Source organism: Rattus norvegicus, chromosome 16 (assembly GCF_021556685.1).
Source record: "Rattus norvegicus strain SHRSP/BbbUtx chromosome 16, alternate assembly SHRSP_T2T, whole genome shotgun sequence".
NCBI lineage: Eukaryota > Metazoa > Chordata > Mammalia > Rodentia > Muridae > Rattus > Rattus norvegicus.
The window spans coordinates 25,202,730-25,274,818 of NC_141549.1; the positions used below are offsets into that span (position 1 = coordinate 25,202,730).

A 72,089-nucleotide genomic window follows, 5' to 3' on the forward strand; every position below is an offset into this window, starting at 1 on the left:
GACATTGAACTGCCTGAGGATCCAGCTATACCTCTCTTGGGCATATACCCAAAAGATGCCCCAACTTATAAAAAAGACACGTGCTACACTATGTTCATAGCAGTCTTATTTATAATAGCCAGAAGCTGGAAAGAACCCAGATGCCCTTCAACAGAGGAATGGATACAGAAAATGTGGTACATCTACACAATGGAATATTACTCAGCTATCAAAAACAATGACTTTATGAAATTCGTAGGCAAATGGTTGGAACTGGAAAATATCATCCTGAGTGAGGTAACCCAATCACAGAAAAACACACATGGTATGCACTCATTGATAAGTGGCTATTAGCCCAAATGCTTGAATTACCCTTGATGCCTAGAACAAATGAAATTCAAGATGGATGATCAAAATGTGAATGCTTCACTCCTTCTTTAAAAGGGGAACAAGAATATCCTTGGCAGGGAATAGAGAGGCAAAGATTAAAACAGAGACTGAAGTAAACCCATTCAGAGCCTGCCCCACATGTGGCCTATACATATACAGTCACCCAATTAGACAAGATGGATGAAGCAAAGAAGTGCAGACCGACAGGAGCCGGATGTAGATCGCTCCTGAGAGACACAGCCAGAATACAGCAAACACAGAGGCGAATGCCAGCAGCAAAGCACTGAACTGAGAATAGGACTCCCACTGAAGGAATCAGAGAAAGAAGTGGAAGAGCTTGAAGGGGCTCGAGACCCCTTATGAACAACAATGCCAAGCAACCAGAGCTTCCAGGGACTAAGCCACTACCTAAAGACTATACATGGACTGACCCTGGACTCTGACCTCATAGGTAGCATTGAATATCCTAGTAAGAGCAGCAGTGGAAGGGGAAGCCCTGGGTCCTGCTAAGACTGAACCCCCAGTGAACTAGACTGGTGGGAGGAGGGCGGCAATGGGGGGAGGATGGGGAGGGGAACACCGATAAGAAAAGGGAGGGGGAGGGGGAAGGGGGATGTTTGCCTGGAAACCGGGAAAGGGAATAACACTCGAAATGTATATAAGAAATACTCAAGTTAATTAAAAAAAAAAAACAAAAAAAACCACCCAATGCCTGTCAACCATACATAGTACATATCTACAATTGTTCAATATGCACAGTAAACATGTACAGCCTTCTAGTCAGTCATCCATATTAACTGAGTGCTACCTGCAAATCATCCATAGGAATTACCCACATCCTGTCAGGCCTTCATAGGGAATGCCCACAGCCTGTCAATCATTTATAGGAAATAGCTACAGCTTGTTAGTCATCAATACACATGGCACACCCCCAAGCTGGCAATCATCTGGAGGAAGAACCTACGTCCTATCAATCATCCATAAGAATTCCCTACAGCCTTAGAATCATTTATAAGAAATGACCATATCCTGTCATCTATTAGAAACACGCACAGTCTGTCAGTCATCCACACATCACATACATTGCGTGAGAGTCATCCATAGGAAAAGCTAAGTGCCTGTCATGCATACAAAGGAAATGAACACATCCAGTAAATCATGCATAGGAATCTCCAACAGTCTGTCTGTTATCAAGAGAAAATTCACACATTCTTTCAATTATCCAAAGTAAACAGCAACAGTATTCAATTAAGATTAAACAGAAAAATTTCAAAAACCCACAACCCTCACACACTGATATCATAAATAGGGACGTGATAAACCTGGGAGACAGCACACAATAAATCATGCCGAGAGCAAAGATTCATCTCTGCCTCAGGCTCCTCCTCCTACATCATTCAGGCCTCAGGTTTGCCATGCACAGCCGATCCTGTTACCATGCCTGCTTGAAATCAAATGGGGAGATGTTTGTGATGATCAACATCATGTATTTATTCTTTATAAAAAATCCTGTAGTGAAGGAAGCGCAGGATTTTGTTTCTGTTGACAGCACATTTTCAGAAGGATTTAGAACTCTTTTTCTGCATATGGTAGCTAATTCTTCAGAGCTCCTGATAAAGCAGAAGATTGTATAATAGGAAAACAAGGCAGCAAGTTTGTATCCATTCAGGAGTCCATCCTCATATTATTTTGATTATATTGACAATAGCGAAAAGTTCAGAAAAAATAAAGGAAACTCCTCATTCTGAATGATCACAGGTTACCATGGACACACAAACACCAATGTTTTTAACAATGTGAGCGTAGAATTAATATTTTATGAGTAAATCACATTGACAGGTTTGTAACCTGCTTTAATGGTTTACGTTCCTGTATGAAAGGCACACACACACACACCGACACACAGACACACACACAGACACACACACGCACACACACACACAGACACACACACACAGACACACACACACACACACACACACAAAGGTTTTATGTTTTGATATATCTTGATCAGTACCGTAGTTAGGCCATTGCCTAATCTCCACATGGTTAATTCACCTTCTGCCAATAATTCTGAGTTTTTACTTACTAAATGCTGAAACAAGATGCCATTTAAGACAGTCAGAGACTGAAACATTCAAGGTTTTGTGTGTAGATATTTCAGAGAGAATCACAGAGACTAGGTGCAAAATAATTCTTTATAACAATGGATGTAAGTTGAATGTGCTTCCTGAAGTATTTTCAGGGGGAAAATCGGGATCACATTAGGAGACAGTGTTCTTTCTGCAGTTTTTCCCTGGCTCTTTGCCAGGCATACCTTTCTTATTGCAGTTCGTTTGAACGGGCAGCACTCATTTTCCTACCCTAGGTTTTGATGTTCTCGGGCTGGATCCTGCTACTCTGTCTCTATTTCCTCATTCACACAATTTCCTTTAAGTTCTTCTTAGAAATGTTACTTCTTCAAATATTAATTTGTGGATCTACTCTATTCCTCTCATATGAAAGCCACGGACTTCAGGCTGTCTGGTAAGCTTTTCTTTATAAAACTTTCTGGGATATTTATCGTGGCTGTAATTATAATAGATTTTTTAACTTGATTCTTCATAATCTTAATGTTTTTATTCCTTGATAATACTCACTAAATCTTTAGTTAATAGCTAAGGAAACCTGAGTTTTCTGGTGGATAACGGAGCAGTCCCACTGATGTCCACATCCTAAAATTCCCTAATTTGCCTAAACCGCAGCATGCTTGGTGAATCTAAACATACAGTGGAGTGGTGGATATTATCCCAAAATTTCAGCATACTGACCATATAATTTAGAGACTATTTGTAGCTCAAGAAGAAGAACGACAAAAATCTGATGCTTCAGTACTTCTTAGAAGGGGGTACAAAATAGTCACAGGAGGAAATACGAAGACAAAGTATGGAGGAGAGACTGAAGGAAAGGCCATCCAGAGAGTAACACATATGTGGATCCATCCCACATGCAGTCACCAAACCCATTCACTATTGGGGTGACAAGAGGTACATGCTGACAGGAGCCTGATACAGCTGCCTCCTGAGAGAATATGCCAGAGCCTGACAAATCAGAGGCAGATGCTCTCAGCAAGCCATTGGATTGAGAACTGGGACCTCAATGGGGGAGTTAGTGAAAGGACTGAGGTAATTGAGGGGATGTGCAACCCCATAGGAAGAACTACAGTATCAACCAACCAGATACCGCAGAGCTTCCAGGGACTAAAGCACCAAGTAAAGAGTACACTTGGAACGAACCCTGGCTCCAGCAGCATGTGTAGCAGAAGATGGGCCTTGTTGGGCATCAATGGGAGGAGAGACCCGTGGTCCTGTGAAGGCTCAATGACAAGTATAGGGGAATGCCAGGGCAGGGAGGCAGGAGGGAGTGTGTGGGTGTGTGGGAGTTCACCCTCATGGAGGCAGGGGTTGAGGAGATGGGATGGAGTAGCGGTTTTCTGGACTGGAAGCAGAGAAGCAGGATAACATTTGAAATGTAAATAAAGCAATTATCTAATAAAAGCAATAAAAAACAGTGGAGGGCTATTCCTATAAAAACTTAAATTCAAGGGAGCTAAATCATTCGCTAAGAGTAGTTTAAAGAAGTAAATGGCTGTTGCAATTTTAGACGATGTCAAGAGACTTCAAAACATTTCATTTTGTACGTTGAACACAAATTTGTCTTCTGCATTCTTTTATTTATTTATTTATTTATTTATTATTTATTTATTTATTTATTTATTTATTTATTTCTTATTAACTTGAGTATTTCTTATATACATTTCAAGTGTTATTCCCTTTCCCGGTATCCGGGCAAACATCGCCCTCCCCCCTCCCCTTCCTTATGGGTGTTCCCCTCCCAACCCTCCCCCCGTTGCCGCCCTCCCCCCACCAGTCTAGTTCACTGGGGGTTCAGTCTTAGCAGGACCCAGGGCTTCCCCTTCCACTGGTGCTCTTACTAGGATATGCATTGCTACCTATGAGGTCAGAGTCCAGGGTCAGTCCATGTATAGTCTTTGGGTAGGGGCTTAGTCCCTGGAAGCTCTGGTTGCTTGGCATTGTTGTACATATGGAGTCTCAAGCCCCTTCAAGCTCTTCCAGTTCTTTCTCTGATTCCTTCAAGGGGGTCCTATTCTCAGTTCAGTGGTTTGCTGCTGGCATTCGCCTCTGTATTTGCTGTATTCTGGCTGTGTCTCTTAGGAGCAATCTACATCCGGCTCCTGTCGGTCTGCACTTCTTTGCTTCATCCATCTTGTCTAATTGGGTGGCTATATATGTATGGGCCACATGTGGGGCAGACTCTGAATCGGTGTTCCATCAGTCTCTGTTTTAATCTTTGCCTCTCTCTTACCTGCGAAGGGTATTCTTGTTCCCCTTTTAAGAAGGAGTAAAGCATTCACATTTTGATCATCCGTCTTGAGTTTCATTTGTTCTAGGCATCAAGGGTAATTCAAGCATTTGGGCTAATAGCCACTTATCAATGAGTGCATACCATGTATGTCTTTCTGTGATTGGGTTAGCTCACTCAGGATGATGTTTTCCAGTTCCAACCATTTGCCTACGAATTTCATAAACTCGTTGTTTTTGATAGCTGAGTAATATTCCATTGTGTAGATGTACCACATTTTCTGTATCCATTCCTCTGTTGAAGGGCATCTGGGTTCTTTCCAGCTTCTGGCTATTATAAATAAGGCTGCAATGAACATAGTGGAGCACGTGTCTTTTTTATATGTTGGGGCATCTTTTGGGTATATGCCCAAGAGAGGTATAGCTGGATCCTCAGGCAGTTCAATGTCCAATTTTCTGAGGATTCTCCAGACTGATTTCCTGAATGGTTGTACCAGTTTGCAATCCCACCAACAATGGAGGAGTGTTCCTCTTCCTCCACATCCTCGCCAGCATCTGTTGTCCCCTGAGTTTTTGATCTTAGCCATTCTCACTGGTGTGAGGTGAAATCTCAGGGTTGTTTTGATTTGCATTTCCCTTATGACTAAAGATGTTGAACATTTCTTTAAGTGTTTCTCAGCCATTCGGCATTCCTCAGCTGTGAATTCTTTGTTTAGCTCTGAACCCCATTTTTAATAGGATTATTTGTTTCCCTGCGGTCTAACTTCTTGAGTTCTTTGTCTATTTTGGATATAAGGCCTCTATCTGTTGTAGGATTGGTAAAGATCTTTTCCCAATCTGTTGGTTGCCGTTTTGTCTTAACCACCGTGTCCTTTGCCTTACAGAAGCTTTGTAGTTTTATGAGATCCCATTTGTCGATTCTTGATCTTAGAGCATAAGCCATTGGTGTTTTGTTCAGGAAATTTTTTCCAGTGCCCATGTGTTCCAGATGCTTCCCTAGTTTTTCTTCTATTAGTTTGAGTGTGTTTGGTTTGATGTAAAGGTCCTTGATCCACTTGGACTTAAGCTTTGTACAGGGTGATAAGCATGGATCGATCTGCATTCTTCTACATGTTGACCTCCAGTTGAACCAGCACCATTTGCTGAAAATGCTATCTTTTTTCCATTTGATGGTTTTGGCTCCTTTGTCAAAAATCAAGTGCCCATAGGTGTGTGGGTTCATTTCTGGGTCTTCAATTCTGTTCCATTGGTCTATCTGTCTGTCTCTGTACCAATACCATGCAGTTTTTATCACTATTGCTCTGTAATACTGCTTGAGTTCAGGGATGGTGATTTCCCCTGAATTCCTTTTATTGTTGAGGATAGCTTTAGCTATCCTGGGTTTTTTGTTATTCCAGATGAATTTGCAAATTGTTCTGTCTAACTCTTTGAAGAATTGGATTGGTATTTTGATGGGGATTGCATTGAATCTGTAGATTGCTTTTGGTAAAATTGCCATTTTTACTATATTAATCCTGCCAATCCCTGAGCATGGGAGATCTTTCCATCTTCTGAGGTCTTCTTCAATTTCCTTCTACAGTGTCTTGTAGTTCTTATTGTATAGATCTTTTACTTGCTTGGTTAAAGTCACACCGAGGTACTTTATATTATTTGGGTCTATTATGAAGGGTGTCGTTTCCCTAATTTCTTTCTCGGCTTGTTTCTCTTTTGTGTAGAGGAAGGCTACTGATTTATTTGAGTTAATTTTATACCCAGCCACTTTGCTGAAGTTGTTTATCAGCTTTAGTAGTTCTCTGGTGGAACTTTTGGGATCACTTAAATACACTATCATATCATCTGCAAACAGTGATATTTTGACTTCTTCTTTTCCGATCTGTATCCCCTTGATCTCCTTTTGTTGTCTGATTGCTCTGGCTAGAACTTCAAGAACTATATTGAATAAGTAGGGAGAGAGTGGGCAGCCTTGTCTAGTCCCTGATTTTAGTGGGATTGCTTCAAGTTTCTCTCCATTTAGTTTAATGTTAGCAACTGGTTTGCTGTATATGGCTTTTACTATGTTCAGGTATGGGCCTTGATTCCTATTCTCTCCAGGACTTTTATCATGAAGGGGTGTTGAATTTTGTCAAATGCTTTCTCAGCGTCTAATGAAATGATCATGTGGTTCTGTTCTTTCAGTTTGTTTATATAATGGATCACGTTGATGGTTTTCCATATATTAAACCATCCCTGCATGCCTGGGATGAAGCCTACTTGGTCATGGTGGATGATTGTTTTGATGTGCTCTTGGATTCGGTTTGCCAGAATTTTGTTGAGTATTTTTGCATCGATATTCATAAGGGAAATTGGTCTGAAGTTCTCTTTCTTTGTTGGGTCTTTGTGTGGTTTAGGTATAAGAGTAATTGTGGCTTCGTAGAAGGTATTCGGTAGTGATCCATCTGTTTCAATTTTGTGGAATAGTTTGGATAATATTGGTATGAGGTCTTCTATGAAGGTTTGGTAGAATTCTGCACTAAACCCGTCTGGACCTGGGCTCTTTTTGGTTGGGAGACCTTTAATGACTGCTTCTATTTCCTTAGGATTTATGGGGTTGTTTAACTGGTTTATCTGTTCCTGATTTAACTTCGGTACCTGGTATCTGTCTAGGAAATTGTCCATTTCCTGAAGATTTTCAAGTTTTGTTGAATATAGGTTTTTATAGTAAGATCTCATGATTTTTTGAATTTCCTCTGAATCTGTTGTTATGTCTCCCTTTTCATTTCTGATTTTGTTAATTTGGACACACTCTCTGTGTCCTCTCGTTAGTCTGGCTAAGGGTTTATCTATCTTGTTGATTTTCTCAAAGAACCAACTTTTGGTTCTGTTGATTCTTTCTATGGTCCTTTTTGTTTCTACTTGGTTGATTTCCGCTCTGAGTTTGATTATTTCCTGCCTTCTACTCCTCCTGGGTGTATTTGCTTCTTTTTGTTCTAGAGCTTTTAGGTGTGCTGTCAAGCTGCTGACATATGCTCTTTCCTGTTTCTTTCTGCAGGCACTCAGCGCTATGAGTTTTCCTCTTAGCACAGCTTTCATTGTGTCCCATAAGTTTGGGTATGTTGTACCTTCATTTTCATTAAATTCTAAAAAGTTTTTAATTTCTTTCTTTATTTCTTCCTTGACCAGGTTATCATTGATAAAGCATTGTTCAATTTCCAAGTATATGTGGACATTCTTCCTTGATTGTTATTGAAGACCAGTTTTAGGCCGTGGTGGTCCAATAGCACGCATGGGATTATTTCTATCTTTCTGTACCTGTTGAGGCCCGTTTTTTGACCAATTATATGGTCAATTTTGGAGAAAGTACCATGAGGAGCTGAGAAGAAGGTATATCCTTTTGCTTTAGGATAGAATGTTCTATAAATATCCGTTAAGTCCATTTGGCTCATGACTTCTCTTAGTCTGTCTACATCTCTGTTCAATTTCTGTTTCCATGATCTGTCCATTGATGAGAGTGGGGTGTTGAAATCTCCCACTATTATTGTGTGAGGTGCAATGTGTGTTTTGAGCTTTAGTAAGGTTTCTTTTATGTATGTAGGTGCCCTTGTATTTGGGGCATAGATATTTAGTATTGAGAGTTCATCTTGATGGATTTTTCCTTTGATGAATATGAAGTGTCCTTCCTTATCTTTTTTGATGACTTTTAATTGAAAATTGATTTTATTTGATATTAGTATTGCTTCTCCAGCTTGCTTCTTCTGACCATTTGCTTGGAAAATTGTTTTCCAGCCTTTCACTCTGAGGTAATGTCTGTCTTTGTCTCTGAGGTGTGTTTGCTGTAGGCAGCAGAATGCAGGGTCCTCGTTGCGTATCCAGTTTGTTAATCTATGTCTTTTTATTGGGGAGTTGAGGCCATTGATGTTGAGAGATATTAAGGAATAGTGATTATTGCTTCCCGTTATATTCATATTTGGATGTGAGGTTATGTTTGTGTGCTTTTCTTCTCTTTGTTTTGTTGCCAAGACGATTAGTTTCTTGCTTCTTTTAGGTTATAGCTTGCCTCCTTATGTTGGGCTTTACCATTTATTATCCTTTGTAGTGCTGGATTTGTAGAATGATATTGTGTAAATTTGGTTTTGTCATGGAATATCTTGGTTTCTCCATCTATGTTAATTGAGAGTTTTGCAGGATACAGTAACCTAGGCTGGCATTTGTGTTCTCTTAGGGTCTGTATGACATCAGTCCAGGATCTTCTGGCCTTCATAGTTTCTGGCGAGAAGTCTGGTGTGATTCTGATAGGTCTGCCTTTATATGTTACTTGACCTTTTTCCCTTACTGCTTTTAATATTCTTTCTTTATTTTGTGCGTTTGGTGTTTTGACTATTATGTGATGGGAGGTGTTTCTTTTCTGGTCCAATCTATTTGGAGTTCTGTAGGCTTCTTGTATGCCTATGGGTATCTCTTTTTTCAGATTAGGGAAGTTTTCTTTCATAATTTTGTTGAAGATATTTACTGGTCCTTTGAGCTGGGAGTCTTCACTCTCTTCTATACCTATTATCCTTAGGTTTGATCTTCTGATTGAGTCCTGGATTTCCTGTATGTTTTGGACCAGTATCTTTTTCCGCTTTACATTATCTTTGACAGTTGAGTCAATGATTTCTATGGAATCTTCTGCTCCTGAGATTCTCTCTTCCATCTCTTGTATTCTGTTGGTGAAGCTTGTATCTACAGCTCCTTGTCTCTTCTTTTGGTTTTCTATATCCAGGGTTGTTTCCATGTGTTCTTTCTTGATTGCTTCTATTTCCATTTTTAATTCCTTCAACTGTTTGATTGTGTTTTCCTGGAATTCTTTCAGGGATTTTTGCGATTCCTATCTGTAGGCTTCTACTTGTTTATTAATGTTTTCCTGTGTTTCCCTAAGGGAGTTCTTCACATCTTTCTTGAAGTCCTCCAGCATCATGATCAAATATGATTTTGAAACTAGATCTTGCTTTTCTGGTGTATTTGGATATTCCATGTTTATTTTGGTGGGAGAATTGGGCTCCGATGATGCCAAGTAGTCTTGGTTTCTGTTGCTTGGGTTCCTGTGCTTGCCTCTCGCCATCAGATTATCTCTAGTGTTACTTTGTTCTGCTATTTCTGACAGTGGCTAGACTGTCCTATAAGCCTGTGTGTCAGGAGTGCTGTAGACCTGTTTTTCTGTTTTCTTTCAGCCAGTTATGGGAACAGAGTGTTCTGCATTCGGGCGTGTAGTTTTTCCTCTCTACAGGTCTTCAGCTGTTCCTGTGGGCCTGTGTCTTGAGTTCACCAGGCAGCTTTCTTGCAGCAGAAAAGTTGGTCTTACCTGTGGTCCCGAGGCTCAAGTTCGCTCGTGGGGTGCTGCCCATGGGCTCTCTGCGGCGGCAGCAACCAGGAAGACCTGTGCCGCCTCTTCCGGGAGCTTCAGTCCACCAGGGTTCCAGATGGCCTTTGGTGTTTTCCTCTGGCGTCCGAGATGTATGTTCAGAGATCAGTCTCTTCTGGTTTCCCAGGCTTGTCTGCCTCTCTGAAGGTTTAGCTCTCCCTCCCACGGGATTTGGGAGCAGAGAACTGTTTATCTGGTCTGTTTCCTTCAGGGTCCGGCGGTGTCTCTGGCAGGGGTCCTGCCGCTCCTGGGCCCTCCCCCACGGGAGCCCAGAGGCCTTATAAGGTTTCCTCTTGGGCCAGGGATGTGGGCAGGGGTGAGCAGTGTTGGTGGTCTCTTCCGCTCTGCAGCCTCAGGAGTGCCCACCTGACCAGGCGGTTGGGTCTCTCTCTCACAGGGTCTGGGAGCAGAGAGCTGCTGCGGGCCGGGATCCGAGGGTGTGGGACTTCCGGTGAACACAGAACGTGCCCGGTCCTAGAGGAATTCTCTTCCCTGTGTCCCAAGCTCACCAGGCAGCTTTCTTGCAGCAGAAAAGTTGGTCTTACCTGTGGTCCGGAGGCTCAAGTTCGCTCGTGGGGTGCTGCCCACGGGCTCTCTGCAGCGGCAGCAACCAGGAAGACCTGTGCCACCCCTTCCGCTGTCTTCTGCATTCTTAATGTTAATCTCTTTCCCTGACTGTCACCTTTCTCAATCCTGTAGGAGAGTGAGGTCCACTTGATTCCTACACTTCCATGCTTAGTGATCAAGAAAGTGGTTCTCTCATTAAATTCCCTGTTTATGAGTCTACAACTAGTTTGTTGTTTCTTTGGTTGCAATAATCGCAACCCCCTACACTCTTATGCAACTCTGAGATTTTCTGAGCACTTTTAAAATTGATTCTATAGTATTTTATCATTTAGAATATTTTTTAGGAGATGTGGCCCAGTGGTTAAACGCACTGGCTAACTGCTCTTCTAGGAGACATGAGCCTAATATCTAGCTGTACATGGTGGCCATCAGCTGTCTGTAACTACAGTTTGAAGGAGATCTGGCAGTGGCACCCACTTCTGAATGCTTCAGGCACTACATTCATTCGGTGCACAGAAATACATGCAGACAAAATATATATACAGGTCAAACATCAAAATAATAAACGCTTGTCATGTGCGTCTGTGTTTGCCACCTATGTCATATCTAGAGCATCCAGAAGATAAGGTCAGGTACTCTTGAGCCTCTGGATAAGTTCTGAGAATAGAACATAGATTTTTGGCAAATGCACCAGGCCCTTATCAATACTGAGCCATCCCTGCAACCCCCATATAGGTTCTTCCTATGTCACAGTGCAATCATCTTTGGCTTTCATTTTGGCAATTGGAGCTCATTACGATAGAACTACTTCTTAAGCCCTGCCAGGTCAGGATTTCTGGTCCCTGGGTTTATCAATTTAAAATGGCATACAAAGATAAGCAGGGAATCCTCAACAACGGAACCTCAAATGGCCAAGAAATCTTCAAAGTACTTAGCCATCTTGGAAATGAGTATCAAAATGACCCTGAGATTCCATATCCACTGTTAGAATGGCTAAGTCCAAAAATTCAAGTGATAGCACATGCTGGTAAGGATGTAGAGCACAGGAAAGAGTTTCCCAGTGTTGCTGGAGTGGAAACTTGTACAATGAATTTGGAAAATTAATTTGGAGGTTTCTCAGAAAACTAAAAATTGTTTTACCTCAAGACCCAGGTATACCACTCCTAGGCATATACCAAAAAGATAACCAACCATACGACAGGGACACCTGCTCAACTCTCACTTTCCAGTGCCCCACACATGTGGAGCTAAGTGTGTAGTGGCCAGAAGGCAGGGTCAACTGACCGTTCTGTTCTGCCACATTGTGGCTTCTGAGGACTGAACTCTGGCCATCAGGCCGCCCTGTGGGTTCCACCCCTTGTCCCTCTGATCTGGAGACAAACCTCACTCACCCACGTCCCTGGTGTGATTGATTTACTATCTTGGAGCGCACTGATATTCACACTTGCAGGCAAGTAGCTTTGGGGATCCCCTTGTCCCCACATCTGCAGTTGGGTTTTCAAGGCAAGAGTTTTACCAAGTGAGGTTTACCAACCACCCCTTCCCCTCATCCTTTTTTGGGGAGGAGTATTTGATTTTTTTTTTATTTCCATTTCAAATGTTATCCCCTTTCCTGGTTTTCCACCCATGAACGCCCATCCTATCTTCCCTTTCCCTCTTCTATGAGGCTGTTCCCCCACCTATCCACTCACCCCTTCCCACTTGCCTCCCTGTCTCAGCATTCCTTTACACTGTGGAGGTAGAGCCTTGGCAAGACCAAGGGCTTCTCCTCCCATTGGTTCCCCACAAGGCCGTCCTCTGCTACATGTGCACCTAAGACATGGGTCTGTCAGTGTACTCTGTAGATGGCAGGACATCTGGGTTCTTTCCAGCTCCTGGCAATTACAAATAAGGGTTCTATGAACATAATGGAGCATGTTTCCTTGCCACATGTTGGCGCCCCTTTTAGGTATATGCCCAGGAGGGTGTATAGCTAGGTCCTCAGGTAGTACTATGTCCGAATTCTGAGGAACTTACAAACTAATTTCCAGAGTTACTGTAAGAGCTTGCAATACCACCTACAGTGGAGGAATGTTTCTCTTTCTCCTCATCCTCGTCAACATTTGTTGTCACTTTAGACTTTTTTCTTAGTCATTCTGAGTGGTGTGAGGTCAAATCTCAACATTTTCTTGGTTTGATTTTTGCTGATGATTAAGGATGTTTAATAGTTCCTTAGGTGCTTCAGGGCCATTTGATATTCCTCAGCTTAGAATTCTTTGTCTAGCTCTGCACCTCATTTTGTGCTAGAGTTATTTGATTCTCTGCAGTCTAAACTTCTGGATTTCTTTGTATATATTGCATATTAGCCCTCTATCAGATATAGATATAGATACAGATTCTCTGGCTTCTCCTTCTATTCCTGCTTCTCCTTCTACTCCGGCTAATTCTCCTCCTTCTTCTTCTCCTTCTCCTTCTCCTCCTTCTCCTTCTCCTTCTCCTTCTCCTTCTCCTTCTCCTTCTCCTTCTTCTCCTTCTCCTTCTTCTCCTTCACCTTCTTCTCCTTCATCTTCTTCCTTTTCTTCGGCTTCTTCTTCTTCTCGTCCTAGTCATCTTTGTGGTTGTCATCATCTCCTCCTTCCCCGCCTTCTCCCCTTTGCTTCCCCTCCCCCTCCCCCTCCTCCTCTGTCTTCTTCCTTGTCCTCATTGGCTTCTTTGGCTTTGTTGGCTTCTTATGCTTCGCCAGCTTCTTCTGCTTCGGCTTCGCCTTCTGCTTCTTCTTTGGCTTCTGCTTAGGCTTCGGCTTGGCGGTTTCGGCATCGGCTTTAGCTGCTTCGGCGGCTTCCGTGACTATGGAGGCTTTGGCGGCTTTGGCGGCTTCGGTGGCTTCGGGGGTTTCAGCGGATTAGGTGTCTTAGGCTTCCGCTGTTTTGGCTTCAGCTGCTTTGGCTTTGGCTGCTTCTGTTGGAGCTTGGGCTGCGGCTTCGGGTGCTGCTTCTGTTGCTGCTGCTGCTGCTGCTGTTTCTGTTGCTGCTGCTGCTCCTTGTCCTAGCTAAGGTCTTTCATTTTTTTATTTTATACTCATTACACTGCATTTCCCATGTAGTCTTGTGGGAAGTCTTGTGTTCGTTTGGTTTTATTCAAATTTAACATCAGAAATGATGTTTAGTTTTACTTCAGTGACATTTATTCCTTGGAAGAATGGAAACTACCTTTGTCTTAGTTGTCTCTGTAAGATCCCACTGCTGTAATGATATTGTGGATTGTATTCTAATCATGGGCATATAAAATTTAGTTACTATATTCATCACCATTATTTGTACATTCCATAGCATCATAAAATTCTAGTTAGGATAAAATGTGTTTGCATTAGAAATTTTAGTTTAGAAAATTCTAATGACTTTTCACTGCAATAGAAGGTGATTGCCGAGTGAATTTCTGTTTATTAAAGTACCTGAGTTCTATGTCTTTGCTAAGTTCTTCCTAGAATAAAAATTACTCAGGTTCATCACCTGTAGTAGTTAATTGGAAACCAAATTGATCTAGGCATAAACGAAGAGCATTTGAGTTTGGTTTCTGTAAATTACAGTTTCTAATGATTCCATTATGTGTAATAATTATATCTGAACTTCCTCTTTCCTAATGATGAAATTAGAGGTCTAGAGGAAGGTAGTTAGCTACGTGTTGACAGTATGCAGTGGAGTAAGGAGTAAGTAGTGTGTGTAAGATCAGCAGACACACCCTTCTGCTTGCTTTGTAACTTCTGAAAGGGGATTTAAACAGGAAAGATGGCTGTTACTTTTGAATTTGTTTCTGTACTTTCTGTGACAAAATATCTGATGGGGAAAACCAGTCACTTATTTCAAGGAAGGAACAGGGAGGCCTGACTTTTGGCAGTACATTGTTGGTTCTCACAGGCTGGTAGACCGGGAAGCAGATAACACAGTACTGGTACCACAAGTAGTCATAGCCATTAAAATCTACCACTGAAAACCTTCTGCTAGCAAGGCCAGACCCCGAAAGTTAAACAATCTCCCATCAGTGGACAAGTGTTCAATCACATGAACTCCCATCTCTTTGTCTGATCCTCCCATGCACTGCTTAGCATTTGTGTTAATGTTAAATAACCCCCCCCACACACACACACACATGCAGAGTTTATCTACTGTTTGTCTGTTAATGCTAACCAAAGTGTAAATCATACTACCAATGTGATAAACCTACTTGGAAGCCTGACTGACAACTTGAATTTGATACCTGAGACTGGAAACAGAGGAAGGGAAAGATTGATTCATACAAGTTATCTTTTGATACCTACAATTCAACTTACATTCTCCTACTCCCCAAATAAATTAAGTACAGAATGTCCTTGAACTGACAGAGACCATCCTGCCTGATTTATGAGTTCATGAATTAACTGTGTACACAAACATACCCAGCCTCCTGTTGTGGGCACCCCGCCTATAAGTACTTTGGACTTCATTGGGTAAAACCAGAATGCTGAGGTCCTGTCCAGGAAGTTAAGAAATATCAGAAGACTGACTTCTTATTTCCCCTGACGATAAATTTAATCTTTTTGCCTATCAAACATATTAAATCTGTGTGCTGGAAAAGGGGCTGAGATGTTAAAAACATTCATTGCTCCTCCAGGACACCTGGCTTTGCTTTGTAAAACACATAATATTGGTTGACAAAATTCTGGAACAACAAGAACAAAGGATGAAATGACCTCTTCTGACTTTTGTGGGAAGCACACGCACATGGTATACAGACAGAATACACGCAAAACATTCACACACATAAAGTCAGTCAATCCAAAGTAAATGAAACACAACTATGGTGGTTGCTTTCATGTTTACTGTACCTATTTCCAGGAGCATGTACTATTTGGTTTCTGTATTTTTATGAGTTCTCCTCAGTGAGTTAAAAACATGCTCATTTTCTGTTTTTTCTTCTGTTTCCATAGTCTAATTTACTATTATTACATTTTATGACAGTGATTCTCAACCTGTCTGTCATACCCTATTGGAGGAGGGCATAGAACAGTCTCACACAGGTTGGCAAAGACCTTCTGAAAATACCAATACGACATTACAGTTGATGATATTTTCAATTTGACACTGATGCAGTAGCAACAAAACAGTTGTATGATTGGGAATCACCACAGCATGAGGAACTGTATTAAAGGTCACAGCGTTAGGAAGGTTGAGAAGCACTGCCTAATGCATTGACTGGCAAGGAGTGAGGATATGGAGAGTGTGAAGGGAATGCTCAAGGCTGATCTTTCTCTACTTGTTCACTACTTGCACTAGGAAGGCATAGGCACAAACACCCATCACTCCCCTTCACAAAAGGAAATAGGTTACTTCTCAAATTAGGGGTATTACCATTATGGATTTTTTTGCTTTCCATACATCAGGTACTGGCTCTCCTCGAGAACACACATAAACTCCAGATTTTCTAAAAATGTTCTGGATCTTCTTAGGTATTATATGGAATTTACTTCCCGATTCTCCCTGCAATGCAGAGAAGAGAGTTTACTTTTTATTTGGTCTCGAAATTAACTCTATTCTTTTAGGATGCATGCTTTCAAATCAACAATGTTCTGTAGGAATTACAGGATATTGACACATGAAAATCAAAATTATTAAACATAAAATATCTCTTATATGCCTATTTACAACTTAATAGGATACCATCAAGAAGTTAAAATATTTATGCTAGCCTAGATTAAGAGAAAATCATTAACTGACAAACTTGACCTTGTTCTTGTTGAGACTAAGCTTAATTCACTATCAGTCAATTATTCTGCTTCTAGTTTAAGATGATTATTAATATTAATGAGGCCCCTTCTAACAGTCTTACTCTTCCATTGTGGGGAATCACAAAATGCACATTTTTCATTTACAAATAAATGGCAATTTAATTGCTAGCACTGTCCATACCATAGAACCGGTGAAACTGCTTTATAGAAACACATTGGTCCACTGAGTCACATTCAAAAATCATTAAATTGCCACTCTTCATTCACACAGCCCCTCACTATAGGGCTATAGGTTATATAGAAACAGGTTTCTTAACCTTGAGCAGCTCACAGTGATAAAGCAGCCTCAGACTGGATATGGAAATATCTAAGTAAAGCACTACAATATTTTAACTGTTTGAATGTGGCACAAAGAATATAAGTTTATATTATTTTAAAATCCATAAAGAAGAACTTAAGTGGAAATATACAGTAATTGACTCCCTGCATCTAAAAATGCTGGATAATTGGGAAAAACACTTGTTTTTCTAGATGAAGAGCTTTCAACATACCCTCATAGAATCAAATAGAAAATGCTCTATTCTCATAAGACAAATTTGATGAACATATTACAAACTGCTACATAGCCACAATTTCTCCTTAGTGTAAATACACATGAAATAGAGAAACCAAGGAGATTCTCTCATACAGGATCCTAAAATAGCAGTGTCCAAAGGTAGATAAAAATTGCATGCATTTTCCTGAGGGTAAAGTCACTTAGGAGATTCATGGATTATAGAAATGTCTGGACTTACTAAGAAGTACTTATTATATATAAGTATACAGTAGCTATCTTCAGACACACCAGGAGAGATCATCAGATCTCATTATAGATGGTCGTCAGTCAACATGTGGTTGCTGGGAATTGGATTCATCAAGACCTCTGGAACAGCAGTCAGTGCTCTTTTTTTTTTTTTTTTGGTTTTTTTTTTTTTTTTTTTTTTTTTTTTGGTTCTTTCAGTCAGTGCTCTTAACCACTGAGCCATCTCTCCAGCCCAGGAAAACCGATATGGGAGAGGGTGAGGGGGAAGGGATGGGGGCTCATGGACCGGAAACCAGGAAGGGGAAAAACATTGGAAAAGTAAGTAAAGAAATATATCTAATAAAAAATTTTTAAAAAAGAAATATTATGGTCTAGTAACAGTCACATTTTAAAATCAGTCGAACATGTACTCATTTCTGCAAACAATACTTGTCAAACATCAGACATCTTCTATTGTACGAGGACTGCGCTCAGTCTTCCACTCACTATGTCTTTTGAGTCCATTCTCTTATTGGCCACCACTACCCACAAGGACTTACTGCTCACTTACAGTTTGTAGAAATCTCCACATCTACAATGTGGACTCCCTTGAGCAATCTTTCCATATAAAACTGGGATAGTTACACTATTGCTGAATTGTAACAAAATTCATAAGAAAATTAAACTCACAAAGAAGAATTTTACCTTCACAGAGGAGGTAGAGCTGACATTATCCACATTCACACACCTAGGAACAAGAAAGGAGGGCTTGTCAGGGAGCCTTTAGAATAACAGCATGCAACATTCTTCCAACCTTGGTTTTGTGGCTCAATCCCTTCTTCATGAATAAGAAACCCAGGCAAACTATCCAGTAAACTTCAGGGGATTCTCTCTCACCACCTCCTGCCTCACCATAAGTGCCCCAGGATTCAGATGCACATGAGATCCTCAAGACCTCATGTGGATTCTGAGAATCCAAACTTCCATTCTCACAGACTCATGGCAAGCACTTTATCCACTGAATCATCTCCCTTCCTAAGGATGTTTGTGATAACTCATGCTGTGTGGGAGATAATTGTTCAGCTTGTGATTATAGAAGAAATAAAGAAGCTGAAATCGTAGTACACAGAGGCAAAGAGAATGTCAGGTTCTGAACATTATACTTTTTACAGATTAATTTATTGTAAAATGCACAGATTCTTACCATGGTGATGTTCCTGTAAGTCTCTTACCAGCTTCTAAAGAGGGAAGCAAAATTTGTCACAAAACAACTATAGGAAACATGACAATAAGTACAAAGGCTAATATTTGTGACCCTATATCCTTTGGCACCATTTATGAAAAGCCTTTAAAGTGAATAATTATTGGTAAATAATAAATATATGCAAAAACCTTTCTTCCCATTTCCTAGTGTATTTTAAAGACAAAGAGAAAATTTCATCAAAAGTTACTACTTATAAAAATTGTTGTGCAAATTACCTATGATCCTGATCACTATCAGACACAGAAATTATCATCTTAGCCTGAACTGTTGTCCCATAGTGAAGGGTTAAAAGGACAGCGTCATGTTGCCACTGCTGCTTTTTGCCTCTGGACTAGGGATGTTTGCAGCACTCTAGGTGAGCATGCTCAACTCGTACAGTAGTGAAAGGGGCTGCTACAAAGGTCGACTTGAACTTCCTTCACTGTAGGGGAACATTCATTACTACCACCGGGAAGCACAGTCTCTGGTGACTGTCGTTGCAGGACAGTCAAATATAGGAGACCCAAAGACCTTTACAAAGTATTTCCAGCTGCAAGTGTGACAAAGCTCTTGAGAGATCAGTGTGTTACTGTAGTCGAGATCTTCTGAAGAAGATGTTAAGGGCCCTCAGATCTAGCATTGACCCCTAGCTCATTTCCAGCAAAAAGAAGTTCAACATCAACTTCCATTGCCGGCCATGGCAAGAGCAACTGGAAAGACTTCCTTAGTAGTTATGCAACATGAATTATTACTCCAGAGAGAAGCATGAAAGAAACTTGCAGATAGAGCAGCAATCTCACATAAAACATTTTTAAAATATATTTCCACATATAAACCATAGTGTGTCTCAAGTTTCACTCTCTGGATAAAGCCTGTCCTCGAAACATGCTTCAGAGAATGAACAACCCTAGTTCATTTCCTTTACAGTTTGTAAAACTCCACTGCACGCCCCTTGGCATTGCCCATGACCAGAGCAAGTTTTTGTCCTATCAACAAATGGGCTGAGAAAATGTCTCTATGGTGGACCATATGCTCAGCATGTGTGGGGCCTCTTTCAGTCCTCGACAACACAAACAAAACTCCAGTGCTGAAATACATTTTAAAGAAAGACACCCACATTATGATAATTCTGTTTCCCTCAGGGTTATGTGAAGAGGGTCATTTAGGTTCCTCTACACTATTCTCTGGCTGGCTCTCTCCAAAGTAGGTATGAGAGATGCTGTGGTGTAGGTTGCTGAAAGGATAAATTCTGTGGTGCTTCTCCCACTGTTGGAATCTAATCTTATTCAGACTCACTCAATGGATCATTCAGTGCTGTGTACTGGAGAATGATGTGGTTTTTCTACCTTCCATCTACTGTGCCAATGTTTTTTTTTTTTACTGGAAATTATGTCTTGCAGCATATAAATCAAGTATCACTATATCTTTTGCTAATTAATAGAACTACAGGGAAAAGGTGCTGTCAGAGTAGCCCATATGGAGGCTGCTTTCATTGAATGCTAAGAATATCAGTTTTCATTCCCCAGCACTACCTACAAATCTCACACACCATTCACTTCTCCAAAGGTTCCTGAGTGAGCCAGATATTTATAATATCAAGATATTCACATTAAGTGGAAGACAACTAAAAATGACTATAAGATAATCTGTGAATTATAAAATAAGTATGATTGAAATATTATGGAGGGAAAAATTCCAGATTATGCTAATGATATTTAGTCTCCAAAACATAATGAAATTAATTGAATACTGTTTTTGGTTTGCTTTTTAATATGATAATATTTTCACACACTGACACCTATGACATGTAGCAATAATCATATATATAGTATATATGCTAAAACCTGAAATAAAAATGTATTTTATATCAAAGTCAACTTGCTGCTATGTGTCTAGAGAGGACACAAATCATGGAATAGTTTTTTTTTTTAATCAAAGGTCACTACATGCATCAATAGTTCTATTTGAATATAGTAGCATTGCAGATGATATAATTTGAATTTGAAATTTCTTAGAAGCTCTGGTTGGTTGGCATTGTTGTTCATATGGGGTCTCAAGCCCCTTCAAGCTCCTTCAGTCCTTTCTCTGATTCCTTCAACGGGGGTCCCGTCCTCAGTTCAGTGGTTTAATGATGGCATTTGCCTATGTATTTGCTGTAGTCTGGCTTTGCCTCTCAGGAGAGATCTACATCCGGTTCCTTTCGGCCTGCACTTCTTTGCTTCATCCATCTTATCTAGTTTGGTGGTTGTATAAATTTTTAAAAATCGCATAAAAGAAAAAAGGAAAAAAAAGAAAAAAAAAGAAATACAGGGTAAAAAATGGAGCAGAGAGGAAAGGAAAGGCTGTCCAGTGACCGGCCTAACTTGGGATCTATCCCATGCATAGGCACCAAACCCTGATACTATTACTGATGCCATGTTGTGCTGGCAAACAGGAGCCTAGCATGGCTGTCCGCTAAGAGGCTCTACCAGAAGCTGACTAAGACAGACGCAGAGACAGCCAACCACTGGATTGATGTCTAGAATGCCTATGGAAAAGTTGTGTAAAGAAATAAAATGTAATTCAATAAAAAGAATGCAAATACATAAAACAACTTTAAAAGAAAAAAAGAAATTTCTTAGAAACAATATCTTAAGTAAATCTGAATTCTAAAAATGGTTGCCAGGAAGTGAAGAATGGATATAAATATATTCATATTTGATTTCCTTACTTTCCTAGCACAAACAAAGTTCTTTCTATAGTTAGGGTAGAATTAGTAGAGGACTTACACTTAATCTTACCTGAATTATGCCGGTTAGAGTTTTTCAAAATGGATTTTAGCTGTCCTGGTGGTCTTACTCCACTGTGGTGTATTTTAAGAATGTTATGTTAATATTCATACTAAACATTAATCCAATGCATTGGATTACTTCTTGCTTGATTTTCTAACTTATATTACATTTTAAATTGTTTTAAAAAGCTATTCATTTGTTCTTTAACCAGTTGAGTATGTCTGGGAATACTTTACTTCCAACTTTTCCCCATGTAGAAGAAAGGGAAGGAAATTAGGCCCAAAAATTAGCCCAATGAAACCATTATACAGATACATATATACACACAACCACCTCTCTAGCTTTTGCTCTCATAGCTATACTGAGTGATATTTTTAATCTATAGATGCAATGGAATTAGTCCCCTGACTACATTAATCATAACAGTCTTTGCCCCTGATGCAGTAAGGCACCTATTCCCATGATACTTTGTGAATATTTCACTATCTATGATGGTACCACCCAAGTGGTTTGCTTGTCGAACATCAAATAGATTTCTATTGCTGCTAGAGCTCTTCAAAACCCACCACTGCATTTGTAATGTTCAAGCTGCTCCTTCTTAACACACGCATGAATGAATCCCGAAGTCACAATCTGCCTGTTTCTGTGCCATTTATCCATTTTTATGAACATAATAAGGTAATAACAGAAACAAAGAACAATAAGACTAATTGCATTGAGACTGTGAAACTGTTTGCACTTCCAAGTATAAGTTAACATGCGTATTTTGCAAGGAGTCTTTGAACAGTTTTAGTATGGAAAAGTTTGAATCTTGATTTTGACATTAGCTTGTATGATTTAGGGAATCTTAATCATGGAGGGAATAAGTCATGTGATTTTATTTATAAAATGATTTCCTGATTCAGAGCCCAAATAAAGAGAACAACATAATTGTCCTCTCTTGTGGAGGTAAGTAATCCTAATGAGCACAGAATGAGCTTGAAATACACCTTTTAATATTCTACCAAACCAGTGTCTAACCTAGCATCCTGGACAGGAATGGATGGGCCTTCACCTAAATGTTCATGTCCAACTGATATGGAAGGCAAAAACCTCCTTTATAGAGAGATAAATAATAGTCACATGGTCACTTAGTTCTATACATTCAGCTAATCTATTGAGATTCAAAGGATCCATTACTGTGGAAAACTGATCATATGAATGGATATTTGATGGGTGGAGCTTTCAGAAAGACATGGGTCTTGTGGAATAATTAAAAGGTGAATGACTGGTTCCCATGAGTTCCCATGCCAGGTGCAATCACATGCTCTAGATGTTTCTCTGTCATCCATTTTCACACACTGTCTCCATAGCGGGTTGTTCTGTGGGCCATGCTAGTGTGGCCACATGCCAAGCTAGCCCCAAGCATTCCATAGCCTAGCACCGCTTCCTGTCACAGACTCTTCTCACACTCCCAACAATCCAGTGAAGTCATGACTCAACAAACTGTAACCCAGCAACTGTAACCCAGAGTCATATGTTAATTACTTAATGAACAATACATTTGCACAATCAACTTACAACCAATTGATAAGGACATAAACCACCCACTTAGGTAAGATATAGTTAGTTCATCTAGACACACACAAACCAGTACATATCCATCCCTTAAGAATAGCCATAACAACCTATAAATGTAAAGTGAGAAATGTTAATATCCACCTTCATGGAATCTCAGCCTTTCATTGGATGGACTGCAACTCATGCGTTTCTTCTAAGATATATGATATATGCTACACCTGACAAAAAGTTCCTTTGCCTTCATAGCTGGTGTCAAAGGAGGAAAGAAATGGTTGCCATCTTGTAGTAATGACTGACAACTGAGAATCATCCCACATTATGTACCGTGTCAGAGAGATGAATGCCTGAAATGATAACTATGAGTGTGGGTCTTAGTCCACAAATACAATTTAGTAAGGCTTTGAAAAGCTAAAGAATCTTAAGTGGACATTAACTTTCAGAGTTAATCCTAGCAGGCTCTTTTTAAAAACTGCATAGTTTTTTCTTGGAAATGGCATACTTGTGAGCATACTTTTCACATTCATATAAAGTACACTGAACAAATTTTAGGCTAAAATTATATTCAGAATACTGTGGGACCTGTAAGATACAAGTCTCAAAGTATACCCAAAAAGAATTTGCTTTTTATCTTTGCACTCCTCTAGTACTAATGTACTGTTAAGCCTTACCAGGACATAGGCCTTTCATCTTTAAAAAACAAGACTTCTGAAAATAAAAACAAAATATGTATTATTACAAGTATAGAAGAATATTACAAATAAAATTATGAAACTCATTTTTAGTATCAATGTCTATGAGAACAATCTATTGAGTACTCTAGAGTAAATATTCATTTGTAGCCAATTACGTCACTTAGAACCAATCCATTCCCTGTATATTTCAAATCAAAGATGGCAGTAATTTATCAAACATCAATGTCTAGAAATAAATACCCGTGAACAATTGTGATGATCCTAACTGAACTCTCTCAGAATGACAGAAAACCCCATCCCTGCCAGTATAAAAACAATCAACTGTGATTCCTTTTACTCTGGGCTAATGATTCTTGAAAGAATAACAGATTGGGTCTGGTGGCGCACAACATGAATCCCAACACTGAGGAAGCAAAAGCATATGGATCACTGTGATTCCTTAGACAAAGAGAGCTACAATTTAGTGAGACCATATCTTAACCTAACCCCTAAAAAGAGAAAAACCCAGAGCCCACTTCATGACTCTTGCACCAGTAAACACCCATGGACAAAGAGTTGGCTAAAGGCCAGCATGAGAATACACTCAACAAGAACAAAACAATATAACACACCTAGAGCCCAGCTATCCTACTACATCAAGACCTGGATATGCTAACAAAATCAAAACACAATAAAATGACATTGAATCCAATCCTATGAATATGATAGAGGAATTTAAAGGAGAAATTATCAAAACCCTTAAAATATACAGGAAAATACAATCAAACAGGTGAGCAAAATGAATAAAATATGTCAACACCTGCAAATGATTAAAGAAGCAATAAAGGAAACCCAAAATGATAGAACCTTGGAGAAAGAAATACTCCAAAAGAGAACAAGAACAGAAGCACAGCCAACACAATAAAAGAATTGGAAGAGATGATCTCAGGCATACATGATATACTCAAAGAAATTAATACGTCAACCAAAGAAAATATCACCTAAAAAGTTACTGACTCAAAATATTCAGGTAGTCTGAGACACTGTGAAATTTTGTACTAAGGATAATAGGAATTGTTCAAAAGTGAAGAGAGTACCAGCTCCAAAGATGAGAACATATGTTCAACAAAATCATAGAAGGAAATTTGTACAACATAAAGGAAGAATGCCTATAAACTTAGAGGAACCTTACAGAACACCAAATTGATTGGTGTTAACAAAAATAAATAATAATCACTCATTCACAAAATGAGAATGGCAGGAATTAACACTCATTTGTTGTTAATATCTCTCAATATCAGTGAACTCATCTTCCCCATTAAAAAGGCACAGCCTGATAGGCTCGATGTGGAATCAGGGCCAAACTTAAGAAAAATAGGAACAGGAGAAGAAGATTCCCAGATTAAAGGCCCAGAAAATATCTTCAACAACATCATAGAAGAAAACATCCCAAACCTCAAGAAAAAGATGCCTACATACACACAAGAAGCTTACACTACAAATAAGAATTTACTGTGTCAGAAAATAAATCCTCCAGCTACATAATAACCAAAACATTAAATCCCCAAAGCAAAGAGAGAAAATTAAAAAGCCACAAGGAGAAAGAGGCAAGTAACATATTACATATAAAGACAGAACAATCAGAATTATACCAAACTTCTCAACAGAGAATTAAAAGCCAGAAGAGCCAGAGAGATGTCTTACAGACCCTAAGAGACTATAGCTGTCAGCCCAGACTACAATACTTAGCAAAATTTTCAATCAATTTTACTCAAGGTGGAGTAAAAAGCTATTCTGTGACAAAACCAAACGCAAACTATATCTTTCTACTAACCCATCACTAATCAGGATGCTACAAACAAAACTCCAAGACAAGGAGAGTAACTGAACTCAATTAACACGAGAAACTAATAATCGCATAGTAAAACCAACCAAGAGAAACACATGCAAACCAAAATCAAAATACCAAGTAAAAGCAATCATTAATTATTAATATCTCTGAACAGGAACAGATTCACTTACCAAATAAAAAGACATAGTCTAAGAGAGTAGATGCATAAACAGAATCTATACTTCTGTTGCATATAGAAATGCAACTCAGCCACAAAGATAATCACTGCCACAGAATAAAGGACTGGACAAAAGGTCTGTAAAGCAAATGGACCCAAGAGTCAAGCTGCAGCAGCCAATCTAATATCTGGTAAAATAGACTTTCAATGAGAAATAATTAAAAGAGATGGGAAAGGACACTGCATATAAATCAAAGGAAAATCCAACAAGATGATGCTTCAATTCTAAACATCAATGCTTGCGATACAAGTGCATCCTCCTTTACAAAAGAAACATTTACTAATTTTGTTAAAGCTTAAACCACACCTCCAATTCCACACATTAATAGTAGGGGACATCACCTACATATTATCACGTTAATGACCAACAGGCATGTCACCAAAAGAGAAACTAAACTGAAATGTAATGCAACTAGTAGATGTCATGAATCAAATGGACCTAACAGATATCTGTGGTGGTTTGCCCTTAAGTTTCTGTATTTTGATGCTAATTCCACTGCCCCAAGGACAGCTGCCTAGTCACATACTCAGAACTCAGATGACTTCACCAGAACCACCTCCCCACTGAATTTGTAAAATACAGGTGAGGGGCAGGTACAGGATAGTAGGAGACCTGACATTGGAGGAGAAGCAAGGATGGGCAGGAGAGAAGCTTGAAGGAAGAGAAGGGGATTAACACAGAGAAGAGGAGAGAGAGGGGGGAGGAGCCATGGCAGGTGATGTTAAGATTCTGCTCTGTGTATTTACAGGTTGTTATCAATCTTCCTAAGGGATGGATGGTACCAGGCCTTGTATGTTTAAGTGGCAACTATACCTTACCAATTGGATCAAAGATTATTGTGTTGTGTGTTCTTTTATGTGAGGGTTTGAGTGTAGGAAAATGTGCGGCTGGGCTGTGTTTCCGCCAAGATATCTAGCAGATATCTTGGGGCACCGAGGTGCGGACCTAGCGGGGTAAAAGACAACTTTAAGTTTTTATTTTAATATTTTTACAACAACAGATATCTATAGAAGCTGTCACTCAAATGAAAAAATATGTATCTTCTCAGCACCTCATGGAACCTTCTCCAAAATTGAACATGTACAGATACAGATCTACAACAGATACAAGAAAATACAACAACAACAACAACAACAACAAAAGAACACCAAAATGCTTTTGTGTCTGATAAGGTCACCATGGACTAAAGTTGGACTATGTCAACAACAAAAACAATGGAAAGCCTACAATCTCATGGAAACTGAACAACTCTATGCTAAGTGACCACTGTTGAAAGAAGAAATCAAAGTCTTTCTAGAGTTCAATGAAAGTGAAGGCACAAATCATACAAACTTAGGGAACACAATAAAAGCAGTGCAAAAGGAAAGTTCATAACACTATGTCCCTTCAAAAGAAATGGAGAGATTTCATAATAGCAGCTAATCAGCACATATGCAATATTAAAAATAAAAACAAGCATACACGCTCAAGAGAAGATGGTATGAAAATTAAACATAGAAACATGGGAAACAATACAAAGAATGAACAAAACCAAGAGCTGCTTACTCAAAACCACTCTGACATGTCATTTGACACCCATCACAAAAGCAAAGATGAAAAACTCAAGTGAGAGTGAATGCTGGCAGGTTGTGGAGCAAAGGGAACACTAATCCATCACTGATGGACGTGAAACTTTGAACAACAACTTTGGAAATCAATTGGGTGGTTTCTCACAAAACTGAGAGAAAAAAACTGTTCTACCTCAAGGGCCAGCTATAACGCTCCTGGGTGTGTAGTCATAAAGATGTCACACTGTACCAAAGAAACACTTGTCAAACTATGTTCATAGTAGCTTTGTTCATACTAACCAGAATCTGGAAACAACCTGGATGTCCCTCTACTGAACAATGAATAAAGAAAGTGATGTATGGCTCCCAAACCCCGTGGGAGGTCCGGACACTTCTGGTTTTTAGCGGGAGTCCGAATCTCGTGCTCCCTGCCTCCAGCTCACTGCTCCCAAACCCCGTGGGAGAGAGAGCTCACCGCCCGGACAGGTGGGCACTCCTGAGACTGCAGAGCAGAAGAGACCACCAACACTGTCCACCCCTGCCCATATACCTGGCCCAAGAGGAACGGTCTGTGGGTTCCCGTAGATAAGGGCACAGGAGCAGCAGGTCCGCTGCATCTGAGACACCGCAGGAACCTGAAGAGACCAGCCAGATAAACGGTTCTCTGCACCCAAATCCTGGGAGAGGGAGAGCTAAACCGTCAGAGAGGCAGACATGCCTGGGAGACCAGAAAAGACTACACTGTGCCCACATCTCTGACTCCAGAGGAAAACACCAAACGCCATCTGGGACTCTGGTGCACAGGGGGCTCCAAGAAAGGGCGGCGCAGGTCCTCCTGGTTGCTGCCCCTGAGGAGAGATCATGAGCAACACCCACGAGCAATCTTGAGCCTCGGGACCACAGATAAGACCAACTTTTCTGCTCCAAGTGACCTGCCTGGTGAATTCAGGGCACAGGCCCACAGGAACAGCTGAAGACCTGTAGATAGGAAAAACTACACGCCCCAAAGCAGAACACTCTGTTCCCATAACTGGCTGAAAGAAAACAGGAAAACAGGTCTACAGCACTCCTGACACACAGGCTTATAGGACAGTCAAGCCACTGTCAGAAATAGCAGAACAAATAAACACTAGAGATAATCTGATGGCGAGAGGCAAGCACAGGAACCCTAGCAACAGAAACCAAGACTACATGACATCATCGGATCCCAATTCTCCAACCAAAGCAAACACGGAATATCCAAACACACCAGAAAAGCAAGATCTATTTTCAAAATCATATTTGATCGATACAGGAGGACTTCAAGAAAGACATGAAGAACTCCCTTAGAGAAATGCAGGAAAACATAAATGAACAAGTAGAAGCCTACAGAGAGGAATCACAAAAATCCCTGAAAGGATTCCAGGAAAGCACAAACACTTGAAGGAATTAAAAATGGAAATAGAAGCAATCAAGAAAGAACACATGGAAACAACCCTGAATATAGAAAACCAAAAGAAGAGACAAGGAGCTGTAGATACGAGCTTCACCAACAGAATACAAGAGATAGAAGAGAGAATCTCAGGAGCAGACGATTCTATAGAAAACTATCGACTCAACTGTGAAAGATAATGTAAAGCAGAAAAAGCTACTGGTCCAAAACATACAGGAAATCCAGGACTCAATGAGAAGATCAAACCTAAGGATATAGGTATAGAAGAGAGTGAAGACTCCTAGCTCAAAGGACCAGTAAATATCTTCAACAAAATCATAGAAGAAAACGTCCCTAACCTAAAGGAAGAGATACCCATAAGCATACACGAAGCCTACAGAACTCCAAATAGATTGGACCAGAAAAGAAACAGCTCCCGTCACATAATAGTCAAAACACAAAACGCACAAAATAAAGAATATTAAAAGCAGTAAGGGAAAAAGATCAAGTAAAATAAAGGCAGAACTATCAGAATCACACCAGAAACTGTGAAAGCCAAAAGATCCTGGACAGATGGCCTACAGACCTTAAGAGAACACAAATGCCAGCCCAGGTTACTTTATCCTGCAAAACTCTCAATTAACATAGATGAAGAAACCAAGATATTCCAGGACAAAACCAAATTTACACAATATCTTTCTACAAATCCAGCAATACAAAGGATAATAAATGGTAAAGTCCAACATAAGGAGGCAAGCTACACCCTAGAAAAAGCAAGAAACAAATCGTCTTGGCAACAAAACAAAGAGAAGAAAAGCACACAAACATAACCTCACATCCAAATATGAACATAACAGGAAGCAATAATCACTATTCCTGAATATCTCTCAACATCAATGGCCTCAACTCCCCAATAAAAAGACATAGATTAACACACTGGATATGCAATGAGGACCCTGCATTCCCTACAGGAAACACACCTCAGAGACAAAGACAGACCCTACCTCAGAGTGAAAGGCTGGAAATCAACTTTCCAAGCAAATGGTCTGAAGAAGCAAGGTGGAGTAGCCATTCTAATATCAAATAAAATCAATTTCCAATTAAACATCATCAAAAAAGATAAGGAAGGACACTTCATATTCATCAAAGGAAAAATCCACCAAGATGAACTCTCAATCCTAAATATCTATGCCCCAAATACAAGGGCATCGACATACATAAAAGAAACCTTACTAAAGCTCAAAACACACATTGCACCTCACACAATAATAGTAGGAGATTTCAACACCCCACTCTCATCAATGGACAGATCATGGAAACACTAATTAAACAGAGACGTAGACAGACTAAGAGAAATCATGAACCAAATAGACTTAACAGATATTTATAGAACATTCTATCCTAAAGCAAAAGGATATACCTTCTTCTCAGGTCCTCATGGTACTTTCTCCAAAATTGACCATATAATTGGTCAAAAAACAGGCCTCAACAGGTACAGAAAGATAGAAATAATCCCATGGGTGCTATCAGACCACCACGGCCTAAATCTGGTCTTCAATAACAATAATGGAAGAATGCCTACTTAAACGTGGAAGTTGAACAATGCTCTACTCAATGATAACCTGGTCAAGGAAGAAATAAAGAAAGAAATTAAAGACTTCTTAGATTTAATGAAATCGAAGGTACAACATACCCAAACTTATGGGACACAATGAAAGCTGTGCTAAGAGGAAAACCCATAGCTCAGAGTGCCTGAAGAAAGAAACAGGAAACAGCATATGTCACCAGCTTGAGAGCACACCAAAAACTCTAGAACAAAAAGAAGCAAATACACCCAGGAGGAGTAGAAGGCAGGAAATAATCAAACTCAAAGCTGAAGTCAGCCAAGTAGTAACAAATGGACCATAGAAAGAATCAACAGAACCAAAAGATGGTTCTTTGAGACAATCAATAAGATAGATAAACCCTTAGCCAGACTAACTAGAGGACACAGAGAGCGTTTCCAAATTAACAAAATCGGAAATGAAAAGGGAGACATAACTACAGATTCAGACAAAATTAAAAAAATCATCAGATCTTACTATAAAAGCCTATGTTCAACAAAACTTGAAAATCTGCAGGAAATGGACAATTTCATAGACAGATACCAGGTACCGAAGTTAAATCAGGAACAGATAAACCAGTTAAACAACCCCATAACTCCTAAGGAAATAGTAGCAGTCATTAAAGGTCTCCCAACCAAAAAGAGCCCAGGTCCGGACGGGTTCAGTGCAGAATTCTATCAGACCTTCATAGAAGACCTCATACCAATACTATCCAAACTATTCTACAAAATTAAAACAGATGGAGCACTACAAAATTCCTTCTATGAAGCCACAATTACTCAAACCACACACAGACCCAACACAGAAAGAGAACTTAGAACAATTTCCCTTATGAATATAGACGCAAAAATACTCAATAAAATTCTGGCAAACCGAATCCAAGAGCACATCAAAACAATCATCCACCATGATCAAGTAGGCTTCATCCCAGGCATGCAGGGATGGTTTAATATACGGAAAACCATCAACGTGATCCATTATATAAACAAACTGAAAGAACAAAACCACATGATCATTTCATTAGACGCTGAGAAAGCGTTTGACAAAATTCAACACCCCGTCATGATAAAAGTCCGGGAAAGAATAGGAATTCAAGGCCCATTCCTAAACATAGTAAAAGCCATACACAGCAAACCAATTGCTAACATTAAACTAAGTGGAGAGAAACTTGAAGCAATCCCACTAAAATCAGGGACTAGACAAGGCTGCCCACTCTCTCCCTACTTATTCAATATCGTTCTTGAAGTTCTAGCCAGAGCAATCAGACAATAAAAGGAGGTCAAGGGGATACAGATTGGAATAGAAGAAGTCAAAATATCACTATTTGCAGATGATATGATAGTACATTTAAGTGATCCCAAAAGTTCCACCAGAGAACTACTAAAGCTGATAAACAACTTCAGTAAAGTGGCTGGGTATAAAATTAACTCAAATAAATCAGTAGCCTTCCTCTACACAAAAGAGAAACAAGCCGAGAAAGAAATTAGGGAAACGACACCCTTCATAATAGACCCAAATAATATAAAGTACCTCGGCGTGACTTTAACCAAGCAAGTAAAAGATCTGTACAAGAAGAACTTCAAGACTCTGAAGAAAGAAATTGAAGAAGACCTCAGAAGATGGAAAGATCTCCCATGCTCATGGATTGGCAGGATTAATATAGTAAAAATGGTCATCTTACCAAAAGCGATCTACAGATTCAATGCAATCCCCATCAAAATACCAATCCAATTCTTCAAAGAGTTAGACAGAACAATTTGTAAATTCATCTGGAATAACCAAAAACCCAGGATAGCTAAAACTATCCTCAACAATAAAAGGACTTCAGGGGGAATCACTATCCCTGAACTCAAGCAGTATTAAAGAGCAATAGTGATAAAAACTGCATGGTATTGGTACAGAGACAGACAGATAGACCAATGGAACAGAATTGAAGACCCAGAAATGAACCCACAGACCTATGGGCACTTGATTTTTGACAAAGGAGCCAAAACCATCCAATGGAAAAAAGATAGCATTTTCAGCAAATGGTGCTGGTTCAGCTGGAGGTCAACATGTAGAAGAATGCAGATCAATCCATGCTTATCACCCTGTACAAAGCTTAAGTCCAAGTGGATCAAGGACCTCCACATCAAACCAGATACACTCAAACTAATAGAAGAAAAACTAGGGCAGAATCTGGAACACGTGGGCACTGGAAATAATTTCCTGAACAAAACACCAATGGCTTATGCTCTAAGATCAAGAATCGACAAATGGGATCTCATAAAACTGCAAACCTTCTGTAAGGCAAAGGACACTGTAGTTAGGACAAAACGGCAACCAACAGAGTGGGAAACGATCTTTACCAATCCTACAACAGATAGAGGTCTTATATCCAAAATATACAAAGAACGCAAGAAGTTAGAGTGCAGGGAGACCAATAACCCTACTAAAAAATGGGGTTCAGAGCTAAACAAAGAATTCACAGCTGAGGAATGTCAAACAGCTGAGAAACACCTAAAGAAATGTTCAACATCTTTAATCATAAGGGAAATGCAAATCAAAACAACCCTCAGATTTCACCTCATACCAGTAAGAACGGCTAAGATCAAAAACTCAGGTGACAGCAAATGCTGGCGAGGATGTGGAGAGAGAGGAACACTCCTCCATTGTTGGTGGGAAAGCAGACTGGTACAACCATTCTGGAAATCAGTCTGGAGGTTCCTCAGAAAATTGGACATTGACCTGCCTGAGGATCCAGCTATACCTCTCTTGCGCATATACCCAAACGATGCCCCAACATATAAAAAAGACATGTGCTCCACTATGTTCATAGCAGCCTTATTTATAATAGCCAGAAGCTGGAAAGAACCCATATGCCCTTCAACAGAGGAATGGATACAGAAAATGTGGTACATCTACACAATGGAATATTACTCAGCTATCAAAAACAATACCTTTGTGAAATTCATACGCAATGGTTGGAACTGGAAAATATCATCTTGAGTGAGCTAACCCAATCACAGAAAAACACATATGGTATGCACTCATTGATAAGTGGATATTAGCCCAAATGCTTGAATTACCCTAGATGCATAGAACACCTGAAACTCAAGATGAATGATCAAAATGTGAATATTTCACTCCTTCTTTAAAAGGGGAACAAGAATACCCTTGGCAGGGAATAGAGAGGCAAAGATTAAAACAGAGACTGAAGGAACACCCATTCAGAGCCTGCCCCACATGTGGCCTATACATATACAGCCACCCAATTAGACAAGATGGATGAAGCAAAGAAGTGTAGGCAGACTAGAGTCGGATGTAGATCTCTCCTGAGAGACACAGCCAGAATACAGCAAATGCATAGGTGAATGCCAGCACTGAATTGAGAATAGGACCCCCATTGAAGGAATCAGAGAAAGGACTGGAAGAGCTTGAAGGGGCTCGAGACCCCATATGAACAACAATGCCAAGCAACCAGAGCTTCCAGGGACTAAGCCACTACCTAAAGACTATACATGGACTGACCCTGGACTCTGACCTCATAGGTAGCAATGAATAGGCTAGTAAGAGCACCAGTGGAAGGGGAAGCCCTGGGTCCTGCCAAGACTGTATCCCCAGTGAACGTGATTGTTGGGGGGAGGGCGGCAATGGGGGAGGATGGGGAGGGGAACACCCATAAAGAAGGGGAGTGGGAGGGGTTAGGGGGATTTTGGCCTGGAAACTGGGAAATGGAATAACACTTGAAATGTAAATAAGAAATACATAAGTTAATAAAAAAAAAGAAAGTGATGTATACTTTCAAAATGGCATATTATCCCACTATTACAAACAAAGGCAGAATGAATTTTGCAGGTAAATCAATGGAACTTGAGAATATCCTCCGGAGTCCAAACAGGACATGTGTGTTATGTACTCACTTATAGAGGGTTATTGGCCAAAAATACAGACACCATGCTATTATCCACAGACTCAGAAAAGCTACACAAGAAGGAATGCACAAGTGAGGATGCCTGTATCTCACTTAAAGGAGTGCATAAAGCAGTCCTAAGAGGAAGACGGAGGGAGTGAACTGAATAGAGAAGAGATACAGAGGGCTATGGGATGGGTTCGGAATCAGGTGTGGGTAAGGAAGAGGAGAGATGGATGGATGGTCCTGAAAGTGAATGGAAATCTGCAACTGACAAGGGTGAAGTTTTTTTTTTTTTTAATGAAAAAAGACAATGTGGGATACTATTCACCTACTAAAGACAAAGACATAATGACCTTTGCAGGTGAATGAATAGAACTTGAGAATAACTTCCTGAGTGACATAACCCAGACCCAAAAGACATGGATGGCGTATACTCACTTCTAAGTGGATATTAGCAATAAAGTACAGGATATCAATACTATACTCAAGACCAAAAGAAGATGAAGAAGAAAGGACCAAGAGAGGATTTTGAATCTAACTTAGAACATACCGGAAAATACTCAGAGGAGGCAGAGGAAGGAAGGAACTAGGTGGGAGTGGGTAAATTTGAGACAACTGAGTGTTTCAGGTTCGGGTCTGGGGAGATACAGGGGAGATGGCTTGACAGCCATGAAAATGAATGGATAGCTGAAGCTGGCAGGGGTGGAGATATCAAAAAAATTCACTTGGTCATCACATTAGATGCTGATAAAGTCGTTGATAAAATCAAGCACCCCTTCATGTTAAAAGTCTTAGAGACCTCAGTGATCAAATTTGCATACCTGAACCAGCCAATAAACACTAACAACTTATATGCAGAGAAACTTAAAACCAGAGAGTAAGCAAAGCTGCCCACATACAAAAGAGACCTCACAAAATCTACCAAAGAACTCCTACACCAAAGGTGATAAACCCTTACAGAAAAGTGTCTGAATACAAGATTAACTCAAAAAACCAGCAGCCCTTCCTCATGCAACAGTTAAAAGGGATAAGAAAAATTTAGTCAAGCAAAACCCTTTACAGTAACCACAGATAACATTAAATAGCCCAGTACAACTCTAATCAAGCTACTTAAAGATCTGCCTGTCAAAAACTTTATGTCTCTGAAAAAGGAATTAACAGGACATCTGAAGATGGAAAGATCTCCTATACTACAGATGGATAGGATTAACAAGGTGAAAATGGCCATCTTACAAAAAGCATCTTCACAGTCAATGCATTTCTCTTCAAAATTGCAAGACCATTATTTACAGACCTTGAAAGAGCAATTCTTTAAAAAACAAAAAACCCATGATAGCTGACAGATAGATGATAGATAGATGATAGATACATAGATGATAGATAGATGATAGATACATAGATAGATAGATAGATGATAGATAGATAGATATCTTGAATAATTAAATAATTTTTGGAGGTATCATCATCCCTGATATCAAGACATATCACAGAGCAATCATAACAAAAGCTGTATAGAATTAGTATAGAAACAAAAAGTTGACCGATGGAATCAAATCAAAGAAAAAACACACATACCTACCAACACATGATTTTGACAAAGGCAAAACCACACAATGGGGAAAATAGGAAAGTTTCTTCAACAAATGGTGCAGGTGTAACTGTATGTCTGCATGAAGAAGAATGCAAATAGATCTGTATTTCTCAACCTGCACAAAACTCAAGTTCATGTGGATGAAAGACCTTGACATTGAAACAGAAACTTCAATATACTGAGGACATCGGTACAGTAGACAATTTCCTGAACAGCACACCACTGTCCCAGCCTCTGATATCAATGATTGATAAATGGGGACTCACAAAACTTAAAAACCTCTGTAAAGCAAAGGACACCATCAAAAGGACAAAAGAGAAGCCTACATTTTGGGAAAAGATCGTCATCAGTCTTACACTTCACAGAGAAATAATGGTTAAAATATATAAAAAGCCCAAAAAGTTAGACAGCAATAAACCAATCTGAATATGGTGTACAGTGGTAAACGAAGCATTCCCAGCCGAGGATGCTCAGGAGGCCGAGAGACATCAAATGCTCATCTTCAGTCATCACTGAATGCAGATCAGAAGTACCCTGAGTCCATCCTACACCAGTCAGAGCAGCCAGAATCAAAACCTCAAGGGACAGCCATGCTGACAAGGATATTGAGCAAAGGGAACATTCCTCCATTGTTGGTGGGAGAGACATTAAAATCCCTTTTCTTTTTTTTTCTTTTTCTTTTTTTCAGAGCTGGGGACCGAACCCAGGGCCTTGCGCTTGCTAGGCAAGTGCTCTACCGCTGAGCTAAACTCCAACCCCTAAAATCCCTTTTGAAAAGCAATTTGGCGGGTTTTTTTTTTCCAAAAATTTTGAAATAGTTTTTACCTTAAGACACAACTATGTCAATCATGGGCATATACCCCAAACTTGCTCCACCATACCACCCAAGCACACTTGCTTAGCTATGTTCATAAAACCTCTCCTTGTAATAGCCATGGACAGGAGACAACTGAAAAACTGATTAAGGAAATGTGGTATATTTGCACAATGAAATAATACTCAGCTATGAAAAACATGGAATTTGAGAAAATTGCAGGCAAATGGATGGGATTGGCAAACATCATATTGGATGAGGTAACTGAAACCGAGAAGGACAGGCATGGTATGTACTCACTTAAAGGTGAGGACCTTAGCAGCCATAAATTACAGAATAACCAGGCCACAGTGCACAGACCTAAAGAACCTAAGTAATGAGGGCCCAAGGGAAGATGCGTGAATCTCACTCAGGAGAGAAAATGAAATAGATATCAGGATTCGATTGAGGGAGGGAAATTAGTAGGATGGGGAGGGGAACTAAGGTGCAGAGCAGGTGTGGTGTGGGAGCTGGGACAGAAGATACCAGTGGAGAGGCATCTCTGTGGTGAAACAAAGACCAGGAACCATGGGGGCTCTTAGCAGTCTATCTATGGAGCTGAGACTTGCAGAGCCTACTAGCAGCAGGTGATATGCAGCTTTCAGTGGTCATCTTCTGTACACAGGGGAGACTTCCAGGAGAAGGAGGAGAACACCAAAGCACTCAGAAAAACATCAACCCAAAATTTATCCTACCAGCAAGATATGCAGGTTAAAATGGAACGGACATTAAGGAGATACCAAACCAATAACTGGACCAACTTGAGACCCACCCTGTGGGAGAGAGCCAGTCTTTGACTCCATTAATGATATTTTGCTATGCTTGCAGACAGAAACCTTGGATAATTCTTCTGAGAGTCTTCATCAAGCCCTGGATAGAAACAGATGTACACACCCACAGCCAAATAAATATCAGGTGGAGGTTGGGGCGTCTTGTGAAAGAGTTGGGGGAAGGATATTGAATTCAAAGGAGGACAGTGCCATTGAAGGTTCAGAAACACAACAAGAAAACCTACAGATTAACCAACAGGGGCCCATGAGGGCTCACAGGGACTGAACCACCTATCAAAGAGCACGTCAGGGCTGCACATAGACCCCATATTCAGAGGTAGCAGACGTGCAGCTTCACGTGCTCTTCATGTGGACTCCTGATTTACTGAAGTGAGGGCAGGTTCTCATTCTGTTGCCTGCATTTGGATTCCTTTCTGCTAGCTGGGCTGCCTTGTGTGGTCACAGTAGGAGAGGAGCTAAAATGTCCGCACTATTTTATCTAGGGTGAATAAGACCAGCTACAATATAGTAAATTTATATATGATATAAAAAATCTTACCTTCCAAAAATCTTACATGCTTCACTTCTTTTTTATGTGCTGGTCTTCTTGCACTGTGGCATAGATTTATAAGTTATGGTTATTGTACTATTCATAAGAAAAACATTTAGCGAGCATTTGAAGCCCTTTATATTTCAGTCCCCTGTATCTTAGTTTAGATGTTCACAAACAATGTTTTTTGAAACCGGATCTCACTATGTAGCCATGCTGGTCTGAAACCCACGCCATAGACCATGTTGTACTTAACTCACAAAGGTCTGTGTGTCTCCTACCTCCCACAGTCTGGGATGTAATTCATGGAACTACAGGTCTAGTCAAACAATTTTGAATTTATTTTTCAGCAATTCACTATGACTGTTGACTGGTATCCTTGCGACTTTCTCAAGAGAAAACATGAGGCATGGTTAGCTTTTAAATAGAACACAAACTAAAAGGCTCAAGCATGCATACACACAATCAATCAATCTCTCTCTCTGTCTCTCTCTCTCTCTCTCTCTCTCTCTCTGACACTCTGTCTCTCTCTCTGTCTCTCTCTCTGTCTCTCTCTGTCTCTCTCTCTGTCTCTCTCTGTCTGTCTCTGTCTCTGTCTCTGTCTCTGTCTCTCTCTCTCTCTCTCTCTGTCTCTCTGTCTCTCTCTCCTCCCTCCCTCTTAAAAACTCTAAAGAGAATATTTGCCTTGCTCAGGGATGTATGGCAGTAGACTCTTAGGGAACACTAGGAGGAAAGATTCCAGGTCTGCAAGGAGATAAGAACTCCAGAGGACAAACAACAAAGTGAAATAACCTGGACGCCTGGGGCTCTCAGAGACTGAACCACCAACCACAGAACATACACGGGCTGGACTCACACCTTCCCACTCATATGTAGCAGAAGAGCAGCTAGGTTTTCATATGGGTCCCAGTCAACTGGGATGGGGCCTATCAAAAAGCTGTTGCTTATACATGGGATACCTCCTTCTAGCTGAGCTGCCTTGTCTGACCTTGGAGAGAGAGGAAGTGTCTACCCTTGCAGAGACTTGAAGTGCCAGGGTGTGGGGATACATAGGGGATCCATGACTGCTCAGAGGTGAAGGGGAAGGGGAACCAGAAAGGACTGTGGAATAGGGAGACTGAGACAGGGTCAGTGAGTTTGATGTAAAATGAATAAGAAAAAATAAAATTAAATATTTCAAAGAGCATTAAGTTTTGAAAGGAGAGTGAGCTCTCTCTAGAAAGGCTCACCTTAAAGCACAGATCTGTTGTCTGGAAATAATGGCTCAACATAAACATTAGGTAAACATGTGTACTAAACAGGGAATTTCAGCATAATAATTTTATTTCATATGGAAGGGTATATAGCTTTGTAAGATCAATTTTTTTAGAGCTAAACATTCACAAAATCTAGGAGAAGATTTATAATTCTAAAATACCAGAATATGTGGAAGGAAATGAACTATTTATATATCCACATTAAAAGCTCCATCTGAAATGTGATACAAAAATGTCTTGGAGTGCAATATCACCAACATTGCTAGTTAATTACAGGATGAAAGTTTACCGAACACCTCCTAGCAAAAGGTTGTTTTCTACTGCATTGGACATTTCAAACAGATCATTAGGAAACACTATTTATTACCTGTGATTATGTAACATATAATTCTAAAGATATGGCTTATACTGTCATTTTTAAGGTCAGAAATTATAAAATTTCAGACTCAGGGACTGGGGGTGTTTATTCATGGTAGAACATTTGCCAATGACACACATGACCTTTAATTCAGTGGCAAACTGTGTCAGAATAAAAAATACTGAAGTGGACCAACAGCTGATCTAGCTTATTCTTTGTCTTGGTTCATGACTCACGAACTGAACTACTGAGCTATGTAGTACTCCTGGTACTGCTGTTCTTTTGTTGTGTTGGAACAGTCTCTTTTCTAGCTCATATTTCGTGTGTAATAAGCTTTCTAAATATTTCTCTCAGAGTTTTTCAAATCATTTAATATCATATTAATATTCCTGACTTACGCAATTCTCACCATCAAGAACAACACTAAGATTGTAGAAGAGAAGAAACTGTACCTGTTTGACACTTGCACGGCCTGTGCATCTGCACTCATTGATTCTAAGAAGTTTATCATTTCAGTCTGATTTTCATATGTTGCAAGTTGCAGTGGTATCAAGCCATACTGTAAAGAAAACAATATTACATTTTATAAAACAACTTGTTTCTCAACTGAAAGTTCATCACAGATTTTGTGAACATAAACACACACTGTACTGAGTCACAAGGCATCATTTTTCCTACAACACCTGCTGTGCTTTCCACACACAGCTCTCTTCTTCCCTTTGACACATCTTTTGTCTACACAACACTGCATATGAACACCAATCCCTTCCAGAATTTTCCCCAAACACTCAATGGTTCCAATCTTCTTAGCTCCAAAAACTAGGACCTCCATGGACACAACCCCAAAATATAAAGTTTGGTATGCCCCTGTTGAAGGAGTGTGCTCAAGAGGTATCTGGAGCAGAGTTTCTCAATCTGCACTCCAAATATATTTCTTTTCTAAACTAAGAATTATCTCCCAAGGGCAATAGCATCTTCTATGAATACCAAAACTTTTGAAAATCATAAAAATGTTTTGTATATTTTCTCAATGATCAGATTTTCTAATTTGCCTGACACCTCTCTCCTTTCCCAGTCTGCCCTCATTCCTGAGCCAAACACACATCAATACCTTCTTAGCAGCAACCCAGTTCTATATATTCTACAATCATTAAACTTGAAATGTATTTCTTTTCCTTGTTGGTGTAGATGTGATGTGATGTGATGTGTGTGTGTATGTGTGTGTGTGTGTGTGTGTGTGTGTCTGTGTGTGTGTGTGTGTGTGTGTAATCCTAAAGCCTATAATCTTGAATTTCAAACTTAAAGTCAATGCTGAGACAAAGTATGCTATTCTGTGGGTTTTTTGGCACTAATTATAAATACACACACACACAGACACACACACACACACACACACACACACACACACACACACACACACATATATATTTAAAGAGAAAAAGCGTTCCTCTGAAAACATTCAGTGAGAATGCTTGAGGTTCTGCATGTAGAAAATAGGTCTGAGTGTCCCAGCTAGAAGTAGCTAGAAGTGCATTGGGAATGAAGTTGAATGACCTTTACCTCTGTTTTGGCTTCAATATCTACGTTGTACTCCAGGAGCATCTTTACAATTGCTATGCTGCCCCTGGAAATGGCATGGTGAAAGGCTGTATTCCCACTGTAATCCATCAAATTTGGATTAGCATTGTGCCTGAGCAATACACAAACACAATGTGTGTTGTCCCGCTGCGCAGCCTGTGGAAATTGTACAAAGAAATACATCTTCACTTCAAGGAAGCCAAGGGAGACATTTCTACAATGGCACTGAATAGTTTCTCTGAAATCAGACAGAGTTTTAGTTATTCATATTTTCCTTCCATTTTGACACAAGGTCTTCTTAAATACTCCAGGCTTGACTCATTTAATGATCTCCCCACCACATCTTTTTCCAAGTGGTAGAATTAAGGGGTTCTACCAACCCACCTAGATGTCCTAAGCACTCAGGTCTGTGTGGTTGGCTGTCACAATGCAGAGATTGCTTGTTTGCTTAGATTTTGTTCTTTTTGCCAATGTGATACATGCTTAATACTTCTGGAAAGATCCTCACTTGAGGAATTGGACTGGCCTCTGGGGCACTGTGTGGAACTATTTTTTTTTTATTTAGACAGAAGTAGGAAAGCCCAAAGTCTTGTGGTAGGGGCATGCCTGAGTTCAAAGTTGTATAAAAAAAAAGCTGAGCAAACCTGGGTAAAAGCCATGGAAAGCTGCATTCTCCCCTGATCTCTAGTTTAGTTCTTCCCCCCAGTTCCTGATTTGAGTTCCTGACCAGGTTTCCCATGAGGATCAACTGGGATGAATAAATGTAAGCTAAATAACTTTTTCCTCTCCTGAGTAAGTTTTGGTCTGTGTTTTCTCACAACAACAGAAACCAAACAAGGACACCTGTAATCCATTTCATACCAAAACAGATGGCCAATAGCTACCTTAATCAACGGTGTGCAGCCTTCATCATCCTGGATGTTAATGTTGGACTTATTTTCTAATAACAGTGTCACTACATCTGGATGGTTGTGGGCACTCGCATAATGCAGCGATGTCCTGCAAATTGAAAACACATTTAGCAACATCTCTGAATTCCCAGTAAGACTATCATCACCTGTAAGTACTACATAATATGAAGGTGATTTCTATCTGATGGAAGAAAGTAACTACAATGTTCTTATTTATTGAGGTCTACTCAAATGTTCATTTACTGTGCTAGGGATATGGTACATGACTCTTCCTATTTAAGGCAGGTGTTCTATCCTGACCTTCTTCGCTGCTCAAAGCAGCCTGTCTGAATCCTAGAAAAGTTCCCAAATTGATCTCAGCTTGAATTTAAGTCATACTCTAATATCTGGAACTTACTAGTTACTCCTCGGTATTTTCAGGAGCTCCATGACTCCATGTCCCCATCCAAGGGATGAACATTAAACATATCTTAATAGGGGCTACTCTGATGTTTCAGTTCGAATGGGGAAGAAATCTGCTACAACACTACAAGCATTTCCAGCTCCTGAGAGCTCAGCATTTCCTGATCATGGTAATGATTTCTCTTCCTAGTGATAACAAACAGAACTATTCTGTGAGAGAAAAACAGGATTTTATCAGCAGTACACATAAAAAAATTCATATAAAAGAAGTTTACATTTCTTAATCCTCCTATCTTATCCATTGTGGTTACCTTCATTTTCATTCACATTTTACCCTCTCTAAGAATGGAAGGTCATTTAACCTTTTTATTAGTTTACAACTATAATTAGCAATACTTTTAGCACTTTACAAAATTAAAGGTAATTATCATGCAACCCATTGTGGCCTACATTAAACAAAAATATGTCACAATCGACAGGTAAGTGGCAATTTTACCGGTCACTTGCATCTATGTACATTTTTAACAGTGAACAAAATATAAGCCCTCAGTCCTCAATACTTTCTTTTAGGCGAGGATTTGGAGAAGGAGGAACACTCCTCCTTTGTAGGTGGGAGAGCAAGCTGGGACAACTCTGGAAATCTGTTTGGAGGACCCAGCTTTACACACTCCTGTGCATATACACAAAAAGGGCTCCAATATAAAACAAAGAAACATATTCCATAACATTCACAACAGCCTTATTTACAATAGCCAGGAGCTGGAGAGAACCCAGATATCCGTTCATCTAAAGAGTTCACATGGAAAGACCCCTGGCTTCAACTGCATATGTAGAAGAGGATGGCCTTGTTGGGCACCAATAAGAGGAGAAGCTCGTGGTCCTGCCAAGGCTCTAGCCCCAGTGGAACGGAATGCTAAGGCAGGGAATCCGGAAGGAGTGGGCAAACGGGTGGGGGTGAACCCTCATATAAGAGGAGGAGGGACGATGAGCAAGGGGGTTCATGGTAAGAACCCACACACACACAGAGAAAAAGGAATGAGGGGCTGGGGTAGTTGTTAAAACTCAACTGGTAAAGCATTTGTCCTGAAAACCTGACTGCTGATCTTGGGATAAGGGGATCCGCAAAGCTCACTTGCCTACAAGTGTGAGGATCAGTGTGCTCCAAGACAGTAAATAAAGCACACCATGGACTTGCTTGAGTGGAGTCTCCAGAACAGAGGGACGATGGGCTGGAACCCACAGGGAGGCCTGCTTGCCTGAGCTCAGGCCTTAGAACCCCATGGTGGTACAACATAACTAGCAGTCGACATTGTCTCTGACCACCACACCCTAAGCTCCACACGTGTGGGGCACAGGAAGTGAGATGAGGACAATCTCTGTCCTTCACATGTGTATCGATGTAAAAACAACAGTACAGAAGGTGATTACATGGGAGCATGGTCACAGTTCCAGTTCTAAATGTCTTTGATCCATTATTATTTTATACTATATTATTATATTGTATCATATACATTATATTATATTATACATTATTATATTGCATCATATTATGTATTAAGAAAGTCGTCATAGAAACAGGGGGAGTGGGAAGTGGGATGGAAGAGGCAGGACAGGACATAACATTGAAATGTAAATGTATGAACTATCTAATAAAAATGAAAAAACAGAAAACAACAACAACAAAGAAGAAAGAAAATCTAGATAGGGGTCTTGGCAATAACAGCTCTAGTTTTGTTTAGTAGAGAACTCAGTTTGATTGCTAAGACACACAGGGCAGCTCACAACTGTCTATAGCTGCAGTTCCAGGGGATCCTGCACCAGGTTCTATCACAATGGTACACAGAAAATACACAGAGGCAAATCAACGGTATTTATGTGTGTGAATGTGTGTGTCTTTTTGTATGTTTACAAAATGTAAGGGTTAACATAAGAATAAAATTATGTAGTTTCATTAAGGCCTAGGAGCTGCTGTTCCACAGTGTGGAGGTCTCATACGACTAAGAGCATTTAGCAGGTATAAAACCCAGGGGTCCCCAGTGAAAATGAGCCTATGTATGACCACTCTCTACCCTCAGATTGTAGCCCTGGAAGTTGATTTGTCTTCCTCCTTAGCCCTGAGTGTCCCTAACAGTTCCCACCCTCCTCCTTTTACTCCCCTCATCAATTTGAAGCCCCATTACCTGCCCCTCCAATCAGATTCATCCACATGATGATGACACTCATGGATCATACTTTCAATTTTCTCCACGTCCCCAACACAGGCCGCTCTTTGTAATCGACCCACGGGATCATACCCGATCAGATAGAGGGGAAATTTCGTCGTTTTCTTTTGACGCAGGCATCCAAAACCAGGACAGGAGCGCCACAGACGGGTGTACCAGCGTCCCCTTCTGGGGAACTTCAATGCCAGAGCATCATATTCAAAATCTTCCTCCATTATGGAGCTCTAGGGCCGCCCAGGACCTTCTTACCCTCTCTTCCCTCCCATTTAGCTAATCTCCACCTCCCAAATTATACGATAAGAGTTTGCTAAAATCACCAATTCTTGCCAAAGAAGTGTAGGCAAGACCTGCTCGTTCAGGGTTAACTGAACTATACTTCATCACCTAGTAACACAGCTGCACTGGCACCACCATAGTGACATGCTCTGAGCTCACAATGGAGCTGGCTTACGGACTGTACCCTATGCTTATGCTCCATGTGTGCCCCCCTCAGACTCCACTGTTAGGAGCCCAGCCCCCTCAGTGCTTGTTCAAAGCTCTGTCAATGTTGACGCTGAAGTAGATCTATTTGCATGGCCTTCAAAGGGAGTACTGAGGGCAGTTAGGGCAGCCATTGCAATCTGTAACCCTAAGACTGGCCTGATGGACCTAAAAAAATCATCCTGATTTAGCAAACCCAGACCCAAAACAACAAACATTTCATGTGTCTGCTGTTAAGGATGTTAGGTTTTAAGTATCTGATATGAGAACTACAATCTGGATAACCACACAGGATTCCTGACTATCTACTAGGGAACTAGGGGGCAGAAGAATATCTGCCCAGGAAGAGGAAGGAGTGTATAGTGTTGGGAAGAGATAAAGAAAAGCTAGAATAGGAGGGGTTAATGAGAGGGAACCAGGAGAAATGGGTAGAGGCAAAGGGTACACACTTCTACCTCCCTCGCATTTTTCAAGCCCCATTACCCTCCTTTCATATTCATCAACATGATGTTGACTGGAGTTGATCACTCTCTCCAGTGTATCCAGGTCACCTGCAGGCTGCATGTTGGAATGGGCACACAGATTCATACTTGATAAGGAAGAGGGTCAGTTTCTTTTTCTTAACCAAGCACCCACTGCCCTGGCATGCAAGCCTAGGTAAAGTAGGAAATAAGGGGAGGGACAACAAACACTAAAGTCCCTTTGAAAAAATTAAATGGAAATCTGCTACTCTATTAGCTTCCTATATGTATGGAATACATATGGAGCCAAAAACTAACATGATACGAGGCTCCACCTAGACATGTTGTGCCACCAAGTTACAAATCCAGCAACAGGAATGGGTGGCAACCTGTTGAGTCATTACCCAAAGGGTCCTATAGAAAACCTTGACCATCACAAGCCAGTGCCAAGACTATTGGTTGCTCTATACAATCTGATGTTCAGGACTGACTTCTGAAGATAACATTTCTGTCATCACAGGGGGGGATAGGTTGAGCCGGGGTCTAACTAGACTCTTCACACTACTAACCAGAGTTCATAATACTGGAAGGTAACCTGTCTGCTACTGGAGGGCAAAGGTAATCCTCAATATCAGTCAGCTTCAAACCCTGAAACCTACAGTAACACCTACAAAGAAGCTCAAAGGCATCTTCAAATCTAATTATAGGCGATCTAGAACCCTCATATCTTCACAGGCCCAGACATACATATAGTGCACACACAGACACGTAGGCAAAACATTCATACATGTGAAAGAAGCATAATCTTTCAATAATAACATGTTTACAGGTATGTAATACACTTATGCAGCAAATTCATCTTTTTCAAGTATATAATCTAGGAGTGCATTCTTACTATGTCATTAAAATTATGCATCCCTTATACTATTGGTTTTAAAAATATTTTAAGTTTGAGAAAACTCTGTGGCCATTAGAAGGTACTCTTTATTCCTCCAGATCCTACCCCCTATCAACTTGTTAGGCACCAGCTCAGCCTATCCCTCTTTAATGACAGAAGTGTTACTTTAAGTATAGGAACTTAAGATCAGGATGTGTAGAGCACACCATAGCCCATGGTGTGCCTAGGTTTCACGGATGCTTTGAGTTAATGAGTAAACTGGCTGCAATCCAATCTAACATTTGGTCTCATTCGGTTGGTTTTTGGTGTAGATGTTGTCGTCGTTGTTGTTGTTGTCATTGTTGTTGTTGTTGCTGCTGCTGCTGCTGCTGCTGCTGTTGCTTCTGACATTGTTTGATAGATTGATTGGTTTTTTGGTGTCTGGTTTTTTGAGGTTTTTGTTTGTTTAATTGATTCCTTGTGTGAGTGATTGGTTGATTTTTCAAGAAAGTTTGTCTCTGCCCACCCCCTTCTCTCTCTCTCTCTCTCTCTCTCTCTCTCTCTCTCTCTCTCTCTCTCTCTCTCTCTCTGTGTGTGTGTGTGTGTGTGTTTGAGTGTGTGTAGCTCTGGCTGTCCTGAATCTACCTCTGTAGACCAGGCTGGCCCCAAACTCGTGAAAATCTACATGCCTCTGCCTCCTGAGTGCTGGGATAAAGTTCTATGCCCTCACCGACCAGGTCATTTTGCATATTTAACATAAATGAAGTCATCTAATATAGAAATATCCCCTTTCTTGGTCATTAAATAATAGCTTCTTTTATCATAAGATAGTGTCAATGCCTCTGTCCATCTCTAGAGACATTGTATCAATATTATAAACTCTGTTTACCCGTTCATCATGCTGGACCATTTGGGGTTCTCTCTTTTGTCTTTTACACTTAGCAGGGCAATTATACATCAATCACAAAAAAATGAGCTTCAGACTTGCCCTCAGGACAATGTGATGGAGAAGATACCTCTACTGTGATTCACTTTTCCCAGATTATATCCACATTTTGTAGAGTTGCTTAAAATCAACCAGCATCCTAGCCTCCAAGGCTCCAGTACTGCTGTTGAGCAGAGTCAGAGAGGATGGAAGAGTGAATTTTGGGGGCATTCCTGTAAAACTAGGTCTTCTGGATGGAACAAATGATAGCAGTCATGAGTCCAATACAGGGGCCTTTGCTGAAAACACCCCACACAGAATGGGGCATCCTAATTCCATCAGGTACTGGAAGGAGCTCCTGAAGTTTTAAAGGGTACCAGTTGAAGACTGGTTTTCACTTGAAAAATACACTAAAAAGCTACTGATGTAATAAAGAGTATAGAAACTTGTGGCTTTCACTTAAAACATTTTAATGGGAAACTCTTTTTTTTTTTTATTAACTTGAGTATTTCTTATATACATTTCAAGTGTTATTCCCTTTCCTGGTTTCTGGGTAAACATCCCCCGAATCCCTCCCCCTCCTGTTCTTTATGGGTGTTCCCCTCCCCATCCTCCCCCCCATTGCTGCCCTCCCCCCAACAATATTAGTTCACTGGGGGTTCAGTCTTAGCAGGATCCAGGGCTTCCCCTTCCACTGGTGCTCTTACAAGGATATTCTTAATGGGAAACTCTTAATTAAAAGGCAAACAGTTTAGGTCAACACTCATAGGATGAGTCACTAGGACTAGCAGCAGGGTCCTTGACAAGAGGGAGTCCTACTTAGCAATGTCATGATAAACCCTCACAAATCAGAGGCCCACTGCTCTCCTTGGACTGTTTTACTAACAGTGCTGTGCTGGCTTTCTTTTACAACTTTACAGCGTACGCAGACCAGACTCCATAAATCGTCATGTCTGCAAACGTCATCTGCTGTTCGTGACGTCACTTTATCTCTGAAAAAAACTGAGCTTCACTAAGGATCACCTTGGACATGGATACATCTACTGTCATGGTATTGGCCTGCTGCCTGCCCGATGGCAAAGAAGGACAAATGAGTCACCTCCAGGACACTGCAGTCACAGAGACATGGATTCTCCTTGATCAAGGTTCCAATCTCCTGGATTGCGTCATCTGGTAAGTGCGTGAGAAGTATTTGTTCTTTTCACACATAAAATCCTGTTCACCAAAATCAGTGAGTGCACAGTGCACCCTTCAGGTGCAGACCTGACCTATTAGACTGAGAATAAATTTTAACAAACATCCATGCTCAGTGGAATCCAAACATCACATCTGTCTTCCCAAGTGGAGGATATTTATACTCATTAAATTGCAGATATTACTAAAATACCTAAATACTGAAGGGAAACACAGGGTGGCTGGTGCCATTGTGCCGTCCTTAGGTGATGCTCCCACAGGTCCTCTGAATGCACGAAAGGGAAAGTACTGACCTCTACCTTCATCCACTCAGCAATTCCTTGTTTGAATCCTATTGACTTCTTAGTATTACTTCTCAGATTCCATGTTGTTTTTTCTTCTCTTTTACTAGTTACTTGGTATTATGTCTGTAAGTCACTCACTACAGTAATCTATCACCCCAATCTCTTAGAATCTCTACGTTTATTTGCTATAGAGATAATGAAGTCTTGAGGGAGAGATGTAAAGGAGTCATACCATTTAAAATGGAGTTACCACCTTCTCTGTACACTTTCCAGGTTGGGGTCTCTGTGTTAGTGTCTATAGCCTACAAGAAGATGATGCTTTTCTAATGAGGGTTCCAAACACAGATCTATAGCTATGACAGTCATTTCATTGATACGGATAAGAGTACTGAGTTTTCCTCTTGGCTCAGGACATATCTACTCTTAGGGTTTTGGCTGCATTAGCAGTTTCAGGCCTGGCTTCCATCACATAGAGTGTGTCTGAAATAGAATCAGGAAATAGAATTATTTCCATAATATGTGTTCCACTACTGTACCAGAACATCTTACGAGCCAGTAACTGGTTTACTTTGCAGTATTTGTAGCTTTGGAATAACCATGTTTGCATTTCTGTTCTGAAATCATGCAGACTACTTTACGTATCATGAATGCTACTTGGTAGGTGTGAAGCTTAATAGATAAGGCTTTTCTTGTGTTTATAGAGTAAATATACTTATTTTTATAGGAATCTATTAAGATTTTTACGAATGGTAGAGGCATCATTTTCAGCTAAATGATGATGATCATTGATTTATGCCATGTTTTAAATTTCAGGAGGTATGATTTATGAATGGATGTTTTTATTCTCTATGCTATAGGAGTAATGTTCAGGAAGTACCATTCTGTACAGTAAAGTCAAACATATTTCCTATTTTCTCATCTCCCACATCTGTGGTATGAAGTCTTATGTTTTGTTCCATGATGCATGTGGCATTGACTTTTGTGCTTGTTGTGTGTAATGGACCAAGTTTCTGTCTTCTCCATGAAGCTGTCTCTATTCATCAGTATAATTTGTTAACGTGCTGTCAATTCCCCATATACCATGGATTTATTTTTAATTTTTATTTTTTAATTAATTAGTTAATTAATATATACTTTCCTTCAATCTCTTCTCCAAATTTTGGCTTCATATTTCCTGCTATAAATATTTTTGTTCCCCCTTCTAAGAAATACTGACACAAACACATTTTGGTTGTCCTTCTTCTTGAGCTTTATGTGATCTGTGGATTGCACCTTGGCTCATCTGAGCTTTGGGGCTACTATTCACTTATCAGTGAGTGCACACCATCTGTGTTATTTTCTGGGGTCACCTCACTCAAGATGATATTTTCTAGTTCCATCCTTTTGTCTATGAATTTCATGAAGTCATTGTTTTTTAATAGCGGAGTAGTACTGCGTTTGTGTAATTGTACCACATTCTCTGTATCCATTCTTTTGTTGATGGACTTCTGGGGTCTTTCCAGCTTCTAGCTATTAAAAATAAGGCTGCCATGGACTTACTGGAGCATGTTTGTCTGTTATATGTTGGAGCATCTATTGATTCTATGCCCACAAATGGGTATACCTGGGTCCTCAGGTAGTACTATGTCCAATTTTCTGAGGAAACCCCCAGCTGAATACCAGAGCAGTTGTACCAGCTCGCTATCCAAGTAACAGTGGAGGAGTGTTCTGCTTTCTCCACATTCTTGTCAGAATCTGTGGTCACCTGAGTTTTGTTCCTAGCCACTCTGAGGGGTGTGAAGTAGAATCTCAGCATTGTTTTGATTTGCATTCCCCTAATGACTAAGGTTGTTGAAGAACATTTCTACAGGTACTTTTCAGTTGTTCGATATTCCTCAGCTGAGATTTCTCTGTTTAGTTCTATATCCATTTCTCTAATAGGATTATTTGGCTCTCTGGAGTCTAAGTTCTTGAGTTCTTAGTACATATTGGATATTAGACCTCTATTGAATGTAGGAGAGGTGAAGACCTTTTCCCAATCTCTTGGTTGCCGTGTTGTCCTAAAGACAGTATCCTTTGCCTTGGAGAAGCTTTGCAATATTATGAGGTCCCATTTGAAAGTCCTTGAGCAGAAGCCATTGGTGTTTCTTTTCAGGAAAATTTCCGCAGAGTCCCTGCGTTCGAGGCTTTTCTCCACAGTTTCCCCTATGGCTTTGAGTGTTTTCTTTTTATGTGGATGTCCTTGATCCACTTGCCCTTGAGCTTTGCACTAGGGAAGAAGATCAATTTGCATTCTTCTGGGTGCGAACTTCCAGTTGATCCAGCAACAATTATTGAAAAAGCTATCTTTTTTCTACTGTATGGTTATATTTCCTTTGTCAAACATCAAGGGACCATAGGAGTATTTGTTCATTTCTGTGTCCTCAATTCTATTACATTGATCTACCTGCTTGTCTCTGTTTTTAATACCATACAGTTTTTAAAACTATTGCTCTGTAATACAGCTTGAGGTCAAGGACGGTGATTCTATCTTTTATTGATATTATTTCTTTATGTTGAGGATAGTTTTCTCTATCCTTGTTTTTTTTTTGTTGTTATTCCAAGTGAATTTCCAAATTCATCTTTCTGACTCTATGAAGGATTGAATTGGAATTTTGATAGATTGTATTGAATCAGTAGATTGCTATCAGCAAGATAGCCATTTTTTATTTATTTACTTTTACACTTCAGATTTCATTCCCCTACCAATCCACCCCCTGACAGTCCCACATCTCAATATTGCATACCTCCTCCCCCTACCCCTTGTCTCCTCCACAAGGATATCCCCAGCCCAGCAACTCCACCATATGTATAAGCTTCCTGGAGCCTCTAGTCTCTTGAAGGGTAGACATCTGCTTTACCTGAACCCAGACAGGGGTGTTCAATGACTCATGGCTGTCTGTGTACAAATTTATGGACAGATGCTTAATTACGTTTCCCAACCTATGAGCCTTTGAATACTGTTGCAGATTTCATTATTGCTTTACCTCTATGGTGTATTAACTCCAAATCTGTGCCGGTGAGGGCTCAAGCTGCGCTAATGTTGATGACTGTGCTGACCTACATGGCTCCTTTATATTGACCTGTTAAATTAATGATGGATTTCTAAATGTCATTAAAGAATCGTGTTAGTATTCTTAGGGGGTTGCACAGATTATCTAGATAAATTTTTGTGTTATGGCCACTGTCTTACGTAGGACTTTAGTTGTGTGAACAGACACCATGACCAAGGCAACTCTTAAAAGGACACCATTTCATTAGGGCTGGTTTACAGCCTCAGAGGTTCAGACCTGTTATCATCACAGCAGGATCACTGCAGCCACCAATCAGACATGGTGAAGGAGGATCTGAGAGCTGTAGATCTTCATCTGGATGGTCCTGCAGAATACTGCCTTCTAGGCAGCTAGGATGAGTGTGTTAAACCCCTTACACACAGTCGCACACCTACTCCAACAGGGCCACACCTACTCCAACAGGACCACGCTTCTAATAGTGCCACCCCTGAGCCAAGGAAATATAAACCATCACATCCAACTCCACCATATTAATCCTTCTGACCTAGGAGCGTGGGGCCTTTCCATGTTACTGTATCTTCTTCTGTTAATTTACATTAAGTTTAGAGTTTTTACTGTACAAGTCATTCAATTCCTTGGTTATATTTAATCTATAATGTCTGTGAGAATCTGTTAGTTTGCTTATTTGCAGAGTGTGCTGGGTATTTGGATTTAGGAAACTAACTTGGTTTTATGCATTGCTTTTCCTCTAATACAATGCTGAACAATTGAATAGCTGCAGGGGAATTTGGGTGGAGGCTTTAGAGTCTTTTGTGTATATCAACCACCCAGGCCTAAATAAAGTGACATTGGCTTCATTCTTTCAAGGGTGTACATCTATCTCATTCACTTGTGCTGTTATTCTAGCTAAGACTTCAATGATTTTATTGAACAGGGGAAGATCAAATATACTTTTCACATTTCTGATTTCTGATTTAGTGTGAATGCTTGGCATAAATATTTTAGAATGATATTTGCTGTGTACCATTCTTATCTTGTCTTTATTATATTGAACTGTATCCTGGGTCTGATGGTTTGTATGTGTGAAGCCGAGGAAGTAGCAGTATTAGAAGTTGTGACCCTGTTGGAATAGGCATGTCACTGTGGGTGTGGGCTTTAAGACCCTGATCTTAGCTGCATGGCAGTCAGTCTTAAACTAACAGCCTTCACGTAAACATGTAGACTACTCAGCTATCAAAAAACAATGACTTTATGAAATTCAAAGGCAAGTGGATGGAACTGGAAAATATCCTGAGTGAGGTAACCCAATCACAGAAAAACACACATGGTATGTATGCACTCATTGATAAGTAGATATTAGCCCAAATGCTCGAATTACCCTAGATGCATAGAACACATGAAATTCAAGAGGGATGACCAAAATGTGAATGCTTCACTCCTTCTTTAAAAGGGGAACAAGAATACCCTTGGGAGGGAATAGGGATGCAAAGCTTAGCACAGAGGCTGAAGGAACACCCATTCAGAGCCTGCCCCACATGTGGCCCGTAAATATACAGCCACCAAACTAGATAAGATGGATGAAGCAAAGAAGTGCAGGCTGACAGGAACCAGATATAGATCTTTCCTGAGAGACACAGCCAGAATAAGGCAAATACATTGGCGAACGCGAACAGCAAACCACTGAACTGAGAACAGGACCCCCGTTGAAGGAATCAGAGAAAGGACTGAAAGAGATTGAAGGGGATGAGACGCCATATGAACAACAATGCCAACCAACCAGAGCTTCCAGGGACTAAGCCACTACCCAAAGACTATACATGGACTGATTCTGGGCTCCAACTGCATAGGTAGCAATGAATATCCTAGTAAGAGCACCAGTGGAAGGGGAAGCCCTTGGTCCTGCCATGACTGAACCCCCAGTGAACGTGATTATTGGGGGGAGGGCAGTAACAGGGGAAGATGGGGAGGGTAACACCCATATAGTAGGGGAAGGGGAGTGGTTGGGGGATTTGGCCCAGAAACCGGCAAAGGGAATAACAGTTGAAATTTAAATAAGAAATACCCAAGTTAATAAAGATGGAGGAAAAAATACTGAATAAAAGAAAGGAATGTAAACCATTGAGGCACGTTGTAAACCTGTCACTAGAATTCATTAATTAAATATTAATTCTATGTGCATATTGTTTAAACATCTGTGTTTCTTTCAATGGTAAAATGTGATCATATTCACAATGAGGCATTTCCTTTCATTTTACTGACGTTTCTTGTTGCTATTGTCAATATAATTGAAATAAGGTGAGGTTGGACTCTTGAATGGACACACAAGGCAGGGCCTTGTTTTCACATTACACACTCTTCTGCTTTATCAGGAGCTCTGAAGAATTAGCTACCGTATGCAGAAAAACCGTGGACTAAACCCTTCTGAAAATGTGCTGTCAACAGAAACAAAATCCTGCGCTTCCTTCACTACATGATTTTTATAAAGCTATTAGAATAAATTGATGAAGTTCCTCATCACAAACATCTCCCCATTTGATTTCAAGCAGGCATGGTAACAGGATCGGCTCTGCATGGCAAACCTGAGGTCTGAATGATGTAGGAGGAGGAGCCTGAGGCAGAGATGGATCTTTGCTCTCGGCATGATTTATTGTGTGCTGTCTCCAGGTTTATCATGTCCCTATTTATGATATCAGTGTGTGAGGGTTGTGGATTTTGGAAATTTTTCTGTTTAATCTTAATTGAATACTGTTGGATAATTGAAAGACTGTGTGAATTTTCTCTTGATAACTGACACACTGTTGAAGATTCCTATGCATGATTTACTGGTTGTGTTCATTTCCTTTGTATGCATGACAGGCACTTAGCTTTTCCTATGGATGACTCTCACGCAATGTATGTGATCTGTGGATGACTGACAGACTGTGCGTGTTTCTAATAGATGACTGAGAGGCTGTTGACTTTACTGTGGCTGTTTGAAAGGATATTGAAATTTCTTATAAATGGTTCTAAGGCTATGGGCAATTCCTATGGGTTATTGATAGGATATAGATTTTCCCCCCAGATGACTACCAAGTTGGGGGTGTGCCATGTAGCTGACAAACAGGCAACTCTTTCCTACACATGATTGACAGGTTGTTGGTTTTTCCTATGAATGCCTTACAGGTTGTGGGTACTTTCTATGGATGATTTCATGTAGCAGTCATTTACCATGGAGGACTGACTGAAAGTCTGTGCATATTTGTTATGCATACTGAACAATGGTAGATACATACTATGTATGGTTGACAGGCTTTGGCTATTTCTTATCAATGATGGACAGGGTGTAGGTATTTCCTATGAATGACAGATAGAGTGTGGGCTTGTCCTTTGGACAAGTGACAAAGTTGGTATATGTTTCCTGGGGCTGAGTGATAGGCTGTTGACACTACCTATGAATAATCCACAGGCTTTGAGATATGTTGTGAAAGACTGACAGGCTGTGGGTCTCTCCATTGAATGACTGGCTATGGGAGTTTCTAATGTAAGACTGACCGGCTCTGAGAGGTTTGTATATAAGTTAGTCGCCATGTCCTGTGGGTGATTAACAGACTATGGCCATTTGTTATGTCTGATTGACAGACTGTGATAATTTCTTCTGGATGACTGACAGGTTTTGTGAGTTGCTGGTAGATGATTGACAGGGTGAGGGGATTTCCAGTGGATGACTGATAGGACATGGGCAATTCTTATGGATGGTAGCCAGGCTGTGGGCTTTTACTTTGGATGATGTAGGTGTTGGGGACAGATTTTTGATAAGCTGTATGACTTGTGGGTGACTGACATGTTGTGCTTCTTAAGCTGGATGATTGATACATCATAGGCATGACCTACAGATGCAGATCTACAGACCAATTGTTTCACTGTAAATTTTATAAACAAATGAAAATTGAAATCCCCAGTCACCAATACTTTGACTTTTTCAATCCAAATTTCATTTTTTATGCCCATGATTAAGCTTTCTATATTTGCTACCATTAGGATCACAACATATTGCTTAGGTAATAAATAAAGTATCCATGTTAACCCGGGAGCAAAAATGTAGCAAAGCAGGACCTTGCATTTTGTTTTAAAATGGTCAATGTATCCCTGGACTTACACTAAATTTGGTAAATATAAGTAGAAGGAGATAAACTATGGCATCCAATCTCCTATATATGAGATTCAAAAAGGTTTCAGCAAAATGAAATGAGAGTTCCAAAAAGCAAGGGTCATTTCATGCTATATTTACATTTATATGATGTAAGGAAGCTTGACTGGGCAGAGAAACATAAAGGTTTAAGAATGGGAAGTCCTTGAGTTATATTTTTTTTTCGGAGCTGGGGACCAAACCCAGGACCTTGTGCTTGCTAGGCAAGGGCTCTACCACTGAGCCAAATCCCCAACCTGACCTTGAGATATATTAAAATGTGTATTATACACAATAGACATTTAATTACATGTGAGGAATAAATGGACTGACAGAATGAAAAACTATAGTTGGACAAATCAGAGTTTGAAGAAAATATTCAATAAGCATAAGAATATTTTCAAACTATAATTCATTCTTGGATTATTTATATGAAGCTCTACCTTAACAACTAATAAACACCTTAAAATAACAAAATGATTAAGAAGCATGTGGACTTCGGAAAATATGCTGGTGTGCTATCAATTCCCCTTCAAGCAAAAAAATATGAAATACGAATGAGGGCCTAGCCCATCACACTGCTCCCTGATCTCAAATCCCATGGAGAAGAGAGCTAAACACCAAGAAGTATGGAACATCCTTAGACCACAGGACAGACAGACACATCTGTCCACTTTCAACACCACATTCTCATCAATGGACAGATAAGAGAAACAGAAATTAAACAGCGACATAGAGAAACTAACAGAAGTTATATACTAAATGGATTTAACAAATATTTATAGAACATTAAATAATAAAACAAAAGGATTTACATTCTTCTCAGCACCTCATAGTACCTCCTCGAAAATTGACCATATAATTGTCAAAAAAAATAGGCATCAATAGATACAGGAAGATAGAAATAATTCTATTTGTCCTATCAGATCACCATGGACAAAGGCTGGTCTTCAATAAAAACAATAATGACAGAATGCCCTCAGATACATTGAAGTTTAACAACACACTACTCAATGAAAACTTGGTCAAGGAAGAATTAATGATAGAAATTAAAGATTTCTTAGCACTTCCTTCGGATGCAAGTTACTAGATGACTGCTTCTCGGCCTCGCCAGGAAACTAGTAAGTTCCTCTGGGATCAAATAGAATTTTATAAGAACATAATGGATGGAGAGGAGAAAACCTATGGTGGCTGTGAAGGCCCTGATGCCATGTATATGAAATTAATATCTTCTGATGGTCATGAATTTATTGTAAAAAGAGAACATGCATTAACATCAGGAACAATAAAGGCCATGTTGAGTGGTCCAGGTCAGTTTGCGGAGAATGAAACCAATGAGGTCAACTTTAGAGAGACCCTTCACATGTGCTATCGGAAGTGTGCATGTATTTTACCTACAAGGTCCGCTATACTAACAGCTCCACTGAAATTCCTGAATTCCCAATTGCACCTAAAATTGCACTGGAACTGCTGATGGCCGTGAACTTCTTAGATTGTTAAATAAGATAAATTATAATAAACTGTTAATTTTTTTTCAGTATTTAATACCTGTAGTTCAGTTAGTAATTTTTTCACATATAGCATGTTGCCTTTATGAAATTGAACTCTAAAGTTAATTGCTGAGCAGATTTCTTCTGTCATTTGCATAGCAGAGTTCAAATTTGCTGCTACATCAACAAATTAAGGAAGTTTCACAAGCCAAAAAATAAATAAATAATGCCAGTTTAAAAAAAAGATTTCTTAGAATTTAATAAAAATGAAGATACAACACACCCAAACATTTAGGACACAGTGAGAGCAGTACTAAAAGGAAAAATCATAGCTCTGAGTGCTGCCAAAAGAAACAGGAGAGCGCATACTCAGCAGCTTGACAGCACATCTAAAAAGTCTAGAGCCAAAAGAAGTAAATACACACAAGAGGAATAGAAGGGAAGAAATAATAAAACTAAGAGCTAAAATCATCCAAGTTTTAAAAAAAGGAGTACACAAAGAATCAACAAAAGCAGGAGCTGGTTCTTCGACAAAATCAACAAGATAGATAAACCCTTAGCAAGAATACCCAGAGTGTATCCAAATTAACAAAATCAGAAGGGAAAAGGGAGACATAACAAAAAAATCTGAGGAAATTAAAAATATCAACAGATCCCACTACAAAAGCATATATTCAACAAAACTGGAAAATCTGGAGGAAATAGACAATTTTCTAGACAAATACAAGGTACTAAAGTTAAATCAGAAACAGATAAACATCTAAACAACACCATAATTCCTAAAGAAGTAGAAGCAGTTATTAAGAGTCTCCCAACCAAAGAGAACCCAGGACTCCATGAATTTACTGCAGAATTCTATCAGGCCTTCATAGAAGACCTCATATCAATACTGTCCAGATTAGTTCCCAAAACAGAAATAGGCAGAGCACTACCAAATTCCTTCTTTGAAACCACAGTTACTGTTATAACTAAACCACACAAAAATCCAACAAAGAAAGAGAACTTGAGACCATTTACCCTTATGATTATTGATGTAAAAATACTCAATAAAAATCTTGCAAAGTGAATGCAAGAACACATCAAAATAATCACCCATCATGATCAGTTAGGCTTCAGCCCAGGGATGAAAGGATGGTCCAATATACTAAACGATAACCTGGGCAATGAAGAAATAAAGAAAGAAATTAAAGACTTCTTAGAATTTAATGAAAATGAAGGTACGACATACCCACACGTACGGGACACAATTAAAGCTGTGCTAAGAGGAAAACTCATAGTTCTTAGTGCCTGCAGAAATAAACAGGAGAGAGCATATATCAGCAGCTTGACAGCACACCTGAAAGCTCTAGAACAAAAAGAAGCAAATACACCCAGGAGGAGTAGAAGGCAGGAAATAATCAAACTCAGAGCTGAAATCAACCAAGTAGAAAAAAAGAGGACCATAGAAAGAATCAACAGAACCAAAAGTTGGTTCTTTGAGAAAATCAACGGGACAGATAAACCCTTAGCCAGACTAAGGAGAGGACACAGAGAGTGTGTCCAAATTAACAAAGTCAGAAATGAAAAGGGAGACATAACTACAGATTCAGAGGAAATTAAAAAAATCATCAGATCTTATTATAAAAGCCTATATTCAACAAAACTTGAAAATCTGCGGGTAATGGAAAATTTCCTAGACCGATACCAGGTACCGAAGTTAAATCAGGAACAGATGAACCAGATAAACAACCCCATAACTCCTAAGGAAATAGAAGCAGTCATTAAAGGTCTCCCAACCAAAAAGGGCCCAGGTCCAGACGGATTCAGTGCAGAATTCTATCAGACCTTCATAGAAGACCTCATACCAATATTATCCAAACTATTCCACAAAATTGAAACAGATGGAGCACTACCAAATTCCTTCTATGAAGCCACAATTACTCTTGTAACTAAACCACACAAAGACCCAACAAAGAAAGAGAAATTCAGACCAATTTCCCTTATGAATATAGACGCAAAAATACTCAATAAAATTCTGGCAAACCGAATCTAAGAGCACATCAAAACAATCATCCACCATGATCAGGTAGGCTTCATCCCAGGCATGCAGGGATGGCTTACTATATGGAAAACCATCAATGTGATCCATTATATAAACAAACTGAAAGAACAAAACCACATGATCATTTCATTAGATGCTGAGAAAGCATTTGACAAAATTCAACACCCCTTCATGATAAAAGTCTGGGAAAGAATAGGAATTCAAGGCCCATACCTAAACATAGTAAAAGCCATATACAGCAAACCAGTTGCTAACATTAAACTAAATGGAGAGAAACTTGAAGCAATCCCACTAAAATCAGGGACGAGACAAGGCTGCCCACTCTCTCCCTACTTATTCAATACAGTTCTTGAAGTTCTAGACAGAGCAATCAGACAACAAAAGGAGGCAAAAGGGATACAGATTGAAAAAGAAGAAGTCAAAATATCACTATTTGCAGATGATATGGTAGTACATTTAAGTGATCCCAAAAGTTCCACCAGAGAACTACTAAAGCTGATAAACAACTTAAGCAAAGTGGCTGGGTATAAAATTAACTCAAATAAATCACTAGCCTTCCTCTACACAAAAGAGAAACAAGCCGAGAAAGAAATTCGGGAAACGACACCCTTCATAATAGACCCAAATAATATAAAGTACCTCGGTGTGACTTTAACCAAGCAAGTAAAAGATTTGTACAATAAGAACTTCAAGACTCTGAAGAAAGAAATTGAAGAAGACCTCAGAAGATGGAAAGATCTCCCATGCTCATGGATTGGCAGGATTAATATAGTAAAAATGGACATTTTACCAAAAGCGATCTACAGATTCAATGCAATCCCCATCAAAATACCAATTCAATTCTTCAAAGAGTTAGAACAATTTGCAAATTCATCTGGAATAACAAAAAACCCAGGATAGCTAAATCTATCCTCAACAATAAAAGGTCTTCAGGGGGAATCACTATCCCTGAACTCAAGCAGTATTACAGAGCAATAGTGATAAAAACTGCATGGTATTGGTACAGAGACAGACAGATAGACCAGTGGAAGACAATTGAAGACCCAGAAATGAACCCACACACCTATGGGCACTTGATTTTTGACAAAGGAGCCAAAATCATCCAATGAAAAAAAGATAGCATTTTCAGCAAATGGTGCTGGTTCAACTGGAGGTAATCATGTAGAAGAATGCAGATCGATCCATGCTTATCACCCTGTACAAAGCTTAAGTCCAAGTGGATCAAGGACCTACACATCAAACCAGATACACTCAAACTAATAGAAGAAAAACTAAGGGAGCATCTGGAACACATGGGCACTGGAAAAAATTTCCTGAAAAAAACACCAATGGCTTATGCTCTAAGATCAAGAATCGACAAATGGGATCTCATAAAACTGCAAAGCTTCTGTAAGGCAAAAGACACTGTGGTTAGGATAAAACGGCAACCAACAGATTGGGAAAAGATCTTTACCAATCCTACAACAGATAGAGGCCTTATATCCAAAATATACATAGAACTCAAGAAGTTAGACCGCAGGGAGACAAATAACCCTATTAGAAAATGGGGTTCAGAGCTAAAGAAGAATTCACAGCTGAGGAATGCCGAATAGCTGAGAAACACCTAAAGAAATGTTCAACATCTTTAGTCATAAGGGAAATGCAAATCAAAACAACCCTCAGATTTCACCTCACACCAGTGAGAATGGCTAAGATCAAAAACTCAGGTTACAGCAGATGCTGGAGAGGATGTGGAGAAAGAGGAACACTCCTCCATTGTTGGTGGGGTTGCAGACTGGTACAACCTTTCTTGATATCAGTCTGGAGGTTACTCAGAAAATTGGACATTGAACTGCCTGAGGATCCAGCTATACCTCTCTTGGGCATATACCCATAAGATGCCCCAACATATAAAAAAGACACGTGCTCCACTATGTTCATAGCAGCCTTATTTATAACAGCCAGAAGCTGGAAAGAACCCAGATGCCCTTCAACAGAGGAATGGATACAGAAAATGTGGTACATCTACACAATGGAATATTATTCAGCTATCAAAAACAATGACTTTATGAAATTCGTAGGCAAATGGTTGGAACTGGAAAATATCATCCTGAGTGAGGTAACCCAATCACAGAAAAACACACATGGTATGCACTCATTGACATGTGGCTATTAGCCCAAATGCTTGAATTACCCTAGATGCCTAGAACAAAGGAAACTCAAGACGGATGATTAAAACGTGAATGCTTCACTCCTTCTTGAAATGTGGAACGAGAATACCCTTGGCAGGGAATAGAGAGGCAACGATTAAAAGAGAGACAGAAGGAACACCCATTCAGAGCCTGCCCCACATGTGGCCCATACATATACAGCCACCCAGTCAGACAAGATGGATGAAGCAATGAAGGGCAGGCTGACAGATGCGGGATGTAGATCTCTCCTGAGAGACACAGCCAGAGTACAGCAAATACATAGGCGAATGCCAGCAGCAAACCATTGAACTGAGAATAGGACCCCATTGAAGGAATCAGAGAAAGAACTGGAAGAGCTCGAAGGGGCTCAAGACCCCTTATGAACAACACTGCCAAGCAACCAGAGCTTCCAGGGTCTAAGCTACTACCTAAAGACTATACATGGACTGACCCTGGACTCTGACCTCATAGGAAGCAATGAATATCCTAGTAAGAGCACCAGTGTAAGGGGAAGTCCTGGGTCCTGCTAAGACTGAACCCCCAGTGAACGTGATTGTTGGGAGGAGGGCAGCAATGGGGGAAGGATGGGGAGGGGGAACACCCATAGCGAAGGGGAGGGGGAGGGATTAGGGGGATATTTGCCCAGAAACCGGGAAAGGAAATAACACTCGAAATGTAAATAAGAAATACTCAAATTAATAAAAAAAATTGACTTCAACAAGTTTCTAACCCCAGGACCATTTCTAAAATTCAAAGATTGTTTTCTCTACTATAAAGTATATGTGTATTTAATGGTTTTATCTTATAATTATTATATAACTTCTATCCATTATATGATAATGAACTCATCTTTTTCAGTAGCACATACATTTTATACTTTATTATGTAAAAGGTATGGCTCAGGTACAATATTTCATTGCATAAATGTTATATTTTGTAATAAAGAGAAAACAACAACAAAAAAAAAAGTCCTGGAAAGATCAGGAAATCAAAACCCATAACTAAACATAGTAAAAACAATATACAGTGAACCAGTAACTAACATCAAACTAAATGGAGAGGAACTTGATGAAATCCCACTAAAATCAGGGACTAGATAAGGCTGCCTGCACTGTAACTACTTATTCAATACAGCCCTGGATTTCCGAGCCAGAGCAGTCAGACAACAAAAGGAGGTCAAGGGATACAAAGTGGGAGGGAAGATGTCACAATATGGCTATTTGCCAACGATAGGATATTATATTTAAGTGACGCCAAAAGGTCCACCAGAGAATTACAAAACCTGATATTAACTTCAGCAAATTTTTGGATACAAAATGACTCAAAAAAATTAGTAGCCTTCCTCCACTCAAAGGAAAAACAGGCTGAGTAAAATTAGGGGAAATGACACCCTTCACAATAGTCGCAATAATATAAAATACCTCAGTGTGACTTTAACGAAATAAGTGAAAGATCTGTATAACAAGAACTTCAAGTCTCTGAAAAGACATTGAAGAAGATATCAGAAGATGGAACGGCCTCACATTCTCATGGATTAGCAGGATTAATATAGTAAAAGTGGTCATTTTGCCAAAAGCAATCTACAGATTCACTGCAATCCCCATCAAAAATCCAACTCAATTCTTCAGACATAGAAAGAGCAATTTACTAATTCATTTGGAATAAAAAAAACCAGGATAGCAAAACCTATACTCAATGATAAAAGAACTTCTGGGGAAATCATCATTCCTGACCTCAAGCAGTATTACAGAGCAATAGTGGAAAAAAAGCTGTATGGCTTAGTAACATAGACAGCTAGACAGATCAGTGAAATATAATTGAAGACCCAGACCTGAACCCACCCACCTTTGGTCAATTGATCTTTGACAAAGAGCAAAAACCATCCATTTGTAAAAAGATAGCATTTTCAATAAATGGTGCTCATTCAATAGGTTAGCATGTAAAAGATACAAATCAAACAATTCTTATCTCCCTGTACAAAGCTTAAGTCCAAGTGGATCAAGAACATCAACATTAAAACATATACACTGGAACTAATGGAAGAAAAACTGGAGAATAGACTCACACACATGGGCACTGGGGAAATTTTCCTAAACAAAACAACAATGACTTATGTGCTAAGGTCAAAAATTGACAAATGGAACCTCATAAAACTGCAAAGCTTCTGTAATGCAATGGATACTTTTCAATAGAACAGAACAGCAACCAACAGATTTGGAAAAGATCTTTACCAATATTACATCTGATGCAGGGCTAATATCGAAAATATACAAAAAAAAAAAAAAACAAAAAACAAAACCAAGAACTTAGAATCCAGAGAGCCAAATAACCCTATTAAAATTTGGGTTCAGAGCTAAACAAAGAATTCTCAGCTGAGGAATATCAAATGGCTGAGAAGCACCTATAGAAATGTTTAGCATACTTAGTCATCAGGGGTGTACAAATCAAAAAACCCTGAGATTCCACTCACACCAGTAAGAATGGCTACGATAAAAAAACTCAGGTGACAGCAGATGCTGGCCAGGATGTGGATAAAGAGGAAAACTCTTCCATTGTTGGTAGGATTGCAGACTGGTACAACCACTCTGGAAATCAGCCAGGAGGTTCCTGAGAAAATTCCACTACCTGAGGACCCAGCCACACCTCTCCTGGGCATATACCCAATAGATGCCCCAACAAACAACCAGGAAACACGCTCCACTATGTTCATAGCAGCCTTATTTATAATAGCCAGAAGCTGGAAAGAACCCAGATGCCCTTCAACAGGGGAGTGGATTCAGAAAATAAGGTACATCTACACAATGGAGTACTACTCAGCAATCAAAAACAATGACTTCATGAAATTCATAGGCAAATGGAATGAACTAGAAAATATCATGCTGAGTGAAGTAACCCAATCACAGAAAAACACACATGGTATGCACTCATTCATAAGTGGATATTAGCCGAAAACCTCGAATTACTCTAGATGCAATCCACAGACCACATGAAGCTCATGACAAAGGATGAATAAAATACAGATGCTTCCACTCCTTCTGAAATGGGATAACAGAAATATCCATAGGAGGGAAATAGAGGCAAAGTTTAGAGCAGAGCCTGAAGGAACAGCCATTCAGAGCCTGCCCCACATGTGGCCCATACATATACAGCCACCAAAACTACATTTGACTGATGAAGCTAAGAAATGTGTGATGACACGGACCGGATATAGATGTCTCCTGAGAGACACAACCAGAGCATGTCAAATGCAGAGGTGAACACTAACAGCAAACTACTGAACTTAGAACAGGACTCCCTTTTGGGGAATTAGAGAAAGGATTGAAAGAGCTGAAGGTGCTTGCAACCCGATAAGAACAACAATGTCAGAGATGCCCAGGGACTAAACCACTACCCAAAGAGTATACATGGACCCAGGGCTCCAACTGCATATGTATCAGAGAATAGACTTGTTGAACACTAGTGGAAGGGGAAACCCTTGGTCCTACCCTGGGTGGACCCACAGTGCAGGGGAATATAGGGGTAGGTTGTAAAGGGTGTGGGTTTGGGGGGAGAATACCCTTATAGGGAAGGGGGAGGGGATGGGGTCATATGGAGAGGAAACTAGGAAAGGGAATAAAGCAGCAGCAGCAGCAGCCTGAGGAGGAGGAGGAGGAGGAGGAGGAGGAGGAGGAGGAGGAGGAGGAGGAGGAGGAGGAGGAGGAGGAGGAGGAGGAGGAAACAGACTGGAGGAGCTGAAGGGGTTTCAACACCACAGGAAGAACAACACTATCAACCAACCAGAATCGCAGAGTCCCCAGAGACTAAAACACCAACCAAAGAGTAGCTTGATACTTATGTATTGCTTTTCTAGGTATCACATTATCTATTTACTGACTAACTGATTTATGGGATTTTGCTGTTCGTGGTTTGTTTTAGATACGGGCACTGTAGAATAGGATAGAAGCCTCCAAAAGGGCTTTTATCTGTCCCTCTTGAGACACTAATCCTGTCTAGCTCCAGATGGCTCCAGGCATTTAGAGAACATTAATTAGCTCAGTAATGCCACTGTGTGCTCACAGAAAGGGATTGATTCAAAATTGCCAACATTATCTCTGGAGCTAGTTAAGTTTGCCACAGTCAAAACAAATCTAAATAAACTTGTATCTAATAAAAGCTATAATATATTTAAAGTAAAAAAAAAAGAATGAAGGCTAGCCTTCATTTTAAAAGTCTTGGAAAGATCAGGAATTCAAGTCCCAAATCTAAACATAGTAAAAACAATATACAGCAAACCAGTAGCCAACAGCAAACTAAATGGAGATAAACTTGAAGAAATACCACTAAAATCAGTAGCCTTCCTCTATTCAAAGGATAAACAGGCTCAAAAAGAAATTAGGGAAATAATGCACTTCACAATAGTAACAGATGTTAAAAAAATACCTCGGTGTTACTCTAACCAAGCAAGTGAATGATCTCTTTGACAAGACCTTCAAGTTTCTGAAGAAAGAATTTGAAAAAGATCTCATAAGATGGGAAGATCTCCCATGCTCATGGATTGACGGGAATAAAAATGTAAAATGGCCATCTGACCAAAGGGAATTTACAAATTCAATGTAATCCCCATGAAAATTTCAACTCTATTCTTCATAGAGGTAGAAAGAGCAATTTGCAAATTCGTTTGAAATGACAAGAAATCCAGGATAGTGAAAACTATCTTCAACTATAAAAGAATTTCTGGGAGAATCACCATCCCAGGCCTCAAGCTGTATTATATAGCAATAGTGATAAAACCTGTATGGTTTGGTACAGATTCAGACAGGCAGATCAATGGAATAGAAGTGGAGACCCAGAAATGAGCCCACACACCTTTGGGCCCTTGATGTTTGACAAAGGACCTAAAACCATCCACTGGAAAAAATATGGCATTTTGAACAAATGTTGCTGGATCAACCAGCAGTCAGCATGGACAATGCAAATCAAATGTTTCTTATCACCCCGTACACAGCTAAAATCCAAGCGAATTGAGGATCTCCACATAGAAGAAGATACACTCCAAATAATGAAAGGAAAATTGGGGAAGACCCTGGAACACGTGGGCACTAGGGAAAATTTCCTGAATAGAACACCAATAGCTTATGCTTTAAGATCAAGATTCAACAAATGGGACCTCAAAAAATTGCAAAGATTATGCAAGGAAAAGGACACTGTCATTAGGACAAAATGGAAAACAACAGATTGGGAAAAGATCTTTACCAATCCTATATCTGATAGAAGGGTAATATGTAATATATATAAAGAAATCTAGAAGTTTAGACTGCAGAAAATCAAATAACTCTACTACAAAATGAGGTAAAGAGCTAAACAAAGAATTCTAAGCTGAGGAATATCAAATGGCCCTGAAGCTCCTAAGGAACTATTAAACATCCTTAATCATCAGAAAAAATCAAACCAAGAAAATGCTGAGATTTGACCTCACACCACTCAGAATGACTAAGGACAAAATCTAAGGTGACAACAAATGTTGATGGGGATGTGGAGAAAGAGGAACACTCCTCCACTGTATGTGGGAGAGCAAGCTGGCAAAATAATTCTGGAAATTAGTTTGTAAGTTCCTCAGAAAATTGGACATAGTACTACCTGAGGACCCAGCTATACCCCCTAGTGGGCATATACCCAAAAGGGGCTCCAAAATATAGCAAGGAAACATGCTCCATTATGTTCATAGAACCCTTATTTGTAAATGCCAGGCGCTGGAAAGAATTCAGATGTCCCTCCATCTACAGAGTACACATTGGCTGACCCATGGCCTCAGGTGCATATGTAGCAGAGGATGGCCTTATTGGGAACTAATTGGAGGAGAAGCCCTTGGTCTTGCCAAGGCTCTATCCCCCAGTGTAAGAAAATGCTAAAGCAGTGAGGTGGGAAGAGGTGAGTAGATGGGTGGGGGAAAACCCACATAGAAATTGGGAAGGGGCGATGTGATAGGCTGTACATGGATGGGAAACCAGGAAAGGAGATAACATTTGAAATGGAAATAAAAAAATATCAAACAACCCCCTCCCAAAAAAATGAAGGGCTGTGGTGGCAGGTAAAACTCACTTGGTAAAACATTTGCCCTGAGAAACTGACTGTAGATGTGGGGATAACGGGAGCCCCAGAGCTTACTTGCCTGCAAGTGTGAGTATCAATGTGCTCCAAGATAATAAATCAATAACACCAGGAACGTGGGAGAGTAAAGTTTGTCTCCAGAACAGAGGGACTAGAGGTGGAACCCACAGGGGGGCCTGATGGCCTGAGTTCAGTCCTCAGAAGCCACAATGTGGTAGAACAGAACCGTCAGTTGGCTCTGCCCTCTGACCACTACACACTTAGCTCCACGTGTGTGGAAAGTGAGAGGAAGTCAATGGCAATCTCTGACCGTCACATGTATATCAGTGCAAAATCAACAGTACACAAGGTCCTCACTCACCTTCTGTGAGGGGGCATGGTCACAGTTCCTGTTCAAAATGTCTTTTATCCATTAGCAAACAGGTAATATTGATCTAATATTCATTATTGATATTTTGTCCCAAAGTTGACAATTTGTCTTATGATTAATTTTCCAGTACTGTCTATTAACATTAATGCTCTATATATTAAGAAAGTCTTCATAGAATCAGGGGTTGTGGAGAGGAATGGGAGAGTCAAAGAAGGGGATAACATTTGAAATGTAAATACATAAAATACACAAACACCTCCAGCAAAGTGGCTGGGTATGAAATTAACTCAAATAAATCAGTAGCCTTCCTCTATACAAAAAAGAAACAAGCCGAGAAAGAAATTAGGGAAATGACACCCTTCATAATAGTCCCAATTGATATAAAATAACTCGGTGTGACTTTAACCAAGCAAGAGAAAGATCTGTATGATAAGAACTTCAAGCTTCTGAAGAAAGAAATTAAAGATGAGCAATGCTCTACTCAATGATATCCTAGAAAAGGAAGAAATAAAGAAATTAAAGACTTCTTAGAATTTAATGAAAATGAGGGTACAACATACCCAAACTTATGGGACAAAACGAAAGTTGTGCTAAGAGGAAAACTCATAGCTCTGAGTGCCTGCAGAAAGACACAGGAGAGAGCATAGGTCAACAGCTTGACAGCACACCTAAAAGCTCTAGAACAAAAAGGAGCAAATACACCCAGGAGGAGTAGAACGCAGGAAATAATGAAACTCAGAGCTGAAATCAGCCAAGTAGAAACAAAAAGGACTATACAAAAAATCAACAGAGCCAAAAGCTGGTTCTTTGAGAAAATGAACAAGATAGATAAACCCTTAGCCACACTAACAAGAGGACACAGAGAGTGTGTCCAAATTAACAAAATCAGAAATGAAAAGGGAAACATAACAACAGAATCAGAGGAAATTCAAAAAATCGTCAGATTTTACTACAAAATCCTATATTCAACAAAACTTGAAAATCTGCACGTAATGGACAATTTCCTAGACAGATACCAGTTACCAAAGTTAAATCAGGAACAAATAAACCATTGAAACAACCCCATAACTCCTAAAGTAGTAGAAGCAGTCATTAAAAGTCTCCCAACCAAAAAGAGCCCAGGTCCAGACGGGTTTAGTGCAGAATTCTATCAGACCTTCATAGAAGACCTCATACCAATACTATCCAAATATTCCAGAAATTTAAAACAGACGTAGCGCTACCGAATTCCTTCTGTGAAGACAGAATTACTATTATACCTAAACCACACAAAGACCCAACATAGAAAGAGAACTTCAGATCAATTTCCCTTACGAATATCGACGCAAAGATACTTAATAAAATTCTTGAAAACCAAATCCAAGAGCACATCCAAACAATCATCCATTATGATCAAATCAGCTTCATCACAGAAATGCAGGGATGGTTTAATATACGAAAAACCGTCACCGTAATCCACTATATAAACAAATTGAAAGATAAAAACCACATGATCATTTCATTAGATGTTGAGAAAGAATTTGACAAAATTCAACCCCCCTTCATGATAAGAGACCTGGAAAGAACAGAAATTCAAGGCCCATATCTAAACATAGTAAAATTCATATACACCAAACCAGTAGCTAATATTAAACTAAACGGAAATAAACATGAAGCAATCCCACTAAAATCAGGGACTAGACAAGGCTGGCCACTCTTTCCCTACTTCTTCAATATAGTTCTTGAAGTTCTACCCAGAGCAATCAGACAAGAAAATAATATAAACGGGATACGGATTGGAAAGGAAGAAGTCAAAATATCACTATTTGCACACGATAAGATTGTATATTTAAGTGATCCCAAAAGTTCAACCAGACAACTACTAAACCTAATAAACACCTTCAGAAAAGTGACTGGGTATAAATTTAACTCGAATAAATCAATAGCCTTCCTCTAACACAAAAGAGATACAAGCCAAGAAAGAAATTAGGGAAATGACACCCTTCAAAATAGTCCCAAATGATATAAAATAACTTGGAGTGACTTTAACCAAGCAAGTGAAAAACCTGTATGATAAAAACTTCTAGCCTCTGAAGAAAGGAATAGAAGAAGATCTCAGAAGATGGAAAGATCTCCCAGGCTCATAGATTGGCAGGATTAATATAGTAAAAATGGCCATTTTACTAAAAGCAATCTACAGATTCAATGCAATCCCCATTAAAATACCAATCCAATTCTTCAGAGAGTTAGACCGAACAATTTGCAAATTCATCTGGAATTACAAAAAACCCAGGATAGCTAAAACTATCCTCAACAATAAAAGGACTTCCAGGGGAATCACTTTCGTGAACTCAAGCAGTATTACAGAGCAATAATGATAAAAACTGTATGGTATTGGTACAGAGACAGACAGATAGACCAGAGGAATAGAATTGAAGACCCAGAAATGAAGCCACACACATATGGTCACTTGATTTTTGACAAAGGAGCCAAAACCATCCAATGGAAAAAGCATTTTTCAGCTAATGGTACAGGTTCAACTGGACGTCAGCATGTAGAAGAATGCAGATCAATCCATGCTAATCACCCTGTACAAAGCTTAAGTCCAAGTGGATCAAGGACCTCCACATCAAACCAAATACACTCAAACTAATAGAAGAAAAAGTGGGGAAGCGTCTTGAACACATGGGCACTGGAGAAGATTTCATGAACAAAACACCAATGGCTTATACTCTAAGATCAAGAATGGACAAATGGGATCTCATAAAACTGCAAAAACTCGGGCTGGGGATTTGGCTCAGTGGTAGAGCGCTTACCTAGGAAGCGCAAGGCCCTGGGTTCGGTCCCCAGCTCCGAAAAAAAGAACCAAAAAAAAAAAAAAAAAAAAAACTGCAAAAACTCAATAAAACTCTTGCAAACTAAATCTAAGAAAACATCCATCATCATCAAGTAGGCTTCATCCCAGGCATGCAGGGATGGTTTAATATACGGAAAACCATCAATGTAACCCACTATATAAACAAATTCAAAGATAAGAAGCACATGGTCATTTCATTAAATACTGAGAAAGCATTTCACAAAATTCCACACTCCTTCATTATAAAAGTCCTGGAAAGATCAGGAATTCAAGGCCCCTATCTAAACATAGTAAAAGCAACATACAGCAAACCAGTAGCTAACATCAAACTAAATGGAGAGAAACTTGAAGCCATCCCACTAAAATCAGGGACTACACAAGGCTGCCCACGCTCTCACTACTTATTCAATATAGTACCGGAAATCCTAGTCAGAGCAATCAGACAGCAAAAGCAGGTCAAAGGGATACAAATTGGAAGGGAAGAAATCAAAATATCACTATTTGCAGATGATATGATAGTGTACTTAAGCGAACACAAAAGACCCACCAGAGAACTCCTTAACCTGATAAACAACTTCAGCAAAGTGCCGGGGTGTAAAATTAACTCAAACAAATCAGTAGCCTTACTCTACCCAAAGGATAAACAAGCTGAGAGAGAAATTAGGGAATGGCTCCCTTAACAATAGTCCCAAATAACATAAAATGCCTTGGTGTGACGTTAACCAAGCGAGTGAGAGATCTGTATGACAAGAATTTCAAATCTCTGAAGAAATTGAAGAAGATCTCAGAAGATGACAAGATCTTCCATGCTCAAGGATTAGCAGGATTAATATGCTAAAGTTGGCCATTTTGCCAAAATCAATCTACAGGTCAATGCAATCCCCATCAAATTTCCTGCTCAATTCTTTATAGAGATAGAGCAATTTGCAAATTCATTTGGAATAACAAAACCCCAGGATGGCGAAAACTATACTCAACAATAAAAGAAATTCTGGGGGAATCACCATCCCTGACTTCAAGCAGTATTACAGAGCAATAATCTTCAAAACTTTATGGTATTGGTACAGAGACAGGCAGGTAGATCAGTGCAACAGAATTGACGATCCAGCAATGAACCACACACCTGTAGCCTCTTGATCTTTGACAAAGGAGCTAAAACTGTCCAATGGAAGAAAGATAGCATTTTCAACAGATGGTGCTGGTTCAACTGGAGGTCAG

The 72,089-nt window shown here is 39.8% G+C and overlaps 1 protein-coding gene and 1 pseudogene across 2 annotated transcripts; one reads left to right on the plus strand and one right to left on the minus strand.

The window, feature by feature from the left end:
• Positions 1–15,489: 15,489 nt before the first annotated feature.
• Positions 15,490–44,825, minus strand: LOC134482337 (ankyrin repeat domain-containing protein 7-like). Of its 2 annotated transcripts, XM_087589396.1 has the most exons (10): positions 44,417–44,825; positions 41,808–41,922; positions 40,906–41,079; positions 39,798–39,904; positions 37,741–37,793; positions 23,438–23,474; positions 21,219–21,280; positions 18,400–18,433; positions 17,901–17,943; positions 15,490–16,166 (listed from the first exon to the last, which is right to left on the minus strand). In XM_087589396.1, the coding sequence occupies exons 1-10, from the start codon at positions 44,671–44,673 to the stop codon at positions 16,020–16,022; spliced, it is 1,029 nt and encodes a 342-aa protein (XP_087445522.1). In that variant the 5' UTR covers positions 44,674–44,825; the 3' UTR covers positions 15,490–16,019. The 2 variants fall into 2 exon arrangements, with proteins under 2 accessions (XP_087445522.1, XP_087445523.1); XM_087589397.1 differs by lacking the exons at positions 15,490–16,166; positions 17,901–17,943; positions 18,400–18,433; ... (1 more) ...; positions 23,438–23,474; positions 37,741–37,793 and adding an exon at positions 38,012–38,116 and having other exon boundaries at positions 44,417–44,818.
• A 12,135-nt stretch (positions 44,826–56,960) lies between these two features.
• LOC148000486 (elongin-C pseudogene) lies at positions 56,961–57,376 on the plus strand (annotated as a pseudogene).
• The last annotated feature ends 14,713 nt before the right edge of the window (positions 57,377–72,089 follow it).

Bases quoted from the DNA above. Each gene is read 5' to 3' on its own strand.
- LOC134482337 (XM_087589396.1), bottom strand. From the start codon at position 44,673: ATGGAGGAAGATTTTGAATATGATGCTCTGGCATTGAAGTTCCCCAGA. The intron at 37,794-39,797 runs GTACAGTTTCTT...TCTATGCCACAG, and splicing joins GCCGTGCAAGTGTCAAACAG to TGCAAGAAGACCAGCACATA. The intron at 17,944-18,399 runs GTAAGAATCTGT...TCTTGTTCCTAG, and splicing joins CTTACAGGAACATCACCATG to GTGTGTGAATGTGGATAATG.